The sequence below is a fragment of the Schistocerca serialis genome, chromosome 6, assembly GCF_023864345.2.
Source record: "Schistocerca serialis cubense isolate TAMUIC-IGC-003099 chromosome 6, iqSchSeri2.2, whole genome shotgun sequence".
NCBI lineage: Eukaryota > Metazoa > Arthropoda > Insecta > Orthoptera > Acrididae > Schistocerca > Schistocerca serialis.
In genome coordinates this window covers 337,038,543-337,110,631 of record NC_064643.1, presented here as the reverse complement: position 1 = coordinate 337,110,631, position 72,089 = coordinate 337,038,543, and the positions used below count along the sequence as shown (strand labels likewise).

General features: G+C 43.3%; 1 protein-coding gene and 1 non-coding gene across 3 annotated transcripts; one reads left to right on the top strand and one right to left on the bottom strand.

Moving 5' to 3' along the window:
- Positions 1-4,846: 4,846 nt before the first annotated feature.
- Positions 4,847-4,921, bottom strand: Trnat-ugu (transfer RNA threonine (anticodon UGU)). Its single transcript has one exon. It is a non-coding gene; the product is annotated as a tRNA-Thr (tRNA).
- A 15,605-nt stretch (positions 4,922-20,526) lies between these two features.
- Positions 20,527-34,504, top strand: LOC126484356 (uncharacterized). 2 transcript variants are annotated; one of them, XM_050107826.1, is made up of 3 exons: positions 20,527-20,589; positions 32,772-33,705; positions 33,838-34,504. In XM_050107826.1, exons 1-3 carry the CDS (start codon positions 20,578-20,580, stop codon positions 33,999-34,001), a joined length of 1,110 nt encoding a protein of 369 aa, XP_049963783.1. In that variant the 5' UTR covers positions 20,527-20,577; the 3' UTR covers positions 34,002-34,504. The 2 variants fall into 2 exon arrangements, with proteins under 2 accessions (XP_049963783.1, XP_049963782.1); XM_050107825.1 differs by having other exon boundaries at positions 32,772-34,504.
- Positions 34,505-72,089: the final 37,585 nt, after the last annotated feature.

The window sequence follows — 72,089 nt, the reverse complement described above, 5'->3', positions numbered from 1 at the left end:
ACGATTTAGCATTGCACGAATATTAAAACTATTACGTTAAAGCCAAACTTCAAGCAGGGAAAACATGGAAGGCGCAGGTACCGTCGGCCAGGTCTGAGTAAGATGGTTGAGAATAACGAGTACTTCGGGTTAAGTTAACACCCGATTGCTACGAGGTAGAAACTCAACTTGTGAGTGATGCCGTAGGGAGCCATAAGGTCGCAACGTCTCAGACGGGAAGCGGCGCGCCTCCCGAGCGCACGTACAGAGCCGAAGCGCACAGGTTACGCCCGATGAGTACATATAACACTCCGGGGCAGCGCCTCCAAACGCTACCAGCATCTCGGAAAACCGAGAGCAAACAAGCTGACGTATAATTAATGCATAATAATCACAGAACATATGAAAATGCTCCAACAAAGACAAGAAACTCAATATGAGCTTGGCCCCAAACTGCAACCAAACCTTACGTATTACAACAAGAATATTACAATATAATTACCGACAGGATTATCTGGTCAATCTTACAACAACAAGTTAGTGTAACAACCAAGAAATAACAGTACTACTGAAACACATTAACGTAAGTAACTTAAAAGGCAAATAATGAGGGCTAACACTCAAACAACCACAATAGTAATTGTATTTAGAACAATAAACATTATTTTTTTTGAAAGGGGCTAAATCTCACGAGAGTTATGGAACTTGATCTTCCAAATGACCGCACGGTTTGAGGCGCCATGTCACGGATTGCGCGGTCCCTCTCACCGGAGGTTCGAGTCCTCCCTCGGGCATGGGTGCGTGTGTTGTTCTTAGCATAAGTTAGTTTAAGCAGTGTGTAAGTTTAAGGACCGATGACATCATCAGTTTGGTCCCTTAGGAATTCGCAGACATACCCAAATGAGCCAAGATTCACAGGGGCTCTAGCGTTTGCTTACCACGGCCATAGGCAATTTTATAGTCGTTACAACTTCCCCTACAAATAAGACTCAATTGGTCACTAATACCTGTGGTGGCCTAGAACATACGACACAATTAATTTCAGGATCGAATGATAAAGTAGGCACACACTGAACAGGTTCAATTAAAATAAATTTTAAAACACATAAAATATGGCACTCAGGTTATTTGAAAACAGAGGCACTAGAAGGTAAATTTAATTCTTGAAACAGACTGAGAGGGAACCACAGGCAATCCAACATAGCGGAAGCAGTTTCAACAAGGGAACGCAGATGTCTATTTCTTTTAGTACTTATGTGAATAACTTCACACTTTTCCTTATTTAGGGTCAATTGCCACTTTTCGCACCATACAGATATCTTATCTAAATCATTTTGCAAGTCGTTTTGATCATCTGATGACTTTACAAGACGGTAAATGACAGCATCATCTGCAAACAATCTAAGACGGCTACTCAGATTATCTCCTATGTCGTTAATACAGGTATGTCTCCTAAATCCAGGATAAACCGGATGCGTCGACATTAGGCCCAAGTATTGCCGAGCAACACAGCCCTACTGACCACCGGCCTCTTAGACAGTCGTGCACCTGTAAGCTCCGTGAACAGCTCACATGTGTCTCTTGTCTCCCTCTCACTGACAGCGACGGGCTGCCTGCCATGTGGTCACCAACCTGCTCCAAGAAACTACAACCAAAGAGTCAACAAACATTCGACCTAAGCACCACCCGACGACTAGGCAGAGACAAATCGCACCAGTAGAGAAAGATGTAAGAACATCGAACGAGCCGGCACGGCTCAACCTGTAAACAAGCAATGCCGTACGTCGCATGGCAACAAGGACATGTAAAACAAAATACTGATGGTGCACGACGTAACGAGACTTCACCAAGAATGCAATTTTCGCCATGATTCTAACGTTCTGTGTTGTGTGTTTCCTACGATTAATGAGCTGGAGAAAATGAGTTGCAAATGTAAACAAAGTGTTTCGAGGCCCATGTTCATACAACGTTATTTCTTCATCTATATATGAAGAATGTATACGAATTGCACATTGTCGATTGCCGACATGTTCGGTACGAAAGGATAGTTCTAACTGACGCGCCCCGCTCATAAATATTGCACAGTAATATTATGCCATTCTTGGCATTGTACTTTCGCGCAATATATTGACACAATATTACTGCCCAGTAAATACTGGACATATGCAGGCTCCTTAGGTAATAATGAAAGTAAGTAACACGCAAGTCATAAATAACAGAACAAAGAGAACATAAACTGACATTAATGAGTGTCTAATTGCTAAGCCAAAATAACAATGGCATCTAAATACTTCCGGCCGGTGTGGCCGCGTGGTTCTAGGCGCTTCAGTCTGGAACCGCGCGACCGCTACGGTCGCAGATTCGAATCCTTCCTCGGGCATGGATTCGTGTGCTGTCCTTAGGTTAGTTAGGTTTAAGTAGTTTTAAGTTCTAGGGCACTGATGACCTCAGATGTTAAGTCCCATAGGGCTCAGAGCCATTTGAACCATCTAAATACTGATGTAATAGAGTACACGTAAAATACAAACAAGTAGACCTCCAAGTTTAGAAAGAAGCTTTTGACATTGTTGAATGAATACACTCTTTAGGATTACTTAGCTATCAGGGATTAAACATAGGGTGCGAAAGTTTATCTACAACTCGTCCAGGAACTAGAATGCAGTTGAGACGGAGACAGTAATTGCGTAGGGATTGAGACAGGTTTTGAAGGCTGTCTGCCATGTTACTGAAAGTAATGGGCATGCAGTAAAGGGAACTGAGAAGAAACATAGAAGGGGAACTGCATTTCAGAGGGAAGAAATAGAAACTGGAAGTTTTGCCGAAATCCTGTAATAGGCTGGAAACGACTTGGAGGAGTAACTAGAATAGACAGAGTCCTGAAAAGAAATCGTTAGAGGAACGTCAAATACACTCCTGGAAATTGAAATAAGAACACCGTGAATTCATTGTCCCAGGAAGGGAAAACTTTATTGACACATTCCTGGGGTCAGATACATCACATGATCACACTGACAGAACCACAGGCACATAGACACAGGCAACAGAGCATGCACAATGTCGGCACTAGTACAGTGTATATCCACCTTTCGCAGCAATGCAGGCTGCTATTCTCCCATGGAGACGATCGTAGAGATGCTGGATGTAGTCCTGTGGAATGGCTTGCCATGCCATTTCCACCTGGCGCCTCAGTTGGACCATCGTTCGTGCTGGACGTGCAGACCGCGTGAGACGACGCTTCATCCAGTCCCAAACATGCTCAATGGGGGACAGATCCGGAGATCTTGCTGGCCAGGGTAGTTGACTTACACCTTCTAGAGCACGTTGGGTGGCACGGGATACATGCGGACGTGCATTGTCCTGTTGGAACAGCAAGTTCCCTTGCCGGTCTAGGAATGGTAGAACGATGGGTTCGATGACGGTTTGGATGTACCGTGCACTATTCAGTGTCCCCTCGACGATCACCAGTGGTGTACGGCCAGTGTAGGAGATCACTCCCCACACCATGATGCCGGGTGTTGGCCCTGTGTGCCTCAGTCGTATGCAGTCCTGATTGTGGCGCTCACCTGCACGGCGCCAAACACGCATACGACCATCATTGGCACCAAGGCAGAAGCGACTCTCATCGCTGAAGACGACACGTCTCCATTCGTCGCTCCATTCTCGCCTGTCGCGACACCACTGGAGGCGGGCTGCACGATGTTGGGGCGTGAGCGGAAGACGGCCTAACGGTGTGCGGGACCGTAGCCCAGCTTCATGGAGACGGTTGCGAATGGTCCTCGCCGATACCCCAGGAGCAACAGTGTCCCTAATTTGCTGGGAAGTGGCGGTGCGGTCCCCTACGGCACTGCGTAGGATCCTACGGTCTTGGCGTGCATCCGTGCGTCGCTGCGGTCCGGTCCCAGGTCGACGGGCACGTGCACCTTCCGCCGACCACTGGCGACAACATCGATGTACTGTGGAGATCTCACGCCCCACGTGTTGAGCAATTCGGCGGTACGTCCACCCGGCCTCCCGCATGCCCACTATACGCCCTCGCTCAAAGTCCGTCAACTGCACATACGGTTCACATCTACGCGCAGCTAGCGCCATTCGACGGCCAACACCGCGGTTCCTGGTGTGTCCGCTGTGCCGTGCGTGTGATCATTGCTTGTACAGCCCTCTCGCAGTGTCCGGAGCAAGTATGGTGGGACTGACACACCGGTGTCAATGTGTTCTTTTTTCCATTTCCAGGAGTGTAAAATAAACAAACAGTAACTTAGTCCAATTAAATCAGATGACGCTGCGGGAACTACACTGCCGGCCAGCAATAATTGTAACTCACGAAGGTGGCAAGCAAAAAACGTGAAACTGACGTGAAGCGTAGCGCATTCAGCATTCCAGCGCAACAGGACAAAGTGGGAAAGAGCGATGGGATCAGCATTCTGTATGTAAGAAAATATTTAGCAGTGGGTTTCCCATTCAGTTACCTCATTCGAATGATGACTGTTTGTGAGAAGATCGTTTTATGCAGCGCCTAAGAGGGGAGGACGTGAACCAGCGCCTGTAGGAAATCGACAGCGGCAGCATCATACCCTATCGAAAGTGCGGCTTATCGTTCGAAATATTGCTGCTCGTGTTGATCTGGATCCCGCAACTGTGATGTGAACATGGAATCAAAGGGTTCAAGAGGACTGACAATATGCGGGACCTCAACAGCCCCATGGGGATAGCGTTGGAGAGGACAGACATAGTTTCACTTAGCCGTGTGGCACGCTGTATCAGGTGCCTGGAGTCAGAAAACATTAGCATCAAATTACAATGAAATGACTACCCTAGCTGCATACAGGCCTTGATATAAGTCAACGGAAAGAGGACAGTTGAAAGTGTGTGCCCTGACCGGGACTCGAACCCGGGATCTCCTGCTTACATGGCAGACGCTCTATCCATCTGAGCCATCGAGGACACAGAGGATAGTGCGACTTCAGGGATTTATTTCTGGCATGCCTCCCGTGAGACCCACATTCCCACCTTATTGTCCCGCACTATATTCATAGTGCCCCTGTCCATTATACTCATTACTCGCGGCCTTTTGCCGATTCCCGTAGGAGTTCGGGCACTGTTTGTGCATCCGCACAGAAGATGGTCAATGGCTGTCGAGCCTTAATTACATATACAGGGTGTCCCAGCTATCTTGTCCACCCAAAATATCTCTGGAACAATAACAGCTATTGGTAAACGACTTTCACCGGTATCAATGTATGGCTGGGGCCCATGAATGTACATATTTGGAAACATTCTAAAACGAAAGCATACGTGTTTTTTTAACACAAACTTACGTTTTTTTTAAAATGGACCTCCTATATTTTTTCTTCAGCAATCTATAGCATGATAAAGCACATACACAATGGCGATGATTGCATCGCAATATTCTCATTACATCCCGAGATATTGAGACGCGAAGCTGACTCTTGAAACACCCGACATGCGTTGCTAGCGCACGTCCTGAGGCTCAGGCGTGATTCCCATGCTGCCCGTAATCGCGATGTGATTGACATGTGTAATCACACCTCCATACTTATCGAGAGGTCCGAAACGAATAATACGGTCTGCTGCCATCAACTCTCATAAGCACATAATGGTTTTCCTCTTGCAAGTTTTACGTATCTACGTACACAATATGAACCAGTACCGATCGGTGTACACCTGTCAGGTTGTCTTATTTATCCTGCACACCCAAAATAAGGTTTATCTAATGTGTTATATGACCCACTGTGCTTGTCGCGCAGGGTCTGGCTCTACCTAGTCAAGTGTCCAACGTAGTTCCCACTACTGCCACAGTTACCACTTCGCCTTGTTTATGATTTGCCGCCCATGCTAACTCCTGTACTCCACCACCCTCCGAGCATCCCATTTGTTGTTGCTTTGGCATGAAGTACACCGCTTTCCAGTGTAGTCGTGCATCAGAGTAATCTAGTGACGACACGGAGGTAGTACACATTGTGAATAAACGTTGTGTTGTGGAACTTATACTGTACAGTATAATATACACACATGAAGATATGGTAGAAATGCTGCTGATCTATGGAGAAAGTACGTTGACGGGAAATATGTTATGAGATTGCTTGTTTGTTGATAGTACTGTTAGCGAACATTATGATTATTAAGTTAATATGTCTGTTTTCTACCCTACTCTACATACCTGTACTGTACCCTGTTGTAGGTGGACGAAATGCTGTTCAGGAAGAACGACTGTACAGAAGACGATTCCCTGACAAGCAATCGCCTTCGCGCCGGATGTTTGGTCGTCTCACATCTCGTCTACGTGAAACGGGAAGCTTAAATCCAAGACCTCGACATCGTCCTAGATGAACGTGCTGAAGTTGCTGTGTTCGCTACCATAGCTGTGAATCCTCAAATCAGCACACGTCAAATTGAACGTGAAGTTGGTGTGTCGAAATAAAGTGCACAGCGTATTCTTAAACGTATAAATTTCATCCTTACCATGTTCATTTACACCAGGATCTTCATGGAAATGACTTGCGCAATAGGGTAACATTTTGTCGGTGGGCTCAGCAAAAACTTCTGACTAATCCAAATTTTTTTGCAGACGTTCTCTTTACCGACGAGGCATCATTCTCCAACAAAGGAATTGTCAATATGAGGAATATGCATTATTGGTCCGCAGACAATCCAAAATGGCTCCGTCAGGTAGAGCATCAACGTCCGTGGAAAGTTAATGTTTGGTGTGGGATTATTGGAGATACCATTATCGGACCTTTCTTTATAAATGGCATCCAAAATGGCAGACAATACTCCAGATTTATACGACACAATCTTCCTGTTCTCTTGGACACCGTACCTCTGAACCGGAGAATGGTCATGTGGTATCAGCATGACGGATGCCCTGCACATAACGCCTTACGAGCACGACGATTTCTGAACCGTAAGTTCCCTGGTAGGTGGATTGGACGAGGTGGCCCAGTTAGGTGGCCTGCCCGATCTCCGGACCTTACACCGCTGGATTATTTTCTTTGGGGAGCAGTGAAGGATGCTGTTTACCAACATAAACCAACAACACCAGAGGACATGAAGCAATGCATTATTGATGCTTGTACAGCCATCAAAGTAGGTCATTCTTCATCCGCAGAGTGACCCTATGTATGCAAGCCAATGGGCATCACTTTGAGCATGAGATGTGAACGCTATGTTTAGTATGTAGTGCTGGTATCACAGTGGAAGTTTCTACAAAGGGCCATTTTACCCAGTGATGTTAAGAAACATTTGTTTGCAACAATTTGTCATTTAACGCATTAGATAAACATAACATTGATAATTATGTGATAATAAAACTAATTGGTTAAACATGTTTACATTCATCTTCTATGTCCTATCTGAACTTCCCAAATCAAAACATTTTTACCTTAACAACGGTAAAACTTTTAGTCCACTTGCTCGTTTCACTAAAACCGTCAACATGAATTTTACTATTACGAGTGAATGATTAACTGTCACTTGCGCTAGATCTACAGTAAAGTAAAGTTTTAACGTTGAACGGCATTACCTTTTTAGTAACGGATTAACGATAAGCGAAGTTAACTTTGTGACTAACGTTGCGGTACACAAATCTGTTACAGAACCGCATCACCCCTAGCCTATGGGATAAATACATGCTGGAATGTACGACGTTAATGCAGGGTGGCAGCAGACCGTATTATTCGTTTCGGACCTCTTGATAAGTATGGAGGTGTGATTACGCATGTGAATCACATCGGGATTACGGGCAGCATGGGGTTCACGCCTGAGCCTCAGGACGTGCGCTAGCAGCGCATGTCGGGTGTTTCAAGCGTCAACTTCACGTCTTAATATCTCGGGATGTAATGGGAATATTGCGATGCAATCAACGCCATTGTGTATGTGCTTTGTCATGCTACGGATTTCTGAAGAAAAAATATAGGAGGTCCATTTAAAAAAACGTAAGTTTGTGTTAAAAAACACATATGTTTTCGTTTTAGAATGTTTCCAAATACGTACATTCATGGGCCCCAGCCCTACATTGATACCGGTGAAAGTCGTTTTCCAATAGCTGTTATTGTTCCAGATATATTTTCGGTGGACAAGATAGCTGGAACAACCTGTATATATATGAAGATGGTATCCGTTCTTTCGGATATGTCCGAAAGAACAGATTCCATCTTCATATACACTTATGCTCATAAATTAAGGATAATGCTGACACATGGTGAAACAACGCTGTGGGGGGGGGGGGGGCGGATTGCGGGTTTAAATCACCTCGGGGTATGACCATGCGGTGCATTTGACCTGTGGTCGTCGCACGATGGCGCTGGCAGCAGTCCACATACGCAGAGGTGTTTTGGTGCATGCCAGAGTACGGTGCGGCGAGTAAGTGTGCAGACGTTTTCAGACGTGATAATGGTGACTGTGTTTTGAAAATGGCTCAAAGAACACATATTGATGACGTTGTGAGGGGTAGAATACTAGGGCGACTGGAGGCTGGTCAAACACAGCAGGTCGTAGCACGGACCCTCCGTGTTCCACAAAGTGTCATCTCAAGATTATGGCAACGATTCCAGCAGACAAAAAACGTGTCCAGGCGCTACAGTACGGGACGTCCACAGTGTACAACACCACAAGAAGGCCGTTCTCTCACCATCAGTGACCGCAGACGGCCACGGAGTACTGCAGGTAGCCTTGCTCGGCACCTTACCGCAGCCACTGGAACAGTTGTCTCCAGACACACAGTCTAGAGACGACTGAACAGACACGGTTTATTCGTCCGAAGACCTGCAAGGTACATTCCACTGACCGCTGGTCACAGGAGAGCCCGCAAAGCCTGGTGTCAAGAACACAGTACATGGTCATTGGAACAGTGGTTCCAGGTTATGTTCACGGCCGAGTCCAGGTATAGTCTGAAAAGTGATTCTCGCTGGGTTTTCATCTGGCGTGAACCAGGAAACAGATAGCAACCCCGTAATGTCCTTGAAAGGGACCTGTATGGAGGTCGTGGTTTGGTGGTGGGATTATGATTGGTGCACGTACACCCCTGCATGTCTTTGAGAGAGGAACTGTAACAGGTCAGGTGTATCGGGACGTCATTTTGCACCAGTATGTCCGCCTTTTCAGGGGTGCTGTGGGTCCTCCTTCCTCCTGATGGATGATAACGCACGGCCCCACCGAGCTACCATTGTGGAGGAGTACCTTGAAACAGAAGATACCAGGCGAATAGAGTGGCCTGCCTGTTCTCCAGACCTAAACCCCGTCGAGCACGTCTGGGATGCTCTCGGTCGACCTATCACTGCACGTCTTCAAATCCATACGACACTTCAGGAGCTCCGACAGGCACTGGGACAAGAATGGGAGGCTGTACCCCAGCATCTGCTCGACCGCCTGATACAGAGTATGCCAACCGGTTGCGCGGCCTGTGTACGTGTGCATGGTGATCATATCCCATACCGATGTCGTGGTACATGCGCAGAAAACAGTGACGTTTTGTATCACATGTGTTTTGGGACGGTTTTCTCAACTTATAACCAATACCGTGGACTTACAGATCTGTGTCGTGTGTGTTCCCTATGTGCCCGATCTATTAGCGCCAGTTTTGTGTAGTGCCACGTTGTGTGGCACCACATTCTGGCCGGCCGGAGTAGCCGAGCGGTTCTAGGCGCTACAGTCCGGGACCGCACGACCGCTACGGTCGCAGGTTCGAATCCTGCCTCGGGCATGGATGTGTGTGATGTCCTTAGGTTAGTTAGGTTTAAGTAGTTCTAAGTTCTAGGGGACTGATGACCTCAGGAGTTAAGTCCCATAGTGCTCAGAGCCATTTGAAACATTTTGAACCACATTCGGCAATTATCCTTAATTTGTAAGCATGAATGTATATAACTTTAGCATCGACACGGACAATGTATAGCCGTGTGTAGCTCACATACTGTTAGGACGGCGGCCACTGTTGTGGCTTTCCTTGTCAGGACAACAGAGCTAGGCGACCCGACAGATCTGCGCCCAACGACAAAACTGGACACAAAAGCGGAAACACGTCGTCTTCTCAGATCAGTCACAATTGTGTGTGCAACATCGGCATGGACGTACCTGTGTGAGCACGCTCAGAGAACTAACATTTTCAGGTTGCATTCGTAATTCTGATTTATACCTAGTACTTGACTGTAAGCTTTACATTCTGACCGTGGCCTTTCTTCAAGTCTACAGTGCATCTCAAACCTTTTGAATCAAATAGAAACAGATGGTCGTGGGTCTATACCCGATTATACTGAAATAGGGATCCAATGGTCGGAAATGCATATTTGTTGTGTTATGGACATACACGGCGTACACCGCATAACAGACAATGTTGCTGATAGTAACTGTTCAGAGAGACGACCGCCTGCCTCAGTGCTTGCGTGCCAACGGCGCATGAAGCTCTGCCGCACTTTATCAAAGATCCTAGGAAAGAGCTTGGACCCTAGCAAGCAGGTGTTCATCCATTTCTACGGGTGTCCCATATATCAAAGTCTTGACGTAACCACAGAGAAAAAGTACAGAGATCTGGCGATCCAATTATCCATGGCAGGACCTTCCCTTCCAATCCAACGATGAGCGTATGTGCTGTACAGGTGCTTGTGGACATTAATATTGGGCTGGTGCATTGTGGTACTGAAGCCACATCCTAATGCGGACAACAAGGGGTATATCCTCCAAGAGGTGTGGCAGCCCCTCTCACAGGAACGTGAGGTAACGTCGACCAGTCAAACAGGGAGGCAGCAAGTAAGGTTCTATTAGGTGATTTTGGACAATGCCCACCGTTACGTTGATAGAGACAGGTGGCTACTGAAGTGGGTGGCGCAGGAGTTTTCCACACTCCACACGTGGCTGTTGCGGCTCTTGAAAACACCATCACGGGTGAACGAAGCCTCCTCAGTGAACAATACGAACTGTACGAAGTTCGGCACTTTAGCACTGTGGTGGGTAGTTCACTGACGGAGGGGATTGCGCGGCTCAAAATCCGTTGGTCCCAGTGCTTACAAACGTTCAGTATGATAGACGTGTAACATCTGCTACACATGTACTCTCAACACTGTAACCTTCGCAATGTGCGTTTCATCTGCCAATTGATGTGTCCTTATTGCTGGGTGGTAGCCACACGACCCAACTCCATATATTCAAAGTCTTGTGTATGGACATGTCTTTCGCGGGAACCTTGGCCGTTTTCTGTGGCGTGAACGACCCTGGAAATAAACTTCTTCCAATTAGTATGATGCTTGTTGGGAAAGCGTTCTCTGAATATTCGTGCTGCTTTACGAGCACTAAATCCTGCCGCACCGTACTTTAAATGCATGCCTGCCATCTCTCGTGGCGAATAAAGTTCTATCATTAACTACGCATCATGCACTGTACACAGTAACACATCACAAGCTGCCTGGTGCAATGGACAACTGACGCTAGGGATAAGCCGGTATTACACTATCCAATTTCTTTGTCAAAGATTTGATGAAAGATGTGATCAAATATTCCGTCAAATATACTTGACAAAGAGCTTTGAAGTAGCGCTAGAAGGGGTATTACACTGTCATCATATTTTTCGTCAAAGTTCAAGATGGCTGACAACAACAACTTGTTATTAACCGCAGCAGTTGCGTGTACCACAATTGCACTGTGTGCACATGCGGAAGAGAAGCGGGGGGAAAAAAGGAAACATACCTGGGTGAACCCGTGGGTTTTGCGACGACACGATAAAAGCATTCAACAAAACTTTTTACGTGAGCTTATAGTGGAGGACGTCAAGTCGTACACCAATTACTTAAGAATGGGTGAGCATACATTTCTGTATGTGCTCAGTGAAGTGTATCCTCATATCACAAAGCACAATATTCACTTAAGAACTGCTACATCTCCAGAAGACAGGCTCACTGTAACACTCCGATTCCTTGCTACAGGAGAGGGTTAGTTTAGATTAGGTTAGGTCATGTCTCCAATCTTCGTAATCTATTTTTGTATTCAGCGTGCGTCACGTTGTAAAGCGCCTCATCAGCTTCATACATCTCTATTAATTTTGTAGTTGTCGGCACACACCAATTGTATTTACCGGCAATGTTTATAAAAACACTACAGACGACAGAATGCAGCGAAGCTAGCGCTCCATGTGGTAACATGTCACATTGCAGTGAACAGAAGACAAGCGACTTCTTTGATCAAATCTACAGCGAGGCTCTACATTTGATCAAATATTGGGCGACATTTGACAAAGTTCCCTATTACACCATCAAATATCTTTGACAAAGATATTGGACAAAGATATTTGACAAAGAAATTTGATAGTGTAATACTGGCCATAGCGGTGTGCTTGAGGTACAGGTTAATGCGCCGGTGAAATGCATGAGGTCGTCAAATGACACACGTCCTATTAGCTAAGTAGTGTACACCATGTCTGTCAAATAACGTTAAAGAGCTTCTTATGAGTGTAATTCTCCTGCTCAGTGACAAACAAAAGTACTTACAGGGACAGTAACATCTTAAGATGTTAATTTTAAGTGATGATGAATTCGGTTGTGAGCTCAACAAAGCAGGCCGTTTACCGCAGGGGCAAATGGAGAACTAGCACGGCCACTGCGGAGTTTGAGGATTTGAGAGGGAGCGATGTTGTTTGTCTCCCAGTACTGAAAGCTCATGGCCGTGCACGGCTCGTACTGTTCAGTTGCCATGGCCTAAACTTCAAATAGAAATAACATCGATTGGTGAGTGCGCATTATATGTAGAGATGGTCATCTTCAAATGCGGCACACATTTCTAACAAGGAATATGAAATTAAATTAAAGCTGTTGTAATACAACGCAATGGTAAGAAGAAAAATGACATTTAAAACAATTAATACACATTTGTGATGGTGTTCCATACTGCGCAATCCATTTAGATACAAACACAGTTACTGTTATCAATCAGTTAATCATCCTGTTACACTGACACAACTTTGGAGTTGTTGAGCGTAGCAGCAATCTGAAACAGAAAGCAGTTCGCACAAAGTGTTTCGAATGGTTCCGACTTTCAACGATCAGTACTTGAGACGCAATGGCCAATTTATCGCGCCTTTACTACAGCTAGAATGAGGGGTTCGTAACGCACTAATTTATGTATATTACCTGTTAATAAAGAGACTGGCACATATGCGGCATGAGATGGCGCCCACAATGTCCGTATTGGCTGTTGAGCAAAGAATTTTGGGGACCACTGCTGTATAGAGACTTGTACGTCTAGGGACAGCACACATTGGTGCCGATCGGCTACGGTCGGTTGGCCTCTGGTTTGCAGTTCGTTGCGCTTTGCGGTGGCAGACAGCGATATCTTACAGTAGCCTTGCGTGCAGAGTTCGCATGTCTTTGTTACAGTTACAGTTACAGTTTGTGCAGTGCAACATATGGCAGTAATAAAAGCTTATATCCCCAAACTGTTCAAGATAAAGGCACGATAATCAGAATCTTCGTAAAAATGAATGATACATCCAAATGACTGCAAGTTTTTTCCTCATTTCAGGAGAGGGAGAATCAGCTGCGAAGCTAAGAAATGCTGGTGGTGATTACATGTCAAGGTCATTCTCCCTGATTTTTAATCTTAAATGACTCAATCCTTGCTATTGCAGAAGATTAAGGAAATGGTGGTGTTGTGACAAGGTTCTTCAACCCATATACCCAGTATAAGGCTTCTCATGTGTGTAATTTATGTGAAATTTCATCAACGTTGACACTGCCGAAACAAAAATTTATTTATTTGGACAATCTGATGCACAATGTCTCATTTTTTGTATGTGAAATTTAAATATCTGATTACTAAGACATTTATAAGTTATAAGAAACATACTATCACTCGCTTTGCCATGGTTGTCACCAAAAAATGTGCTTTGACGATTTTCTCCATTTTTAACCCACTGACATTAATAGTGACAATTTTCATTTGGCTTTTACTTATCAGCAAGAGCAGTAACGGGAATCAGGCAGCATAGGCAGTTTTTTTATTCTAAACCCACACTGTTATAGTAATACAGTATTAATATCAATAATCCTGAATTCCTGTAACACAGTTTGCTAATATTGAGACTATGTACTACAGAAACAGTTCACTCAATTTTCGAAATATTTCAAACATCGACGAAAACTGCAAAACTCTGGTATTGTATAGATCTTCCTCTAATAATATAATCATTAAGCAAACTACGTAATATCAGAAAGGCTCACAGCTGTTTCTGCTGTAGATGGGTACCGAGAGAAGTACATGAAATTCCTCAGACATCGAATTCAGCTCGAGGTTAATGAAGGAAACCAGTGTCCGTGACGCTTCCGCAGCCATCGCGATAAACTCGAGGTCCAGACCAGTTTGTGTGCGTAGTCCTTTGCAGTCAGAAACGTGTACAAGTATCAATTAAGATCGTAAGAACTCTAACACGGTTCTCATTAAACACTGCTCTTAGTTTTGGCAGGAAATTATAGAAGTCTCTATGTTTTTAATTGTGGGACATATTTTCGTGGAATTTTTTGTGAAGTCCTTCGTAACCGTAAACTCTAGGTCCTAAAAACCACATAGGAGGCCCTAGGCAGTTCGACACATTGGGAAGAGTGCGATAATGTACACGAATGTTAAAAACTTCGGTAATAGCCATTAAGTTTAGAATTTCGCGCGGAATGCATCAAACAAAAAATGGTGGTTCAAATGGCTCTGAGCACTATGGGACTCAACTGCTGAGGTCATTAGTCCCCTAGAACTTAGAACTAGTTAATCCTAACTAACCTAAGGACATCACAAACATCCATGCCCGAGGCAGGATTCGAACCTGCGACCGTAGCGGTCTTGCGGTTCCAGGCTGCAGCGCCTTTAACCGCACGGCCACTTCGGCCAGCTGCATCAAACAGCTCCTTGTCGTACAGACGAATGTAAGTTACAGTCTAATAAATACAGTCACGACACTCCCTGGTACGAAAGTTTTGCCATTAGACAGCTGGCGCGACACTAGCGCTCCAAGCGGTGTGTGTCGTAAGGATAATCTTTGTTTTTAATTGTTTTCTATTTAATTAACTGAATAGCTGTTATACATTTTCGTTCCATGCGTTAGTAAGCTATCAAGATACATGAAATGTAATGAAATACATGTAAAAACAGCCGAATCACTCTGATGCAATGACGTAAGCTACAACTCATTCATGAAGAAATACTTTCGAATATGTTTATATTTGAAGTTTATTCCACTGAAAGAAAGAGAATACAAACACATTTCATGCACGAGAAGCATATATTTTTGTTGTTGTCTGTTGTTATTGTCGCAGGGACTTTCCTTGACATTAAAAAAATTATGGAGTCCAATGATTCGTCTTTTCTTACACTTCACTCAACTTTCTAATACACGAATATTTTTGTAAATGAAATTAATTTTCTTCAAAGGCGAATGTGTTGAAGATTCTTGCAGTTTGTGGCTCAGATTTAGCAACAACTGTGGAATCGGTTTCACCTGAGTTTGGAAACAGTTTTATTGCTTTTGATGATTTATTATCACGTCTGTGTGGTTTTCCGTTAAACTACAGTTGTGGTGACTTACTTGTTACGTTAAACAATGTAGACATTACATTTCATGTAAGTTTCCCACGTTCCACATTCGCTGATTTGGCTGAAAATGTAGCGAACAAAACCCCTATACTTTTTCGGATAGGTTTACGATGTGTATACGTAAAATGTCAGGTCTCCTGTTGTTTACTAGCAATTTTTTGTTATTAAAGGAAAATAACATGGTTCGGTAAACGTCTGTACATTACAAGAGAATCGTACAAAAACTGTCCTGTGAAGCACCGTTTCGTATCTCGCAGGGTCCTTAGGAAACTAAATAATCACAAACGTGGTGTAATTTTTTAGTTATTGTCGGTTTTTATGGCACTACATACACTCCCTATTGTAGAAACTATGTTACAGACTAATATAAACATTAGTATTTGCACTCATCGGATATCGTATTCAGAAGTGTCGCTTGCTGTTCGCTTGGAGCGCTGCTAACGCTGGGGGTGACAAAATTGAGACAGAGAGTCGCGACTGTGTCTAAAAAAGTTGGACTGTGATATAAGCTTTCACTGTCTGCCACCAGGAAGTGCTGCGAGCGGCACTAAGATTTGCTGCCCCTAGACGCAAATGATGCAGAAGCCAGCACGAACTCCAGATCTCTCATTAACTGAAAAAAATCTGGTCACGGGCTGAAAAAAGTCTGGCCCGCCACAACTCGCCAGTCACCACAGTTGATGACCTCTGGCTTGTAATTGAAGCAGCGGAATGACGTACACACAGCTGTCTTCGAGGCTCAATTCGACTCGGTGTCCTGCCAGTTAGAACCATAGTTGCTACTAGAGGTGGTAATTTTCGCGCCCTGTTTACACCCAAACTACCTACTAATTTCCGTCATAGTGTACTGAATACGCACAAGGAGTAAAGTTTCCTTATTTGATATGCTACACAGTGTTGCAGTTTTAGTGGCTAGCTGTGTAGAATTTTAATCTCTGGAACTTATATACGAGGGTTGGAACTTAAACAGTGGCAACTATTTATTCACAACCGATACAAAAGAGTTACGTGTTTGCACCTGTTACTGTCTGTCCTTCAAAGCAGTCACCAGCGTTGTGTAGAACCCGTTGCCAGCGATGTGGAAGCCGTAGCATACCGTTAGCAGAGCGTGTTCTGTTGATGGTGTGAATGGAGCGGTCTACTGTCTGTCGAATCTCTGGAGCAGTTCTGAATCGAATGCCATTTTCGGAATAAAATCAAAGTCAGAAGGACTTAAGTCGTACTGCTGTTTGTTTTTGGAGCATCACCTGCGACCAGCTTTGCGAAAGAAGCGGCGGAACTTTCTGCGAAACTCACCCATTATTTTGCACGACAATGCGCGGGCGCATACAGCGCAGGCTGTGGCTGCTCTTGTTTGGTCGATGGGACTGGGAAGTACTGTACCATCCACCATACTCCCCGGACTTCAGTCCTCGTGGCTTTGATTTGATTCCGAAGATGAAGGAACCATTTCGTGGCATTCGCTTCAGAACTGTTCCAGAGATTCGACAGGCAGTAAACCGCTCCATTCGCACCATCAACAGAACAGGCTCTGCTAACGGTATACTACGCCTTCCACATCGCTGGCACCGGGTCTACACAAAGCTGGTGACTACTCTGAAGGACAGTAACAGGTGTAAACATGTAACTCTTTTGTATCGGTTGTGAAAAAATAGTTGCCTCTATTTAAGTTCCAACCCTCGTATTTCTCAATTTCCTGATGTTTGGGCTTAATAACCGCCATTCGTCGCGTTTTTAGTTTCTTTGAAGGTGGAGCTCTGTAATTCATGACAAAGCAAACATACAGGTTAAAACTGTGTGCTAGACCAGGACTCAAACCTGGGACCTTTGCCTTCTGCGTTCAACCGCTCTGTCAATCGATGTATCCAAGCACGGCCTAGCAATTGCAGTTTAGACAGTAGGCTCTAACTCCCTCCTACCTGTCAAACTTCGCCGAAGTTTTCCTGCTTGCCTTGTGGGACTAGCACACCTGGAAGAAGAAATGTAGCGAAGAAATGGCTTATTTGATGCCTAGGTGTGTGTTCCCATAGTGACTTTTCACTGTGGAGCGGTGCGGGTGTGGTAATCTGAAAGTTTAAATGCTTTAGCAAGTGTCATATCTACTCATGATTCACGACCCACATTCAAAAATTCCCTTCTCCCCAATACGTCCCCTTGCCTTCCAAACTTCACAGAAAATCTCTTGCATACGTTGATTGGATAGCTCAGCTGATAGAGTACTTGCCTGCGCAAGCCAAAAGCGTATGTTTTTTTTTTTTTAACTAAATCTTTTCTTAACTAAACCTGATAAAAGAAGTACAAGATTTGACAAATAATTATTTATGCTTGTGCCTGTGCAAAATATATAATTTTCTTCTTTTACTCTTAAATAATAATGATAATGAAAATAATAGCCGGCCGTGGTGGTCGTGCGGTTCTAGGCGCTCCAGTCCGGAGCCGCGCTGCTGCTACGGTCGCAGGTTCGAATCCTGCCTCGGGCATGGATGTGTGTGATGTCCTTAGGTTAGTTAGGTTTAATTAGCTCTAAGTTCTAGGGGACTGATGACCACAGCAGTTGAGTCCCATAGTGCTCAGAGCCATTTTTGAAAATAATAACATTTTTAAAAAGGGAAAAAACACGGAGTTATAGCAAAGAATCATTTGTCTTTATTAGACCCTTACATGTGATCTCAGACTGCATTTTAAGTTTTTTTCTTTGTAACTTAGAAGTGTTTTTCGTTATTGACTGATGCATACTTTTCAAAGGGTTCAAATGGCTCTGAGCAGTATGGGACCTCGAGAGATTCGACAGGCAGTAAACAGCTCCATAAACATCTGAGGTCATCAGTCCCCTAGAACTTAGAACTACTTAAACCTAACTAACCTAAGGACATCACACACAACCATACCCGGGCCAGGATTCGAACCTGCGACCGTAGGAGTCGTGCGGATCCGGACTGAAGCGCCTAGAATCGCTCGACCACCGCGGCGGGCTCATACTTCTCGTTACTATTTTTCTTTCTTAACGTGTTTCTAGAATCAAACGCAGATAACTGTACATTGACGATCCATATCGGGTTTCTACATGAGATCTAAGGCTCCATTGTTGCAAAGACTAATAGTCGATAAATTCATATACACCAGTGGCCATAAGTTCGGCGAGAAAAATGTCATATGTCCAGCAAGCCATGCAAATGCGTTGTGTTTAAGTCAGGGAGAAATTTCCAATCCGTTCACAAAACTTGGTCGACGTTTGTCTAATTTATGGCAGTTCTCATGATAATAGAGAACTTTTTCTCACCCAGTTGCAAATACTAAATGTGTACTTGCATAGCAATATGTGTTCCATCTTCGCTTCAGCACCACCCTTTCGCAGAAGTCAGTTTGATTTTATGTTTCGTACTAAGAAAAAAAAAATGGCTCAAACGGTTCTGAGCACTATGGAAATTAACTGCTGAGGTCATCAGTCCCCTAGAACTTAGAACTACTTAAACCTAACTAACCTAAGGACATCACACACAGTCATGCCCGAGGCAGGATTCGAACCTGCGACCGTAGTGGTCGCGCGGTTCCAGACTGTACCGCTTAGAACCGCTCAGCCACACCGGACGGCCCTTTATGCAATTGATGATGTCATTATAGGACATCTGCAACACTGAATGTTTGACAATGACTGTCTCGTGAGTGTCACACGACAATCGTCTGTATCCATACTATGTAATGTCATCCATACCATGTAGTGTCATCTTACTACGCAAAAGGAAATGGTCGCTAACTGTGTCACTTCCTCGATAAACGCGTATCTCTTCCATAAGATTCTTCATTTTATCATCATTTGCAGACCTTGATCCTCGTGCACTCCATGTGAAGTTGTGAATGTCTTTCTTCCTGTAAAGAAGTATTATTAATTTTAAAATTACTAAAAGAGGCAAATGGCCGTGGTTCTTGGCCATTATTATTAAGAGTATTTTCTCCAAAGTCCTACTATTCCTTTTTATTCAAATATTTCTTCAAGAACCTGGTACATATAATTGAAGTTAGCACTGGTATGGTTCAAATGGCTCTAGGCGCTATGGGACTTAACATCCATGCCCGAGGCAGGATTCGAACCTGCGACCGTAGCGGTCGCGCGGTTCCAGACTGTAGTGCCTAGACCCGCTCGGCCTCTCTGGCCGGCTCGTACTAAGAGTTGGCTAAGTTTTAGTGATGGCATCTAGCCACATAGCTCTAAAATTTGTGGGCAAACTTATGATCAATTTGTGTGGGGGTATTTGATTGCCGTGGTTGCCTAGGAGCGCATTGCATCAGTTGTTGGTAGACTATTGTTGAGGACTGATTCAGTGGATCCTCAGGTTGGAGTCCCAATCGACCACACACCAGAAGTTTGAAGCCAGCGTACACTGCGCTGCAGAATGGACATTCATTCTGAAAATAACCGTATTTGATATTTGTGTGCAATTTTCTTGTCCTACATAACATAATAAGGAAACTATTCAGACGGCAGTGTGGCTAAATTGTGAAGTAAAACTTAGAACGCACGGAAGTGGCAGGAAGACAGCAGGTAACGAAGCGGCTTCGCTTTCCGTTGTGGGCAGCAGCACGGCTTTCATTCGCTTGTCGCGGAGACGACGCATTGCCTGTTGGCGCCTGCCGGACCACCGGAACCCGTCGCCCAGCACCTAAGGAGCGGCGAATGTCGCGAAATGGCTCTTAAATTACAACACAGGGCCGCGGGCCACGTTTTCGTCAGTCTCGCAACAGGTTGCTGGGTCCGCAGGAAGAGGACGCTGCTGCGGCCGTGCGAAGGAAGTGAAATGGGGCCGGTACAGCGTGGCACGGCGTGTGTGTGTGTGTGTGTGTGTGTGTGTGTGTGTGTGAGGGTGAGGGGCCCAGCCAGCTGCAGCGGGCGCCCCTCTGCCGGCAGACTCGTGGACCGTGGCGAAAGCTGGCGCCGCGGAGGTATAAAACGCCGCGGCGACGTGCAGCGGGCAGTCGGCTCGCCAGAGACTCCCAGACAGCTCGCAGCAAAGCGCGACAGCGACCATGCGGACAGCGGTGAGTCACCTCCCCTCACTCGTCAGGCCTCTCAGATCATCTTTACCACTATACAAGACCTCACCTCACTATTTTTTGCTACTTCCAGCCTCTGGTACAAGCTACCTCACGGCCTGCACTATAGCACCAAGTTGCTTTTTGAGAAAAATCTGAAGAACTTACATTTTTTATCAACCTATTAATTACTCATTCGAAATAATGTAACGGCAGTTTCTACCAGTACTCTTCGTTTTACTTTCTCAGTCGCTAATTTCATGTTGCCTTTCCTCCTCTTATCGTTACTTCCATCCCACCACTTCCCATCGCTCTTCATTCCCCCCCCCCCCCCCCCCTTATTTTTTCCCCAGTCTCTTGGTCCAGTCTAGCTGTTAGTCCAATCTAGTTACTCTGTTATACCTCAGGTCTCAAACAAACGTTATTTCAATTATTTGAAATATGACTATTTCCACTGTTGCTCTTACTAAAAGTTATAATCCACCCTGTTGCTCTTACTAATAGTTATATTCCATCAAAAGTTGTAGATTTAAAGCAAAGTTAGTGTTTAATTTTGTATCGATGACGAGGTCATTGAAAAGAACAGGGATGGGGCAGGAACGTGATAGTAGCCTTTTCACAGGAACGAGGGAAGCTGTTAAGTGTAAGTCCCATCGACGACGAGGTAGTTAGCAACATAGTAAAAGCTCATACTGGAAAAAGTTTAGCAATAAAACCGGTCGTGTTCTTTTCCAAACTACGACTCAAGCGTTCGTGCTGCAGTAGCGTGCTGTGTAATACTTTATTTATCGGACATTACACGTTTCAGTTGTGGAATCACGATTTACAACAAGCGATAGTACGCAGAGAGGTAACACTTTATTTATCGGACAACATTACACATTTCAGTTATGGAATCACGATTTACAACAAGCGATAGTTCGCAGAGAGGTGTATCTAATACTGGTAGCTTTTTAATTAACGAGAATAAAAGCAGCCACGCTTGTTGAAATGCAGTAATTAATGCTACTGAACGTCACTCTAGCTCAGTGAGATTAGTTGAATGATATAACTCTAGCTGACGTTTGCAATATGTTTCAAATAGCCATATAGTTTGAAGGGCAAGGTAAATTTTGCATTGTTTTAGCATATCCAACTATTTTATGTGACAATCGGGACAAGCTGTGCTCTCCCAGTGCATTTCAACTTTATATCAAACACGTTTTCAAATTTTTTTTTTCAGAAAGTCTCACCATAAACATTACCGAGCATATTGTTTTTGATAAGACAGGAAACTATATGTCTGACTTCTCGCACAAACATGATTTCCACGTGAGGTGTTGGTTGGTTGGTTGGTTTGGGGGAAGAGACCAAACAGAGAGGTCATCGGTCTCATCGGGTTAGGGAAGGACGGAGAAGTAAGTCGGCCGTACCCTTTCAAAGGAACCATCCCGGCATTTGCCTGGAGTGATTTAGGGAAATCACGGAAAACCTAAATCAGGATGGGCGGACTCGGGATTGATGTGAGGTGTACTGTTGTGTTAGCAGAATAATAGTATGGTACATCTCGCATATACCTTCACCAAATTTATACAAAAATCTGTCCCGAAATCAATATAGCCTTACTTCCTACGATTTCTCTTTAAACTGTCTTGGCTATATCCAACCTGCTACGCCTATGCATACCTTCAGCCTTCCAATTGGGCACTGGAGCACTGGAACTATACGCCAGCACCAGTCACCCTAGTGCCTTTCTTTTTTTAAAAATAATATTATCCTGATATATTTGAACGATGTGATAGAGTTTTGAAGTTTACTTCTAATCGCTTAATACTACATGAACATTTTTTCTTGCATTGATCCAGAATTGAAGTCAGCTACCTCCCATCATATCCAAGTGGAAATATTATGTCATTTTGCATTTCCTTAAATTATTCAATGACGATACCTCTATCTACGTAGCAACACCGTCACTGAACAATCTGATAATTCTCCTGATCCTGATAAATTGATTAAGTGTATAAGGAACATTTGCGGCCCTATTGCACTTATCTAGAAGGCAGCCCACATTGGTTTTTGTTGACGGTAAACCGTTCAGTCTTCCTTACTTGATCCTGTAAGATAAGATTCTTCGATTCGCTCTATAAGAAACCCCTTACGACTCCGTGTTCGGTATCAAGCGCCAAGATAGTATGGCATGAAGCGCTTCTCGCAGATGTGGGAGAGCAGAATCATTCTGTTACTCTGCGTCTAGTAACTGAAAAAATATAGAGCTAGGAATAGGAGATTTGTAAACACGCGAGTGATGTTTACTGGATGTGGTTAGATTGTCTGAGACAGACTTCTTTATCTCCGTGGACACAGTTACGTTCAAGCTCAGAATATGTTGTAGCATCCCTGAGAGATCGGCATAATTCATCATTTCATCGAGGAAGTCTTGTTTCAGTGTTTTAAAACTTTTCTGGAGTGTCAATGTCGTCCACGTCACGTGAATCAACCAGTATACGAACAAGGAAGGTTCAGTGATTCTCCCAGTACAGATATAATATTGAAACTTGCTTTGTGAGCCGTAGGGAAATGCCAAGCACTACAGTTGCTGATTTTTTCCCTTTATGCCCACTTTCTTATCTTATAATCAGTGAAACAAGACAGCAATTTTCGTTCGAGTCATCCACGATGGATTTGACAAATCGCAGGTAGTTATCGTAAGTTCTCAAAATGCACATATTCATATTGCTTATAACTACAGAAATTTACTGATATTTGCTTTCGAATTGCTAGAAATGAAATACTACTGAACTAAAACGTGGTTTTCTGCTTGTGATAATAGCGATCGCAACTTACAGGTTAAATCCGGTTACCATCAACAAACAATATGGACCATGCAAACCATACGGCATTTGTATCTCGTTTTTGCCATTTCCTTATTTTCAAGGATACAATATTCGTTTTACGCAGTTTAAAAGCTGTAATTTTCTCTAAAATGAGAGCAAACAAGATCCGAAAATCAGACTGTAATAATACTGTACGCCTTGTAGCCAATTTTTAGCGAAAATAATTAGCATCTTCACTTTTTCTGAAAAGTATTGTTATAACAGATTACACCATTCAGTCAGATAGCTACCCTACTTGCAAAAGTAACTTTCCTTCTTTCTTGTTTAAAATTTATACAAGGACTGGAAGAGTTACTTTCCATCTCTTTATTATTATTTAACTAAAATATAATCTAAATTGCCTCAAAGTGTCAACTCCACTAACCAAACAATTTTTAAGTAATATTTGCTGGAAATAACTTAGTAATTTTTGTTATTTTTGCACCACAAGAGGTGAGAAATAAGAGACTTTTATTTGTTTCTCGAATTGATTTTCTGTTGGGAGTTATGAGGTTTAGAGACATACAACTTGCACCATGCATAGGGAATTCTTTGAATTAAATGAGTTTTAACCTTGACCAACTCAAATACGCATAATAGAGATAAATTCAGTTTGAGCTGGGTACTGGTTAGGAAAAGATTATGCTCATGCTTACAGTGTGCTTAAAAATTTAAAAAAAATGTATTAACTCATTCAGAACTAGACTTATGTAAAACAGTTTATAACAGTATATTACTCTACAAAGATAATCGCAACCAGGCCGGACCGGGATCTAATTTGGACACGAGACTAGGTACAGCCACATTTCAGTTAAAGATTGTCCACGTCGTTACTTTACCGTACAAGCACGGAAAGCGATCATGGAAGATGGCATTGTAGGCAGGTGCCACGACTTGAACTCAAAATTAGTAAAATTTTTTGACAATGTAAAGGAGAAAGCATGACAGCGCTGACGGAAAAGTAGAAGGTCGGTGCAAGCAACACGTTGAAGCTGACAAAATCTGCAACGTGCAGATTAGATCAGGATGAAACGAAGTGGGAAAATGTGGGATCAAGTTTCTAGAAGCAAAGTACACACAATGAAAATGCCGTTCACGATAAGGATAATTTTTTTATTAGGGAGCAACTTCTGCGATATTATGAGTAATAAAAGAAATACCAACGTCACCGAAACGTTATAGATTTTCTTGCTTAGAACCGGACTTCACAGCTAGCAAGGAAGTTGAAGAAATTGTTGTATTTGTGAGATTTGGTTTTAAAACTTGCCAAAATCGGCGGTTGACCACCTTTCTTAAAGATTCGACATCGTTTCAAAAAGGGACACAACATAAATGTTTATGAAAAACTGAAACATCATTATTAGAGCGCCCAGAGCTTTATTAAGACGAAACGAGGATTAATACACATTACAGTATAAGAACATACGTTGTCAAAGTGTGCAAAGGCTATTGTTAAAGAAAGTACTAGTCCGTGTGTAACTGTTGTGCTATGCTGGGCATTATGTACAGCGTGTAACTGCTCTCCAATTTCAAGAGCACCAGTGTGCTGCTCTTACAGGGTGTCCAGAAAAGAACTCCCTGATTTCAAAATTAAATATCTCGAAAACAAAGATCGATAGAGGAATGCAGTAAACGGTATGTTTATTGTGAAAGCTGTAAGAAGTTTATACAACAGTTTGAAATAATAGTTACAAAAGCTGCTAACAGATGGCGCTGTAATCGCCATACGTAATGCCTAGTATAAATAGTGATCCGAAGCCCAGAGCGATCAGTTCCACTATTGAAACGTGAAAGGAGGTTAGCGTACCGAAGGAAGAGATTAAAACCATGTACTCCATTGAGCAACGCGTTTTTCTGGTGCTAGAGTACCACAGGTTAGAAGAGAGTCCTACGGCAACAAGGCGAAGTTTCCAAGCACGATTTAATGTTCCAAAAGGACCCGATGCGAAAACCATTCGTACGCTTTTCGCAAAATTTCAACGAACAGGCAGCGTAACTAATGATCTAGTGGGGCATGTTGGCCGCAAGCAAACCGCAGTTACGCCTGAAAATATCGCCACAGTTTCTGGAATTATTCAGCGAAATCCCATGTCATCCGTCCGTAGGATTGCATCTGAGACTGGTTTGAAGCGTTCGAGCACGCAGAAAATACTGTGAAAGAGCCTACACATGTTTCCATTCAAAATTCAAATGCACCAGGCCATACCCGTACGAGCTGTGCAATAAAGGGTTGCCTTTGCTAATCAGATGCTCACAATGAGTGATAGTGAAGGATTTGATGTTGGCTGCATCTGGTTTACAGATGAAGCACACTTCCACCTGAATGGATACGTGAATAAGCAGAACTGGCGATTTTGGGGTTCCGAAAAGCCATATTGGTGTGAAGCGAAACTCCTGTATTCTCCTATAGTTACTGTGTGGGCTGCAGTATGCAGCAGAGGCATTATTGGCCCTTTTTTCATTCGAGAAACGGCCACTGGTGCACGTTACGTTGCAATTTTGGAACAATTTGTCGCCACACAGCAAGCGTTAGAGGATCGACCAGGTACTGAATGGTTTATGCAAGATGGAGCCCGACCACATCGAATCGAACAAGTGTTTCGCTTTCTTGAGGAATACTTCGGAAATCGAGTCATTACTTTGGAATATCCCAAATTTACTGGTGCAGGCATGGATTGGCCTCCATATTCGCCGGATTTGACTCCCTGTGACTTTTTTTTTGTGGGGCACAGTGAAAGACATGGTCTACCCGAAGCATCCCGCCACGCTGGACGAGCTTTAATCGGCAATCTCTGCGGCATTTGAATCCATTTCGGTTGAGACACTACGAAATGTGATGGCGAATTTCATTCTTCGTTTGCGCCACCTCTGTAGTGCCAATGGTGAACATTTTGAAAACATTGTGACGTGATTGTTTGCAAAGATTGTTTTCATACGATTATTTCACTTATGTATGCTGATATGAGCTGTACAGCGTACAGCGCCATCTCTTAGCAGCTTTTGTAACTATTATTTCAAACTGCTGTATAAACTTCTTTCAGCTTTCACAGTAAACATATCGTTTACTGCATTCCTCTATCGATCTTTGTTTTCGAGATATTTAATTTTGAAATCAGGGAGCCCTTTTCTGGATACCCAGTATTAACCGCCACCCCTTCTTCCCTGCAGGGCGTTTTACATTCTTCGTAGTCACAAGAGAAGAGGCATCACAGTGAAATACTGAAAAATGAATGATATTTTAAATTAAACAGTTTTTTTCACCAAGTGCGAGAAAGAGAAAGCAGTGCGTTTGAGGACGCAGGTGTTCGCTGGACGCGTGACGTTAGCGCATACCCCTACTCTTCCCGTAGACCGGCCGTTGTCCGCTTGGCCACTTTGTTCCGCCGCTGCAGCTTCAGGCAGTTCCGCCACTTACCGGCAGACACGAACGATCCCGCCAATTGGAGCATCGCAGCTAAATTGCGAGTAGGCACAGCAGGAAAGCACTTCGCGAGGCTGTATTCTTGCTAACGCAAGTAACTAGACGATGAAGGATCGCACATGTTGCAGTACAACGCGTCGGTCGCCATTGCACCTTCCAATGGGCTCGGCATCGCCCGCGAACACCCCACAGAGATTTCTACGATATGCATTAAATCGTTTATGCGCGTAGTGCATAGTAAAGGCCATATATCTTGTTGTGCACTCTTCCCATGTTACATTTGTATCTGAAGCTTTCCTCTTGTTAAGAAGTACGTGTCGAGTCTTATCTGCCTGGAAGGCATAAATCTAGTCACTCATATGGTCTGGTAGTCTGAAAGGTTTTATCTTGTTCATTAATATTTTGGGGTGCATGTATTTCACGATAGGTTATCCGAGAGCCCTTGATTATGCTGCATGTTATTGCTGTGTGAACGTCCACCTGGTAAACGTGAACTTGCTACTTGTTTGCAGATTGTACCTACAGGGTGTGCTGCCTGAGCCCTCTGCTCTGCTGCAGATCGCATCGAATTAGTTCTCCTCCGTAGATAGGCAACTCAATGAAGAGATCTGCAAAACGGTTTGTTGTAGGTCTTCGCGGAAATTCGTATCAATGAACTGCATGCACTTGTTGACGACTCACAAACGGTGCCCATACTGAATTCCTGTAACACAAGATAAGAACTTTCGGTACCGGTAGACTCTAACCACTGAAGTGTATAAGTTTTCTATATGTCGTACTTATTGCGTAACCATCTCATTAAACCCCAGAGGTACTTATGAATGCCCCAGTATGGTTCAAATGGTTCAAATGGCTCTGAGCACTATGGGCCTTAACATCTTAGGTCATCAGTCCCCTAGAACTTAGAACTACTTAAACCTAACTAACCTAAGGACATCACACACATCCATGCCCGAGGCAGGATTCGAACCTGCGACTGTAGCAGTCCCGCGGTTCCGGACTGCAGCGCCTAGAACCGCACGACCACCGCGGCCGGCTTGCCCCAGTGTGTACTGCCACTTCCCTCACTGAGAAACGAAACGAGTGACTTTTTTCTCTTTTTTTCCTGTTGTTACTTCTCACTACAATATTAACGAAAATACCCATACATTGATGTCTTTCACTACGAAAAAAATTGCTAGTGAAAGGGTTAAGCGACGGCGTATGTATGGAATAGAATCAAGCACAGGCTATCCACGTTACAGCATCACCACAAAGATGGTGATGCTGCGGACCTCTTGTATAGGCTCTTACAGCAACGAAAGATGTCGAAATAATTATTTTGTATGGGCTTAGTGTGCTGAACTTTTCGGTGGACAGCCGATGCGAGTTAAGTCAGCATTCTCGTATCAAATCCCCCGCTCCCACACGTCAAATTCCTAGTGGAGTCCGGTCAAACGCGTGGGACCACGGTTTACAAAATAGCTCAGACTTAAAAACAGGTGACTGACAGAATTTTGGCAGTTTGAAATGAGTCCGATTCCGCCATAAACCGATTTCTTTGATGCGTCACTTCATATAAACCAAGACCATTCATTTTGTTTCATATCATTTACCTCACAAGCATAATCGCTTGTAGATACAATACGTTATTTTTAGAACGGAAGTACTGATTTCTACATTAACATAAATCACAACATCTCGTTACTTTTTTTCAGAAAAATATTATTCACAGGAATGTTAATGTTAATAAATTGAATTGAATATCGTAGTGATTTAAATTATGATTACTTCTTTTAATCTCATTAATTCATAAAATCATAGTTTTCAGAATGTTTTTTAAAATAAAATTATAAACTCTTGTCTTGCTTATGACCTTTTACTTCGAAAATTGCTCTAAAATGCTTTTTTTTTTTTTTTGATTAGGTATTACAAAATTTCCCTTCGTAGGGCCTGCACCAGAAGCTCGCCTTAATGGCCTATACAGGGTGACCACAGAGGAATGGTCAATATTATGGCTGCGGCAAGAAGGATCATTCGAAGCAAAAAGTTCAGTAAACAGGGCCTCTAAAATGCATACTTTAAGAGCTATGGACACTTCTGCGTCTTCGATACTGTGAAAAAAATCTCTTATACTGCAAGCTCTTTGCTTTCCATGTTTTGGGAGGCGGTAGTATGGACGAAAACAAGGAAAAAAGTCAAGTAAACATGGATGTTAAAGTGCACACCTTAAGAGATATGATACTTTTCGCTACGGTGAAACATCTCGTCTATTGAACAAGTACTCATAGCCTACTGGAGAATTTTTTCTTGTTTTGGTCCATAGTGCCTCCTCCCAAAATATGAAAAGCAATGAGCTCTCACTCGAAGAGATTTGTTTCGCGTTATAGAAGTGCTCCTGTCTCTTAAGGCATGCGTTTAGTGCCCACATTTACTAGACGTTTTGCTTCGAATCATCATTCCTTTCGTATCCCTGAATATTAACCATTCCTTCTGGGACACCACATAGCTCTTAAATACGCCGCTGGTATGAAATGAATTCGTGAATTCAAAGAACGCGAGACGAACCTGAAGGCCATTGTTTGCGGAGTTTCATAAATATTGGTGTGACATATTTTCCTCTGCTGGTGAGGGATAATGTTTTTATGTTTCACATAGATTGTAGCCGTTATGAGTCTACGGCGTTTTATAAATGTTGGTATGACAGACTTTTCTCCACTGGTGAGAGTGAATGCCTCTCTGTGTCGGCTAAATTATAGTCGTTCCATGCGTTCGTGGGGAAACGAGAGCAGGCGGCAGCGGAAACAGCTAGTTAGAGAGAAAGGCCGAGCCTCAGGGCAGGTAGAACGCACCCGACCGCATGGTCGAAGTGGTTGCCTAACTGCAGGATGTAACGTACTCGCATCTGATGCAGGAAGGAAAGCAAAAGTTGTAGCCGACATCTGACTCTTGCGTGTGACGAAATGGCTTCCGCCTGCTTATGGCCTTACTCAACCCAACCGTACTACCCAAAAGTGAAATCTGCGTGTCTTTCACGCATCCCACATGTGCGAGACCGGTTAAACACTCAAAAAATTCGTAACCGTTTCAGCCGCAACAAACAAATTATCTTTTCTCACTCTTTCACTTGAGGGCTATACTTATGTGACGCAGTGTTATGATTCCCACTCTTAGTGCTCTTCTCAAATTAGTGTCTGCTCCATAATAAATTGAACAATGATGGTGGCAGGCAACATATGGCGGCAGCAATTTGACAGAGCACTGAAACATTTAAATACAAATAATGAAACTAAATTCCCTAAGAATTATTGAGATTCTTGGGAAAACCAGCCATTACAAAACTACTCCACCCGCAACGCAACATGTATGATAAAGGCAAAATACTCTCAGATTTCAGGAGAAAAATAAAAATTCCAATTCCAAAAAAGGCAAGAAGGCAAGTACTGAAACTTACGATTATCCCATAACTATCAACGTACTGAGTCATGGCTGCAAAATGCTGACACGAACCATTTACAGAAGAATGTAAAAACTCGTAGAATCCGACCTTTGGGATGGTCGCTTTGGCATCCATAGAAATGTAGGAACACGCGAGGCAATACTGACTCTAGATTTATCTTGAGGCTGAAGAAAAGCAGATCCACTTTTACAGCATTTGTAGATTTAGAAAAAGCTGTTACCCATGTTGCCTGGAGTACACTCTGTTAAATTCAGAAGATAGCAGGGATAAAATGCAGGAAGCGAAAGGCTATTTACAACTTGTACGGAAACCAGACTGGAATTATAACAGTCGAAGAACGTGAAAGAGAAGCAGTTGTTCAGAAGAGAGTAAGGTTTGTACCATCAGTAAGATTTTAAGCAAACCAAGGAGAAATTTAGAGAGGGAATTACAGTTCAAGGAGAAGAAATATACATTTTAAGGTTTGCAGGTGACGTTGTAATTCTGTCTGCGAGAACACAGCACTTGGAATAGCAGTTGAACGGACTGGGTAGTGTCTCGAAATGAAATTACAAGAGAAACACTTATAAAAGTAAAACTTGTGGTCGGGTCCCGATTTGACTAATTAGAATTTTCAGGAATTTTGTAATGTGAAGTTACAGGTAGCTCTGAAACGCTTTCATTTTTGGTTTGTGTAATAGGGATACCCAGGGAATGCTAACGTTTATGGAAGTGTAAACTGTATGTCGACACGGTGACGTAATGATGAAGTGTATTGCATTTCTATCCATATGTTCTAATGTTCGCGTGTGTATCATTACAGAGCGAACAACCGCAGAGTATAAGTGGACAGTGCGACTGGACACTCATTTATAAGTCGTGGCTTCAGTTTTTGCATTTTTCTGAAATGAAATGAAAATGTTCGTTCAAAGTATGTTTCAAATGGCTCTGAGCGCTATGGGACTTAACTTCTAAGGTCATCAGTCCCCTAGAACTACTTAAACCTAACTAACCTAAGGACATCACACACATCCATGCCCAAGGCAGGATTCGAACCTGCGACCGTAGCAGCCGCGCGGTTCGAGACTGTAGCGGCTAGAACCGCTCGGCCACTCCGGCCGGCTACAAAGCAGTATCAGAGATATTATATTATTCTTCAGACCCGCCGCCTGAAACAGAAACTCTTGCCACTAGTATTACGTTAGGAAACTGTGGGAACAGGTTCCATGGTTATACTGAAAATTTGTACTGATAGATTTTTTTTAGGGAGTATGTGACAACATCTTCTTTTGAAAATGAATCAAAAATAATTTGAAGTAAGGTAAATACAAAATAGATCCTACTTGAGTAGGAAAGTTTGTGCTAGTGTAATACGGAAAAAAACCATAAGCGAAAGTTTCATTGTTTTGTGGGCCTGATCCCCTTAACTGATGTGTACCAAGCATGTGACGGCAGTAAAACTGTAGCATCACGTGACAAACGTCAGATAGCAAGCAGTTTTCTTGAGAAAAAGTAACCTCTGGCGTGCCACAGGGGAGTGTTATGGGACCATTGCTTTTCACAATATATATAAATGACTTAGTAGATAGTGTCGGAAGTTCCATGCGGCTTTTCGCGGATGATGCTGTAGTATACAGAGAAGTTGCTGCATTAGAAAATTGTAGCGAAATACAGGAAGATCTGCAGCGGATAGGCACTTGGTGCAGGGAGTGGCAACTGACCCTTAACATAGACAAATGTAATGTATTGCGAATACATAGAAAGAAGGATCCTTTATTGTATGATTATATGATAGCGGAACAAACACTGGTAGCAGTTACTTCTGTAAAATATCTGGGAGTATGCGTACGGAACGATTTGAAGTGGAATGATCATATAAAATTAATTGTTGGTAAGGCGGGTACCAGGTTGAGATTCATTGGGAGAGTGCTTAGAAAATGTAGTCCATCAACAAAGGAGGTGGCTTACAAAACACTCGTTCGACCTATACTTGAGTATTGCTCATCAGTGTGGGATCCGTACCAGGTCGGGTTGACGGAGGAGATAGAAAAGATCCAAAGAAGAGCGGCGCGTTTCGTCACCGGGTTATTTGGTAACCGTGATAGCGTTACGGAGATGTTTAATAAACTCAAGTGGCAGATTCTGCAAGAGAGGCGCTCTGCATCGCGGTGTAGCTTGCTCGCCAGGTTTCGAGAGGGTGCGTTTCTGGATGAGGTATCGAATATATTGCTTCCCCCTACTTATACCTCCCGAGGAGATCACGAATGTAAAATTAGAGAGATTAGAGCGCGCACGAAGGCTTTCAGACAGTCGTTCTTCCCGCGAACCATACGCGACTGGAACAGGAAAGGGAGGTAATGACAGTGGCACGTAAGGTGCCCTCCGCCACACACCGTTGGGTGGCTTGCGGAGTATCAATGTAGATGTAGATGTAGATGTAGAATGTACCGTCTGACAGGGAGGCAAGAAGTAACGGATTGCGCTGGTGCTGTTGCAGGCGGTTGTGGCTGTAGTGGCAGTGCTGGCGGCAGCCGTGTGGGCTGCTGAGGAGGCGGAGGCCACCAAGGACAAGAACCAGACTAAGCGCGGCGTCTTCGGCCTGGGAGGCGGATACGGCGGCGACTTCGGCAGCTACGGAGGCGGCTACGGTGGCGGCTACGGTGGCGGCTACGGTGGCGGCTTGGGAGGCGGCTACGGAGGCGGCTACGGAGGCGGCTACGGTGGCGGCTACGGTGGCGGCTTGGGAGGCGGCTACGGTGGCAGCTACGGAGGCGGTTACGGAGGCGGCTACGGAGGCGGCTACGGCGTATTCGATCTCGGCGAGCACGTCAGCAAGACAGTGACGGTGCACAAGAAGATCGGGGTGCCTCTTCCTCACCCCGTACCGGTCCACGTCCCTGTGGAGCGGCCAGTGCCCGTACCGGTAGAGAAGCCCGTGCCGGTTCCCGTTAAGGTGGCGGTAGACAGGCCCATCCCGGTGCCTGTGGAGAAGCCCTTGCCCTACCCCGTCGAACACCCCGTTCCCGTGCCCGTCAAGGTCCCCGTCGACCGTCCCTACCCCGTGCACGTTCCCGTCGAGAAGGAGGTGCCCGTCCCGGTAGAGGTTAAGGTGCCCGTACCGTCCCCGTACCCAGTCCCCGTGCCCAAGCCGTACCCGGTCTACATCGAGAAGAAGGTGCCAGTGCGCGCGCCCTACCCTGTCGAGGTGAAGGTGCCGGTACCTGCTCCTTACCCGGTGCACGTGAAGGTGCCGGTCGCCGTGCCCGTGGACAGGCCGTACCCGGTGCACGTGAAGGTACCCGTCGACAGGCCGTACCCCGTGCACATCCCGCAGCCGGTTGCCGTGCCAGTCGAGAAGCCGGTACCAGTCCCGGTCGAGAAGCCAGTAGCTGTACCAGTCAACGTACCTGTAGACAGGCCGTACCCGGTACCTGTGGCCAAGCCCTACCCCGTGCCTGTGGAGAAACCGGTGCCCGTGCCCGTCGTACACCCCGTGGGCTACCCTGTGGAGAGGCCCGTTCCTTACCCGGTCAAGGTTCCCGTAGATCGGCCGTACCCAGTACCTGTAGCCAAGCCGTACCCGGTCCCGGTGGCCAACCCGGTGCCGTACCCTGTGGAGAAGCCTGTGCCAGTTCCATTCAAGGTGCCAGTGGAGCACCCAGTGGCTGTACCCTACCCGGTCAAGGTTCCGGTACCCGTTCACATCAAGGATCATCACTACCACTGATCTCGGCAGCCGCTGCTAGAACCCATTAGGCTTTCACAGGGGCTTCACTCCCCAGACAGCCCACAGCTGTTTGTGGGGGACGTGTGTCGCCGACCACGCCGTTGCTTCTCTCTGCACTGCTTAACCAAAGATGAGCACGTTATCGGTGCTGCAACGAGGTCCATATACTCTGACCACTACTTCAGGGAAAATACTCCTTCAGTCCATGTCTACAGAATCCATGCCTATCTAGATTAAATTTTCAGGCAAATACCTCCAAACATGGATCGGAAGAACGAAGACAAGCTGTCAGGTCAGAGAGGAGCATCACACAACGGTTCGGTCGTCAGATTTGCGTAGCCCCATACACTCTGTACCTACCACGCTCACTTTCTCATTCTTGTCAGGGTTATCATCGTATTTGTACTATACACGTGTCTCTGTGCATACCTCCACCGCATTTATATTTAATATATTTGTACACTTTTTTATACTTTTGTGCAATAAAGTATCATGTTTATAAATTTTGTACATTTATTTTTACAGTTACGATTACCTTCATTATCCATTGCTCACTCTCTGTTTGTGTCTCATAACGCTGTAGTGAACAGATCATAGCTGAATTTTCCGGCAAGATTGGTAAATGCTTGTCTGCTATAACAATCAGCTTGGTTTTAAGTGAATTCCTATATACGTTTGGCGGAATACTTGGTTTCTTCTTAACCTCTTGCTCGGAAGTTCAAAGCTAGACAAAAAATTTTACACGGTTCAAAGACACTTGGCGTGAACGACGTGTCGCCCCTAAGACTGCAGTGACTATGCAGAATCGGACGTGACAGAATATTCATCAAACGTGGAAGCAAAAAAAAAAAAAAAAAAAAAAAAAAAAAGGTTGTAGGTGACATCTTTGTTCTTACCCATAGAGAGCCGGACTTTCCTTTTTACCACAATCTGAACTTAGGTGGATCGTCATACGTCCAGTTCCTGATACTATAACTCAGTAAAAACAGTTTTGGATTAGACAAGAGTCGGAAACTGTAAACCCTACCGTCTTCGGACATTTTCCTTCAGCAAGAGAAGAGGGTTTATTTGAGACCGGGTTGTTTTGCTAAGATTAGGTGTATTGTTGCTATATGCACGCGACTTTTTTCCGATCTCTGGACCACCTAATACCATCTCTTATCACAAGGCTTATGATTTAACGTGAAACTGAACTTCGGCGCACTTTACACATTTATAAATAAATTCCAAGCAGAATCTTGGGATGGAACCGCCTGAAATACCGAATAGTCAGATCACTTAGCACTGAAACTTCAGTCTAAAAATATATTTTGATCAATTTTATGACATGTCGTTGGGAGTCGTGGGTAGGAGTATAAAAAGAGTTCTCGTTGTAAAGAAACAGTCAGCTGAGCTATTCAAACAACACTGACGTGTCTACAGATAAACACACGAGTTACGGATCTTTGAAGAACCTGATGTACATATTAATCCGACAAATCGTAATTCATAATAAACAACACGATGAACTATTGACAAAAGTTAATAATTTTTGGTTTAACTAAACAGGGTGTTCCAAAATAAGATTTCAGGGTGTTTGAAGCAGGAAGTTTGCAGTCGGTGTGTGATCCATGTTTTCGGTTATGGCAGTGAAGCATAGATGAGTAGGCCTTCTCTATGCATTTCCATATGTCTTGTCGAGGCCATGCATTACGGTCTTCAGGATTGCACATCCACACTTGCTGTGTAGATTTACTAAATGTTATCTACCCTCCTTCAACTACGTCGTCATCTTTTCTTTTCTTTTGGAATCCAGTAATTAATTACCTTGGTGCATCTGGCATGCGGTCGCCTGACTGCATGTTTCGCCGTCATTTCCAGTTTCTTCTGTGATCCATTTACGTTTTTCTATCGAAGAAAGTCCAATCTTGCATTCTTGTAATATCTGTAACACACATTTTACGGTTTATTAAGGTTTATAACCAAAGATTTTTGTGTTAATTTGTGCAGTAGTACTTGCCAATCTTTGTAAAGAGTAAAGGATTTTGTAATAGAACTACTGTGGATTACTTCATTATAACTGGTGTAGTCTGTAATAAGTAGAAGAAAGGCATGAGGAACGCACTGGTCTCTCAAGAAATTGTTACACGCCTTAGAACAGAGAAAAAGGTTTTCTTTTGCTCTAGCAATCTTAACGCCGCTTGTAGAGTTGTTCCTTCTAGAATCTCCCCCACGACTAAAATCTGTCGTCTCACTTCAAGATAGAAACGTCTCCAGCTATATGAAATAGCAAGAAACATTAAGAAACTTTACATTAATTTCATTCTTTTTCTTTTATTTCATGTAGGGTGCTCTATCCGTAAAGAGCTCCTGGTAAGGTGTGCTAAAGTCTTAACAATAGAGGACATGAAACAAAATTTGTACATGACATACTGAGGTGCTGACTTCCCCAATCTTCCTCAATCTGTGTGCACCGTTTAACACGGCACCAATGTTCGTGAATGTTGCAGGTGGACTATTAGATTTCATATAACTCGAGAACGTGGTAGCATATGTGAAATGTGATAACAATGAGATTCTGCGAGCTGTGTGTGGGTCTCGAGTTTCAGTGTATCATGGCTTACTGATCATGGTGTTCCGTTGCTTCCTTCGATGAGGCACAACAGTGAGCTTTTTCTTTTACATTACTTCCACCAGTAAAGTGTACCAGTTCTTGTTTCATGAATTTGAGAACCAACTGGATGACGTTGTACTGACACTTGACTGGTACCTGCAAGACCGGGTAACGTGCCTCAAGTCTAAAGCGATTATAGTTACGGTGGAATCATTTTACTGTGAAAGAGTGACTTCCAGAGCATTATGGTTCCCCAGATAACCTGACGTTACTCCATCCAGTCTTTTTTCTGTGGGGTCATCTTAATGGTAATATGTACAAAAACAAACCAAGCACCATCGACGAGTTAGGTGAAACATTCGCCGGGAAATCAGGACAGTGACGTCCAGCATTCTGCCAGTAACATTTACTACAATGCAGCGCACTTGTTGTACTGTGCCACTTCCAGAACAGCTTTTAATAATGTACCTTCATTTCTCAACCATAAAGGTATGTACGTGCAAAATTGGTTTCAAATCCTCTTTATTATTATTATACAAATTTGGCCGTTAAAGACCGTGAAAACAGTTATTTCTTGCACTTCTGGGAAGTCTTCTTTCTCTCAGTCCACACTTCTTTCATTCTTGCGCTGAAGGCGGCTTTTCTCTCTTCAGACCATTTAGTTCCACAAGTCTTCTTAATTTTCACGCCGAAACCCGTGAAGGAATTCAGTTTTTTTCTAAAAAGGTTTCTGTTAAATATTGTTTCCTGATCTATGTCCATTTCTTTTAGATCTCTTTCTGTGTTGATAAACCATAAATTTTTATTTTTTAGATTTGCGATGTACGAAAATATTTGTTTTGTAAGCCTATTCGGGTTCATCCTCATGATGTGAGCATAAAAGGAGCATCTTCTTTTTCTAATTTCGACTGTAATTTTGCTGCACTTCGTATACACTTCTTTGTTGCTTTTTAGTCTGTATACAGACTTGCCTTGATCATCTGTTATTTTCCTGTGTCCAAGAATTGTCCTCACAATTCTTCTTTCACGATTTTCTATCTGTTCTGCGTATCTAAAATTTGCCAGTGTTTCTGATGCATATAGTATCTGCCCCCCCATGAACCATGGACCTTGCCGTTGGTGGGGAGGCTTGCGTGCCTCAGCGATACAGATAGCCGTACCGTAGGTGCAACCACAACGGAGGGGTATCTGTTGAGAGGCCAGACAAACGTGTGGTTCCTGAAGAGGGGCAGCAGCCTTTTCAGTAGTTGCAAGGGCAACAGTCTGGATGATTGACTGATCTGGCCTTGTAACAATAACCAAAACGGCCTTGCTGTGCTGGTACTGCGAACGGCTGAAAGCAAGGGGAAACTACAGCCGTAATTTTTCCCGAGGGCATGCAGCTTTACTGTATGATTACATGATGATGGCGTCCTCTTGGGTAAAATATTCCGGAGGTAAAATAGTCCCCCATTCGGATCTCCGGGCGGGGACTACTCAAGAGGATGTCGTTATCAGGAGAAAGAAAACTGGCGTTCTACGGATCGGAGAGTGGAATGTCAGATCCCTTAATCGGGCAGGTAGGTTAGAAAATTTAAAAAGGGAAATGGATAGGATGAAGTTAGATATAGTGGGAATTAGTGAAGTTCGGTGGCAGGAGGAACAAGACTTCTGGTCAGGTGACTACAGGGTTATAAACACAAAATCAAATAGGGGTAATGCAGGAGTAGGTTTAATAATGAATAGGAAAATAGGAATGCGGGTAAGCTACTACAAACAGCATAGTGAACGCATTATTGTGGCCAAGATAGATACGAAGCCCACGCCTACTACAGTAGTACAAGTTTATATGCCAACTAGCTCTGCAGATGACGAAGAAATTGAAGAAATGTATGATGAAATAAAAGAAATTATTCAGATTGTGAAGGGAGACGAAAATTTAATAGCCATGGGTGACTGGAATTCGAGTGTAGGAAAAGGGAGAGAAGGAAACATAGTAGGTGTATATGGATTGGGGGACAGAAATGAAAGAGGAAGCCGCCTGGTCGAATTTTGCACAGAGCACAACATAATCATAACTAACACTTGGTTTAAGAATCATGAAAGAAGGTTGTATACATGGAAGAACCCTGGAGATACTAAAAGGTATCAGATAGATTATATAATGGTAAGACAGAGATTTAGGAACCAGGTTGTAAATTGTTAGACATTTCCAGGGGCAGATGTGGACTCTGACCACAATCTATTGGTTATGACCAGTAGATTAAAACTGAAGAAACTGCAAAAAGGTGGGAATTTAAGGAGATGGGACCTGGATAAACTAAAAGAACCAGAGGTTGTACAGAGATTCAGGGAGAGCATAAGGGAGCAATTGACAGGAATGGGGGAAATAAATACAGTAGAAGAAGAATGGGTAGCTTTGAGGGATGAAGTAGTGAAGGCAGCAGAGGATCAAGTAGGTAAAAAGACGAGGGCTAGTAGAAATCCTTGGGTAACAGAAGAAATATTGAATTTAATTGATGAAAGGAGAAAATATAAAAATGCAGTAAGTGAAACAGGCAAAAAGGAATACAAACGTCTCAAAAATGAGATCGACAGGAAGTGCAAAATGGCTAAGCAGGGATGGGTAGAGGACAAATGTAAGGATGTAGAGGCCTATCTCACTAGGGGTAAGATAGATACCGCCTACAGGAAAATTAAAGAGACCCTTGGAGATAAGAGAACGACTTGTATGAATATCAAGAACTCAGATGGAAACCCAGTTCTAAGCAAAGAAGGGAAAGCAGAAAGGTGGAAGGAGTATATAGAGGGTCTATACAAGGGCGATGTACTTGAGGACAATATTATGGAAATGGGAGAGGATGTAGATGAAGATGAAATGGGAGATATAATACTGCGTGAAGAGTTTGACAGAGCACTGAAACACCTGAGTCGAAACAAGGCCCCCGGAGTAGACAATATTCCATTGGAACTACTGACGGCCGTGGGAGAGCCAGTCCTGACAAAACTCTACCATCTGGTGAGCAAGATGTATGAAACAGGCGAAATACCCTCAGACTTCAAGAAGAATATAATAATTCCAATCCCAAAGAAAGCAGGTGTTGACAGATGTGAAAATTACCGAACTATCAGCTTAATAAGTCACAGCTGCAAAATATTAACACGAATTCTTTACAGACGAATGGAAAAACTAGTAGAAGCCAACCTCGGGGAAGATCAGTTTGGATTCCGTAGAAACACTGGAACACGTGAGGCAATACGGACCTTACGACTTATCTTAGAAGAAAGATTAAGGAACGGCAAACCTACGTTTCTAGCATTTGTAGACTTAGAGAAAGCTTTTGACAATGTTGACTGGAATACTCTCTTTCAAATTCTAAAGGTGGCAGGGGTAAAATACAGGGAGCGAAAGGCTATTTACAATTTGTACAGAAACCAGATGGCAGTTATAAGAGTCGAGGGATATGAAAGGGAAGCAGTGGTTGGGAAGGGAGTAAGACAGGGTTATTGCCTCTCCCCGATGTTGTTCAATCTGTATATTGAGCAAGCAGTAAAGGAAACAAAAGAAAAATTCGGAGTAGGTATTAAAATTCATGGAGAAGAAATAAAAACTTTGAGGTTCGCCGATGACATTGTAATTCTGTCAGAGACAGCAAAGGACTTGGAAGAGCAGTTGAATGGAATGGACAGTGTCTTGAAAGGAGGATATAAGACGAACATCAACAAAAGCAAAACAAGGATAATGGAATGTAGTCGAATTAAGACGGGTGATGCTGAGGGAATTAGATTAGGAAATGAGGCACTTAAAGTAGTAAAGGAGTTTTGCTATTTGGGGAGCAAAATAACTGATGATGGTCGAAGTAGAGAGGATATAAAATGTAGGCTGGCAATGGCAAGGAAAGCGTTTCTGAAGAAGCGAAATTTGTTAACATCCAGTATTGATTTAAGTGTCAGGAAGTCATTTCTGAAAGTATTTGTATGGAGTGTAGCCATGTATGGAAGTGAAACATGGACGATAAATAGTTTGGATAAGAAGAGAATAGAAGCTTTCGAAATGTGGTGCTACAGAAGAATGCTGAAGATTAGATGGGTAGATCACATAACTAATGAGGAAGTATTGAATAGGATTGGGGAGAAGAGAAGTTTGTGGCACAACTTGACCAGAAGAAGGGATCGGTTGGTAGGACATGTTCTGAGGCATCAAGGGATCAGCAATTTAGTATTGGAGGGCAGCGTGGAGGGTAAAAATCGTAGAGGGAGACCAAGAGATGAATACACTAAGCAGATTCAGAAGGATGTAGGTTGCAGTAGGTACTGGGAGATGAAAAAGCTTGCACAGGATAGAGTAGCATGGAGAGCTGCATCAAACCAGTCTCAGGACTGAAGACCACAACAACAACACATAGTATCTGCGGTCTAATGACAGTCTGGTAGTGTCTGAGTTTAATGTTTTTGGATATACATTTTTTTTAATACATTTGTCTGCAGTAGTGAGTTGCTGTCTCTAGTTTTTGTATTCTAGCCCTGTAGGCTGGATGACCTTTTGCCACAGGCTGAATTAGTTCACCAAGATATTTAAAATGTTTTGATACTTGTATTTTCCCGTATTTCGTAGTTATTTTCTTTGGTGGATTTTTGATATTTGTAATGATTTCTGTCTTTTCAAATGAAATTTGCAAGCCTGCTTTTTCAGCAGTTTCTTTAAGTAATTCTATTTGTTTTATTGTGTCTTTTTGTGTGTAAGCTAAACGGGCGAGATCGTCAGCAAAGGCAAAACAGTTGGTTTCAATGGCTTTGTAGCACTTCCCTCCAATTTGGACTTTCTCAACTCCATGTTTTTGCATGAGTTTTCTCCATTCTGCTATGACTTTATCCAGAACACAGTTGAAGAGTACCGGGGACAGCGCATCTCCTTATCTGACGCCGGTTTTGACCTCGAAATGCCGTGAAATTTCTCCTTGGAATTTTACTTTTGATGTTGTATTTGTTAATGTTTCTTTGATTATGGTGATTGTTGTTTCATCTATTTCATATTCTCGAAGTGTTTTGATGACTGTGTCCCTATCGATTGAGTCATAAGCTTTTTTGAAATCAATGAATGTTATGAAATATTTCTTGCTCCTTGGAGATAAATAGTTCATTGTTGTTTTGAGGTTAAAAATTTGTTCGGCGCAGGATCTTCCTGGTCTGAAGCCAGCTTGATATTCTCCAAGTTTTCCCTCTATAATTGGTGATAAACGATAGAGCAGGGCGTTTAATAGAATTTTGTATGGGACTGGGAGAAGCGATATTCCAAGATAGTTGTTAACATCCCTTTTGTCACCTTATTTAAACAAAGGGTGAATTAGGGCAGTTTTCCAGTGACTGGGGATTTTCTTGGTTTCCCATACTTGTTCAAGTTCTTTGTGTAGTGCTTCTACTGATGTTTCTCCCCCAAGCTTGAGCATTTCTGCTGTAATTGTGTCTTCTCCACATGCTTTCCTGTTTTTGAGATTTTTGATTATGTTTGTGATTTCCTCTCGTGTCGGAGGTGTTGAATGTGTTGGTAATGTTTCTGGTTGCGTAAAACTGAGAGTCTGGATGGGCGTTTGGCAGTTTAGGAGTGTCTCAAAATATTCAGCCAGGATTTCACAGTTTGCAGTATTGTTGCTGGCGAGAGTCTTATTATTTCTCATAAGGTTTAGGCAAGGGGACTGGTATCCTCGGAGTTTCTGGTTGAATGTTTTGTACCAAGCTGCCGTGTTGCATTTCTTGAAATTCTCTTCGATTGAGTCCAGTTGTTGTTTTTCGTATTGTCTCTTGGTGTTGCGAATAGTTTTCGAGGCATTCTTTCTGGCTTGCTTAAATTCATCGAAGTTGTTTTCAGTTTTGTGTGAGTTCCACTTTTTCCAGGCTTTAAGTCTTTCATGCAGAACTTCATTACAGTTGCTGTCCCACCACGGGTGTCTCGGTTTGCTCTTTTTTGGAAAGGTTGTTTCTGTTGCCTCAATCACATTGTTCTGAAATTCTTGGAGGTTTTGTGAAGGGGAGAATGTCTTTAGTTTTTTCTGAAAATCCTTGAGGTTAGAGTTGGACTTAAGGTTGTAATTTCTCAGGGTTGTAAGATCAAAATTTATTTTATTTCTGTTATTATATTCACCGTTTCTGCTTTTCTGTTTGTTTTGTGGGATCAGTTTAGTTTTTATTTTCGTGAGATAGTGATCGGAGTCGAGGTTTAGAGATTTTCGGACACGTGTGTTCAATATTTCTTATTCACATTTGGAGGAGATGGCAACGTGATCTATTTGAAATTCTCCGATACTCTTTATCGGAGATATCCAGGTTTTTTGTTTTCTGGGAAGATGTTTAAAACGTGTTGACATTAGCTTGAGTTTAAACTTACTTACAGAGCATAATTAACCTTTCTCCATTTTTGTTGGTTCGTTTGTGTGCGGGAAAGTTGCCGACAATATCGCGGAATTTCTTTTCTTTTCCAACCTGAGCGTTAAAATCTCCTAGAAGTATTTTTGCATTGTTTTCTGGGATTTCTGATATATGATCCTTAAGGTTTTCCCAGAATTCATCTGTTTCTTCCCTATTTTTAGCATTATTTTTGTCATTTGTGGGAGCGTGAACATTGATTAATGTGTATTTTTTATTTGCACATCGAAAAGTGAGGAAAGATGTTCTCGATGATGTTGACCAAAAATGTTCGACAGAGTTCAGAATTTTTGTGTTTACAGCAAAAGCTGTGCCAAGCTGAGGGCATTTCTTCATTACAATTTTTCCAGGTTTTCCTTTAAATATTCTGAATTTGTTTGATTCAAATGAGTTTTCATCAGTGAAGCGAGTTTCTTGTAGCGCCACAATTTGTATGTCTTCCGTGTGTAACTGGTCAGTAAGGTGCTTAAGTTTTCCCACTTTGAGAAGGGAGTTTATGTTGAGAGTTGCTGTGTTGAAGATTTTTCTGGGTTTAATCTTGTTGGATTTGCATGCTGTTGCAGACTCGCCAGAATCCATGGGTCTGCTTGCGTCGTTGCCGACGGTGGATTGGCCACCTGGGGTAGTTTCGTTATTGAAAGACATTTCCATCATGCGTTAAGATTGGAACTGTTGAAATTCTTCAAAGTTGGGGAGATTACTTGCGTAACCTACCAGGAATACGACTAACGTTGTTAGCGTTAGAAGGTTTTCTTGAAACAGCCGCCTCTAACATGAGGAACAGACGCTGCCCACAAGCCGCCCAATGTGGGTACAGACGCTTGCAGTTATAGATTTTTGGTTCCTCCGCTCTCTCAGCCGTTGGGAGTTAAAAATTCCTCATCCGCCTATGAGACCGTTGACCGGTTTTCACCCGTAACCCTAGGCAGGGGCCCTCACAGGGTGCTACCATCCGGAGCCAGATGGACCCAGGTTTTTTTACGAGGTTGTTACTCCTCCCCCTCCTCCTCCCTCATTACTTGTAAGATGAGGATCCGGGCTTGGGACCGGCAATGGCGGAGTTTTCAAATCCTCTTTTATTATAATTTTTACAACACGTTTACTTGTATATAAATGACATGATTGAAAATGGAATTAGGAAACGAAAAACAACAAAGGAACAAGACTACAAAAGGACCATAATGTAACAATGCTGACTAACAGACAGTAATAGTCACTTCAGAGGAAGAATTACAAAGAAACATTTTTAAATTAAATCAAATTGGCCAAAATAATAATTTTGAAATATCAATAGAAATGACAAAAGTAGTGGCATTCGAGAAAGACAATAGGTGCGCTCAAAAATAGTGACAGAAAACAATATCGTCGAGCGAATAGGTCATTTTAACTACCTGGGTTAGACATTTCTTTCTGTCATGATAAAAATGTAAAGCGTTAAACAACAAAATTCAAGGGCATTTGTGAAACAATAAAAAGAAGGTTAAAGAAAAAGACAACCAAAGAAAAGCAACTGAAATTCTATAAAACACTGTGTCTTCCAGTGCTAATTACGGATCTCAGGCTTTGATAGCAAACATGGAAAACAAAACGAATAGTGGTGTCAGAAACGAAATTCCTCAGATCAGTTAAAGTATGTACACTAGAAGATAGAATAAGAAACGAAGATAATAGAAATGAGCTTAAAATATTGCAGTAAACAAAAAAAATCGACACGTATAAGTAGAAGTGGAATCGACATAGAGGCAGAATGAAGTAAGGCAGATATCCTAAAAATTTTGTAATATATACCACGATGGGTAATGAATGTCGGTCGACCCAGGAAGCGATGGAGCTGTGACATTCAAACCAGAATAGATTTCTCAGACCTAATCCACAAATGTAGATAATGGTGATGATTTTATTGATGATCTTCGCGGGACCACTAACGAGTGGGAAACCCTTTAATATTTCGATATGTGAATGAAACCCAAGCGACCTGGCCGGCCGTGTGGCCGAGCGGTTCTAGGCGCTACAGTTTGGAACTGCGTGACCGCTACGATCGCAGGTTCGAATCCTGCCTCGGGCATGGATGTGTGTGATGTCCTTAGGTTAGTTAGGTTTAAGTAGTTCCAAGTTCTAGGGGACTGATGACCTTAGAAGTTAAGTCCCACAGTGCTCAGAGCCATTTTTGAACCAAGCGACCTGGCACAGTAATTCACACATCGTTGTTTGGATAATTAGTGGTTTTCGTAGATCCTTCAGGTGAATGTTGGCATAAATCTTTGAATATAATTACGTTAGACGTCGTTGAGCATAAATCCTAATGTTCCGTCTCAATAAAGCAGAAGTCGTATCGTTAACCTCCACAACTGTAATCGCATAAAATACAACGAATTAAACTAAAATTGCGCTAACATCTACGGAAACTGCAACAAACTGAAAGAATACTCAGGGTAAAAATCAAAGGAAATGTATTAAATAGCGTTACAAAAATAAGCGATTAAGTAAAGAACGTTTTCTGTCGTAATAAAGAGTAGTCTGTGTCTGTTTATTCACTAATAAAATCACGTAAAACTTCAACAGAAATTACCATTTTGGGCTATCTTCAGACTGTACAGAAAAAGCAATTGGTTACTCACGAGTAACATTGACGAAACCACAGTGTCCATGAAAAACGCTAATAAAATCAATTTCAACGGCAATATGCTATTCTCGGTGTTTCCCAGATGTCTAACAAGCTGCCACATTGTCGAGAATAAAACAATGACCTGAATATAGAATAAATTTCCTTTACTTTACGTCTGTGGCCACAAACTTGTCAACAGAGTACCGGTTTCGGTCTGTAATTTCCATCTTTAGATCTGTTTTATAAAAACAACGCCACTATGGGTGCAGTACATTAGGACAGTGTTTTTATAAAACAGACCTGAAGATGGTCATTATAGACCGAAACCCGTAATCTGTTAACAAAAGGTTTGTGACCATGGACGTAAAGTAAAGGAAATTTTTTGTCAGGTGTGCCGGAATGCTAGTTTCTGTTAAAATCTGTGTGTCATTGTCCCAGCGGACCGACCATTTCTTTTGGCCATATCTTCTTCCCCGTAGCCCTAAAATCCGCCTCCTCCCGTGACCTAGGTGTCGTGTCACTCTGCACATTCTGACAGGAGGAATGGAATGCTACAGGAAATAATTCATAGCGTTACATGGCTCGGGAACATGACCATTTGTGAGATTAACTAGTAAATTAATCTGGCGTTTATTGGCCACGCTGTAGGCAACCAAGACATCCTTAGCTCAGTATTTTAGATGCAAGTAAATTAATCTGTGTAAGTTAGCTGCCGACATATTACGTACGTATAAAGAAACATACGCTGTGACTTATTTGGATTTTATCAAGAACCATTCCGACAATACAAATTATCGACTAACCAATTAACTAGAGGCATATTATACGCATATGCACAGCTGGAAGATAATGCAGTATCCTCAAGGACAAGGTAATTTTATTGTCAAGTGAGGTGACATTTAGTACATCATTGTAGGAGTATGTGGTAACAAATTCAAACCAAAGAAAATATACAAGGGTCACTCCAAAAGGAAAGCACACAATTTTTTTTAAATCCATCTTTTATTCAACATGTTTGAAAGTTTTACAGTGTGTAGATACATCCTTTAGGAACAATATTTTCGTTTCTCCACATAATTTCCATCCCTCTCAACTGCCTTACGTCATTTTGGAACCAGCGCCTGTATACCCGCATGGTAAAATTCTGGACCAACCTATTGGAGCCACTGTTTGGCAGCGTGCACAAGTGAGTCATCATCTTCAAACCTTGGTCCACGAAGAGAGTCTTTCAGTTTCCGAAAGAGATGATAGTCACATGGAGCCAGGTCTGGACTGTAAGGCGGGTGTTTCACTGTTGTCCATCCGAGTTTTGTGATCGTTTCCATGGTTTTTTGACTGACATGTGGCCGTGAATTGTCGTGCAACAGCAAAAGATCCTGCTTTTGTCGTCACATATGCATCAGAATTTATGGCGGTTCCTCTTGGCATGATGTCCACAAACAAGAGTCCTTCGGAATCGAAAAATAGCACTTGCAACCTTCATCCTCAATTGTTTGCAGGATGTGTCTCAATTTCTGTCTCCTGCTACAGTTTTTATCCCTTACAGCAGTGGCAGCTGTTGGGCGAAGGCAACGAATGCTGGGCCTCCTTATTTTTCTGTGTTAGTAGTGGTACTAGTCGTAGCAGCAATAATTTTTTTTTTACTATAACCCTTTACTCACTTTAGAATTATATTAATACCTTCAGCTGCTGACAGGCGTTGATATATATCAACGGGGGCAGGTGAAAATATGTGCCCCGACCGCGACACGAACCTGGGATCTCCTGCTTACATGGCAGACGCTCTATCCATCTGAGCCACCAAGAGCACAGAGAATAGTGCGACTGCAGGGACTATCTCGCGCACGCCTCCCGTGAGACCCACATTCTCACCCTGTATGTCCACACACTACATTTGTAGTGTCCCATCCCAACACACTCATTACTCGTGGAAGACATTCTTACCAAGTCCCGTAACAGTTCGGGTAATATGTGTGCATCCACACAGAAGAAGGAGGTCATAGCCGGTATTACCAGAACTATATACTTATATATTTATCCATATATTTACTCACTTTTTTCACAGAGAGCGAAAGACGTTAGGCGGTTTTATTTTTTCTAAACCGCCAGTCAAAGTGAGAAGTTATGCCCCAATCTTAGGTAGCCGGAGGCGCAAAGCTAATGGTGAGGAGGCCAGACACATGACGGGCCACCTGAAAACGCTCTGTTGACCTGGTAACCTGTCACTACTAGGAACGGAAAAGGGGGTACAGGCTATCGTAGCAGTGTTGCCGTGCGCTTCAGTGGCACAAGAGGCTAACAGCTGTGGTGCAGCCTCTCTAGGTTACTCTTATGTTCGTTGAATATGGAGAGTTAAGCGTCCTGCGAACGAAAGTCCGTGAAATTGCCACCCCGCCAAGCCATTTTTACTCATTGTTTTGTACATTGTTTAAATTTAGTTTTGCAACAGAGACTTTCTTGTATGAACGATTTTTTTTCTCCAAGCTTCAGAGCATTCCTGCTCTCTTCCACCAGTCTTGTAAACAATCAGTAATTCTCGACACTCTTGTTGGTAAAACATTCCTTCAAACAGTGAAACGAGATGGTACTGTGATGCCAGAATAATGTCTGCCATTCACGAAAATGTCTAGGACCAGATGAAGTTTTAAATGAAATAATTGAAAGTCCAGACTCAAACGCAATGACTACAAGAGAAGCATATGGTTTCAACTATAGTCCGCTAGACTTTGACTTTGATTTTCTTCTCTGTGTTTTTCAAAGCATGTGTTTTTTTAAAGCTGAACTGGCTTTCAACATTGCGAAGAAAAAACAATGATACACAGTTATGCTGTCTAGAATGCCTAGCTTACATGAGAAACATCAGAAATAAAGGTAAACTGATCGACTTTTTAAATTCCATTCACAACCTGAAGCTTCCACGAGCTGGAATTATGGATGAATGCATTTGCAATTTTTTGATGTCAAAATAAAAACAGGTGTTCTTCGAGGTACTGGATAATATTGTAACACAGATGGAAACAAGATTTTCACATCGTGATAAACTCCTCCTCCTTCAGTTAGCCTAAGCTACTAAGTTCGCCATTTATGCTCAGCATTTCCTTGTAGGCGGTTTGGATCCATTATAGTGCTTCCTCCAATCAGCCGCAGTTATGCGTACAATTAGAGACTGTATTTTCTTCTCAGCATTAAGAAACATTTCACTCTGGCAGTTTGGGAGAAGTTATCAAAAGAATGATACACAATTAGAGGGACTAAAGTCAACCAGAAGGTTTAAAACTATTTTGTATACTTGCCACCATTCCTGCAACATGACCGGCCGCTGTGACCGTGCGGTTCTAGGCGCTTCAGTCCGGAACCACGGTGCTGCTACGGTCGCAGGTTCTAATCCTGCCTCGGGCATGGATATGTGTGATGTCCTTAGGTTAGGTTTAAGTATTTCTAAGTCTAGGGGACTGATGACCTCAGATGTTAAGTCCCATAGTGCTTAGAGCCATTTGAACCATTTTTTCTTGCAACATGGGTTTCAACTGAAGGGAGTTTTTCTTGTCTGAAATGAGTAAAAACGTATTTCAGGTACAGTATGGCCCAGGACCACTTATCAGCTCCTGCTCACACCTCAGTTGAAAAACCAGTACTGCGAATATTTGAAAGACACACGGTACGAGGCTGTCATCGGAAGATTCTGGAAGAAGAAGGATCGCCGAATTAACTTGTTTTACAAGAACAAACTTCAGACACCCAATCTACCAGTCCGTTTGTAAGTAAAATGAGAGGCATAACTGTTGTTGTTGTTATATTTTTATTATTGTTATTGTCATTATTATTATTAGTAGTAGTAGTAGTAACAAAAGTAGTAGTAGTAGTAGGTAGTGGTGGTGTTTAGGAACGCTAGATACGTGTGGGTTAAAATGTAAGGAAAGGGGATTTCCCAATACGTTTCCCGGCCTTCCCGGAATTTAGGTCTATGATCCGCCACTGCCCTACAGCTGTATCCAGTACCATGGAAGTTATTCCCTGATGTCTTAACACATGTCCTACTATTCTCTCCCTTCTTGTCAGTTTCCCATATATTCCTTTCCTCGCCAATTCTCGAGAGAACCTCCTCTTTCCTTAGCTTACCAGTCCACCAAATTTTCAAAATTCTTCTGTAGCACCAATCTGAAATTCTTCGATTCTCGTCTTTCCCGGTTTTCCTACAGTCCAGTGCTGCGCACGATACGAACATTCTCAGAAATTTCTACCTCAAATTACGGCCTGTGTTTGATACTAGTAGACTTCTCCTGGCTAGGAATGCCCTTTTGGCAATGATAGTCTGCTTTTCATGTCCTCCTTGCTCCAATCGTCATGGGTTACTTTGCTGCCGAGGTAGTAGAACTCCTTAACTTCATCCGCTTCGTGATCATCAATCCTGATATTAAGTTTCTCACTGCTCTAATTTTTACTACTTCTCGTTACTTTCGTCTTTCTTCGATTTACTCTCAATCCATATTCTGTACACATTAGACTGTGCATTCCGTTCAGCAGACCCAGTAATTCTTCTTGACTTTCACTGGGGACAGTAATGTTATCGCCGAATCTTATCATTAATAACCTTTAACCGTGAATTTTAATTCCACTCTTGAACCTATCTTTTATTTCTGTCATTGTTTCTTTGGTGCATAGGTTGAAATGTAGGGGCGGAAGACATCCTTGTCTTACGCCCTTCTTATCCGAGCATTTCGTTCTTGGTCTTCCACTCTTATTCCTCTCTCCTGTCTCTTGTACATTTTGTGTAATTCCCGTATTCCCCTATAGCTCACGCCCATTTTCCTCAGCATTTCGAACACATTGCACAGTTTGACATTGCAGAACGCCTTCTCGAGATCGACAGATCCTACGAGTGTGTATTTATTTTTCTTTAGTCTTGCTTCCATTATAACCGCAACGTCAGATCTACCTCTCTGGTGCTTTTATCTTTTCTAAATCCAAATTGATCGTAATGTAAAACATCATCGGTTTTCCATTCTTCTATGTAGTATTCATGTCAGCAAGCTGGATACATGAGCTGTTAAGCTGATTGTAGGCTAATTCTCGCACTTGTCGTTTCTTCCAATTTTCGGAATTGTGTGGATGATGTTTTTTCGAAAGTCAGATGGTATGTCGCCCGACTCATACATTCTCCACACCAATGTTAATAGTCCTTTTGTTGTCACTTCCCCCAGTGATTTTACAAATTCTGATGGAACATTATCTGTCCCTTTTGTCTTATTCCCTTAAGTCTTCGAAAGCTCTTTTAAATTCTGATTCTAATACTGGGTACCCTATGTCTTCTAGAAATACTTCTGTTGCTTCTCTATCAAGCCATCAGACAAGTCTTCCCCCCTCACACAGAGGCCTTCAGTGTACTCTTTCCACCTACCGGCTCTCTCATCTGCATTTAATACTGGAATTCCGACTGCAAATTGTTACATAGCTTATAAATGAAAGTATGCTACGCTATACATTAAGTCTGGTTAACATTGTTTTTATGAAATCTGCCTTGTGCCATTATTCTGATGTAAAATATTCAATGAGATCTGATTTTTATCCATTGGCAGAGGCTACTACCAGGAAATGGATTTTGAAATATTGGCAAAAAAATCCGACGTTTTACAGCTTATGAAAGTGGAAACTCAGTTTACTCTAAATTTAATTCATATATATGTGTAACGTCATTTTCTATGTTAAAGGTGAAAAGTCCCGTTGAATACATCTGAAACTTCCTATTCATTTTTCAGTAAAACATGCACACGTAATTCACTACTTAATCACTATCTGTGTTCCATGTTTCGCTATCATTTTCAGGACTGTCACTTCTAAGGTTCCCAAGCCTGTTAACAATGTCCTAAACATGCTTCTTACACTCGAAAGGTATGCTATGTATTTATTTCTTTACATCTCTTTGTCTTTGGTACTTTCTGTCGTTTCACTATGATAGACATTATGTGGAACGTCCTTAGGAATTTAAGTGCGTTTAAAGTGGAATACTTCATGTTGCTGGCTGTTGGTGCAGTCATAATATCATTTGTGCACTGTAGAATCTCGGACGGAGTTACTGTCCATTTTTAGGCTTGTAGGATCTCTTTGTTGTCCTGTCTGTCCGTCTGATAAGACCCCCTTTTCTCAGGAACGGCTAGAGATAACAAACTGACATTTATGTCAGTTACTAAGGTCTACATTTCCTTTACGGCGATAAAATTTAATTTTATGAGGCAGAGCAGTCAAAAGATACTGCCATTTGTGTCACATATTTTGATACTCGCTGACGGCTCTTGATTTTCCACGATAATCGAGTCCATCAACATGAGGTGGCAAATATGAGGTAGCCAAGGAGGTGGAAACGTGGGTTATACTATGCCAAGACTGCTTGGTAGCTACAACAGGAAAACACAACTAATTAGCAGGAGTACAAAATAAGAAAGTAGTTATTACTTAACTTTGCTGTAGTTCATGATCAATTGGTTGACAATTATAGAAGACGCGACTAGACTAAGCGTCCGTAGAATGACATACGAGGTGTGGCTAGAAAAAAACCGGACTAGTACTGGTGAAACAATAAAACGAATGCAATAAGGCTGAAAGTCGCGTGGCCTGTCACGTGACTCTCGCTCCGCCTACTGCTCGAGTTTCATCTGCCTCCTGCACTCAGTCTGCCTGTGGCGTCTGTTTTAAGTAGTTGACGTTTTGTCCGTGCGTCGGAAAATGTTGAGTGTACAGAAAGAACAGCGTGTTAACATCAAATTTTGTTTCAAACTAGGAAAATCTCCAAGTGAAACGTTTGTAATGTTACAACAAGTCTACGGCGATGATTGTTTATCGCGAACACAAGTGTCTGAGTGGTTTAAACGATTTAAAGATGGCCGCGAAGACACCAGTGATGAAACTCGCACTGGCAGACCATTGTCAGCAAAAACTGATGCAAACATTGAAAAAATCGGTAAACTTGTTCGACAAGATCGCCGTTTAACAATCAGAGCAGCGTCTGAGTTAACAGGAGTTGACAAGGAAAGTGTTAGGCAGATTCTTCATGAAAGTTTCAACATGAACAAAGTGTGTTCAAAAATGGTTCCAAAGTGTCTCACAATTGAACAGAAGGAACGCCGAAGAATGATTTGTTCTGACATCCTGGAAAACATTGAAAGTGATCCCACCTTCTTACAAAATCGATGCATTGGAAAACTCCTGGTTCTCCACGACAAAAAAAAGCACGAATGTCAAAATAGAAATTCAAGGCAATGATGATTGTTTTTTTTTGACATCAAAGGGATTGTGCACATTGATTGGGTACCAGAGGGACAAACAGTGAATCAGCATTACTACATTAGCGTCCTGGCTACGCTACGTGAGCGAGTACGGAGAAAACGGAACGATTTGTGGAGAAAAAAGTCATGGATCCTTCACCAAGACAATGCCCCAGCTCACAGTGCGTTGTCAGTGAAGACGTTTTTGGCAAAACACAACATTCCCATCTTAGATCATCCACCCTACTCACCTGATTTGGCCCCCTGTGACTTTTTTCTTTTCCCTAAAGTCAAGTCAGCTTTGAAAGGAACTAGATTTGAGACTGTTGAAGCAGTAAAAGAAAAAGCGACGGAAGTAATGTATGGACTTACCGAAAATGATCTGCAGCATTGCTATGAACAGTGGAAAATTCGTATGGAGCGGTGTAGAGACCGAGGAGGAGAGTACATTGAAGGAGATAACATGAAATTGTAAATAATTGTAAATAAATGTTTTTTCCAGCATCAGTCCGGTTTTTTTCTAGCCGCACCTCGTAATTTACAACTCACAAATCTTGCAGTGACGACTTAATCTCTCGCAATCTTGAATGTCGAATCCGGTGAATTTGAAGACTAACTTGGAACGGAGCTACAAAGACTTGATGGCAGCAATGACAGCTGCAGACGGCGCTGGCTGACCACTGAGCGCGGCCACGAACTTGAGACTGGCACAACTGCGCTACTCCCTGCTACACATGAAGTGGCCTAGCGGCACCTCGCGGCGAGCATAAGTACTGCGACTGGCTGTGAACTCTTTGGTTAAGACAGCCGTTCTTGTGTTCCTTTTATCGAGAGAATCGTATACGGCGGATCGATCTCTCAGGCGGCGGTGTGGTCGTGTTACTGGCGACATCACACTCGCAACATCACTCGTCAATACCTACAGGGTACTGTCCGTTGACCTAGAACCACGACATTTAGCAAGAAGGATGCTCTCACTATACAAATCATCATCATCATCATCATCGTCATCATCATCATCATTTAAGAGTAATTATGCCTTTCAGCGTTCAGTCTGGAGCATAGCCCCCCTTATACAGTTCCTCCATGATCCTCTATTCAGTGCTAACATTGGTGCCTCTTCTGATGTTAAGCCTATTACTTCAAAATCATTCTTAACCGAATCCAGGTACCTTCTCCTCGGTCTACCCCGACTCCTCCTACCCTCTACTGCTGAACCCATGAGTCTCTTGGGTAACCTTGCTTCTCCCATGCGTGTAACATGACCCCACCATCTAAGCCTGTTCGCCCTGACTGCTACATCTATAGAGTTCATTCCCAGTTTGTCCTTGATTTCCTCATTGTGGATACCCTCCTGCCATTGTTCCATCTACTAGTACCTGCAATCATGCTAGCTACTTTCATATCCGTAACCTCAACCTTATTGGTAAGGTAACCTGAATTCACCCAGCTTTCGCTCCCATACGACAAAGTTGGTCGAAAGATTGAACGGTGCACAGATAACTTAGTCTTGGTACTGACTTCCTTCTTGCACAAGAGAGTAGATCGTAGCTGAGCGCTCACTGCATTAGCTTTGCTGCACCTCGCTTCCAGTTCTTTCACTATGTTGCCATCCTGTGAGAATATGCATCCTAAGTACTTGAAACCGTCCACCTGTTCTAACTTTGTTCCTCCTATTTGGCACTCAATCCGTTTATATCTCTTTCCCACTGACATTACTTTCGTTTTGGAGATGCTAATCTTCATACCATAGTCCTTACATTTCTGATCTAGCTCTGAAATACTACTTTGCAAACTTTCAACTAAGTCACCCACATATGCGAGACTGCTTATTTTGTGTTCATATATCTTAATCTCACCCAGCCAGTCTATTGTTTTCAACATATGATCCATAAATAATATGAACAACATTGGAGACAGGTTGCAGCCTTGTCATCCCCTTGAAACTACTCTGAACAATGAACTCAATTTACCGTTAACTCTAACTGCTGCCTGACTATCTATGTAAAGAGCTTTAATTGCTTGCAAAAGTTTGCCTCCTATTCCATAATCTCGTAGAACAGACAATAACTTCCTCCTAGGAACCCGGTCATATAACTTTTCTAGATCTATAAAGCATAGATACAATCCCTGTTCCACTCGTAACATTTCTCCATTATTTCCCGTAAGCCAAAGATCTGGTCCTGACAACTTCTAAGACTCCTAAACCCACACTGACTTTCATCCAATTTGTCCTCAACTAATACTCGCACTTTCCTTTCAACAATATAAATAAAACAAAAAAATCGAAAATTGTTTATTCCTAATTATATCAGACAAAATACACTCCTGGAAATTGAAATAAGAACTTTATTGACACATTCCTGGGGTCAGATACATCACATGATCACACTGACAGAACCACAGGCACATAGACACAGGCAACAGAGCATGCACAGTGTCGGCACTAGTACAGTGTATATCCACCTTTCGCAGCAATGCAGGCTGCTATTCTCCCATGGAGACGATCCTAGAGATGCTGGATGTAGTCCTGTGGAACGGCTTGCCATGCCATTTCCACCTGGCGCCTCAGTTGGACCAGCGTTCGTGCTGGACGTGCAGACCGCGTGAGACGACGCTTCATCCAGTCCCAAACATGCTCAATGGGGTACAGATCCGGAGATCTTGCTGGCCAGGGTAGTTGACTTACACCTTCTAGAGCACGTTGGGTGGCGCGGGATACATGCGGACGTGCATTGTCCTGTTGGAACAGCAAGTTCCCTTGCCGGTCTAGGAATGGTAGAACGATGGGTTCGATGACGGTTTGGATGTACCGTGCACTATTCAGTGTCCCCTCGACGATCACCAGTGGTGTACGGCCAGTGTAGGAGATCGCTCCCCACACCATGATGCCGGGTGTTGGCCCTGTGTGCCTCGGTCGTATGCAGTCCTGATTGTGGCGCTCACCTGCACGGCGCCAAACACGCATACGACCATCATTGGCACCAAGGCAGAAGCGACTCTCATCGCTGAAGACGACACGTCTCCATTCGTCCCTCCATTCACGCCTGTCGCGACACCACTGGAGGCGGGCTGCACGATGTTGGGGCGTGAGCGGAAGACGGCCTAACGGTGTGCGGGACCGTAGCCCAGCTTCACGGAGACGGTTGCGAATGGTCCTCGCCGATACCCCAGGAGCAACAGTGTCCCTAATTCGCTGGGAAGTGGCGGTGCGGTCCCCTACGGCACTGCGTAGGATCCTACGGTCTTGGCGTGCATCCGTGCGTCGCTGCGGTCCGGTCCCAGGTCGACGGGCACGTGCACCTTCCGCCGACCACTGGCGACAACATCGATGTACTGTGGAGACCTCACGCCCCACGTGTTGAGCAATTCGGCGGTACGTCCACCCGGCCTCCCGCATGCCCACCATACGCCCTCGCTCAAAGTCCGTCAACTGCACATACGGGTCACGTCCACGCTGTCGCGGCATGCTACCAGTGTTAAAGACTGCGATGGAGCTCCGTATGCCACGGCAAACTGGCTGACACTGACGGCGGCGGTGCACAAATGCTGCGCAGCTAGCGCCATTCGACGGCCAACACCGCGGTTCCTGGTGTGTCCGCTGTGCCGTGCGTGTGATCATTGCTTGTACAGCCCTCTCGCAGTGTCCGGAGCAAGTATGGTGGGTCTGACACACCGGTGTCAATGTGTTCTTTTTTCCATTTCCAGGAGTGTATATTTGTTGCCATTTGTTATCCGTTTGCCTGACTGTCCGACTGTTAAGACCAATTTTTCTCAGGGACGGGTAGACGTCTCAGGCTGACACTTATAGGTACCAAGGTCTACGACCTCTTGTCGGCGTAAAAAATTCAAGCTTCTAACTCAATATCGTCAAACGATACGGGCATGTATGTCACAATTCTGTATTTAAATCCACCGTTCTGCACTGTTTATTATGTCGTGCAGTTTTATAATCACTTCATTTCGTTACATTGACATTTTAATGGAAGGCAGCATACTTTTGCACCGAGCGAGGTCGCGCAGTGGTTAGCACACTGGACTCACATTCGGGAGGACGACGGTTCAAATCCGCGCCCGGCCATCCTGATTTAGTCTTCCATGATTTCCCTAAATCGCTTCAGGCAAATGTGGGGATGGTTCCTTTGGAAGTATACGCCCGATTTCCTTCCCGATCCTTCCGTAATCCGAGCTTCTGCTCCGTCTCTAATAATCTCGTTATCGACGGGGCGTTAAACACTAATCCCCTCTTCCATCCTTTTGCACCTTGTTTGGTGTAAGACGAAACAGAGAAGTCGATGTCAGGCTTAACTGCTTTCAGGCAATAGGTGAACTTGTCCAGTTTTGCATGACATATTTCAATTGTGTCTAAATTTTTATTAACGGAGAATGGCTTCTACTAATATATCGGGAGATATCGAATAACTTAATTATTGAATAAGTAAAGTTTTCTTTGACTCAATCACAGAACCTGTCCTATACTGTCAACCAGTGTTGATTACGGCCGGCCGCTGTGGTCTAGCGGTTCTAGGCGCTTCAGTCCGGAACCGCGCTGCTGCTACGGTCGCAAGTTCGAATCCTGCCTTGGGCATGGATGTGGGTGATGTCCTTAGGTTAGTTAGGTTTAAGTAGTTCTAAGTTCTAGGGGACTGATGACCTAAGTCCCGTAGGGCTTAGAGCCCTTTGAACTTTTTTTTTTATCACGTTCTTAAAATTTTGTAAAAGTTTGCAACACAAAATCTGATAATTGCATACTAAACAATTTTATAATTGACGAATATGTGTAGACTTACAGAAGCGACATCTAATGAACTTACGGCACACACATATGTTGTGGCTACCGTACTGCAGTTTGTTGTGAACTGCGATAGAGACAGTATGACTCTGCCAGAACTATGGCCTATTTTACACCATATTTAAAACATGTGCGACGATGCTAAATTCATTTTGTATATATTTTCTGACGATGTTACTATGGCTTTATTATATTAGGACATGCTATAGAACAGGTATGACTCGTCATATTTTAAGCGAACGTTTTCACATCCGAAAGTAATAATTTTTCGTTATGGCATATTTTATTGTTCCAAGACGTAATCTATTCACTAGTTGCCTTTCATTTCCCATGTTTTGCTGCAGATCTGAAAATGGTCGCTGCTGACGGAAACTGGTAGTCTAAGGACCAAAATTTTGCAGTCATTGGCGGAAATAAAAAAAATCATTCTAAACCCTCTGGATCACTGTTTTAATCCCCCACCATATCACAACTTGTGACTAAATTTTGCCTTGTGGTTTTAGATGTCTTTTTTGGTACTGTAATTCATTTTTGATTTAACCTTTACTGTAAACTTTGCCAGCTGTGCGCCCAGACTTGGCGCGTCTGTATAAATATAAAGAGAGAGATAATTGTCCTCACAGAACACTTCCATTCTATGTTTTATTCAGTCTCACTGAGCATTATTTAAAGAGCATGTAATATCGTTTTCAGTTGGAATGAAAATTAATTTTCACTTCACTTTTTCTTTTGTCCTATTTGCATAGAATTAAGAAAATAAGAAGGATATTCTTTTCGTTTTCCAGTTCTAATGATGGAAAACTGTTAACGGTATAGAGCATTTTCCTTATATACACTGTGTATGACGAACTGTGATTGTATGTAGGTTATATTCAACGCTTTTTTTATTTGATACGATTTATTGTACCGTAAACTAGTTTTCAGCCTCTGCAAGTTCAACATCGTCATTTACAGGAACATTATTCTCTGGGCCCTGTGCCGTTAGACGCTAGCGTCACGCCCGGAAAATCAGAGACCAATATCCTGAACGTCGGTTTGCTGCAGGATTCCAAACCATATTCTGGGTTCGAATATAATATATTTCCTAAGACAGAAAAACTTATGTCCACAAATCAGCACGTTTCAGGAAGCTTCGCTCGTGTGAAACTTGTCCTTTCCTCACATGATATACTGCAAACTATGGAGAAAGGGCAACATGCGGGTTCCACATTTCTAGATTTCAGGCAAGGCATCTGAAAATGGTTCAAATGGCTCTAAGCACTACGGGACTTAACATCTGAGGTTATCAGTCCCCTAGACTTAGAAGTACTTAAACCTAACTAACCTAAGGACATCACACACATCCATGCCCGAGGCAGGATTCGAACCTGCGACCGTAGCAGCAGCGTGGTTCCGGACTGCAGGGCCTAGAACCGCTCGGCCACAGCGGCTGGCCAAGGCATCTGACACGGTGCCCCACTGTAGATTGTTAACGGAGGAGCAGGAGATTATTGTTTAACGTCCAATCAAGAACGAGGTCAGTAGAAACGAAGCACAAGGGAAGGACTGAGAAGGAAACCAGTCCTGCCCTTTCGAAGGAACCATCATGGCATTTGTCTTAAGCTATTTAGATCGCGGAAAACATAAATAAGGATGGCCGGACGCTGGTTTGAACCACCGTCCTCCTGAATGCGAGTGCAGCTAGCTCTAAATGTAGAAAAGTTAGTGCGGATGTTCTGACACAGCATAGCATTCTGCATGACACAATCACGCCGTTTACATATCTGGGCGTTACGCTGCAATCGAAATGAAAACGAACTAGGATCAGGGGATTGCGGCAGGGAAGGCGAATGGTCGATTTTGGTTTATTGGGAGAATTCTAGGAAAGTATTATTCATCTCTAAAGCAGACCGCATATAGGACGCTAGTGTCACCTGTTCTTAAGTACTGCTCTTGTGTTTGAGATCCGCCCCAAGTAGGATTAAAGGAAGAAATCGAAGCAATATAGAGGCAGGTTGCTAGGTTTGTTACCGGTAGGTTCTACAACTACATCTAAATCTACATGATTACTCTGCATTTCACACTTAAGTGCCTGGTAGAGGGTTCATCGAACCATTTTCATACTACTTCTCTACCAATCCACTCTCGAATGGCGCGTGAGGAAAAGGAACACCTAAATCTTTCCGTTCGAGCTCTGATTTCTCTTGTTCTATTACGATGATCATTTCTCCCTACATAGGTGGGTGTCAACAAAATATTTACGCATTCGGAAGAGAAAGTTGGTGATTGAAAAAATGGCTCTGAGCACTATGGGACTTAACATCCGAAGTCACTAGTCCTCTAGAAGTTAGAACTAGTTAAACCCAACTAAACTAAGGACATCACACACATCCATGCCCGAGGCAGGATTCGAAACTGCGACCGTAGCGGTAGTGCGGTTCCAGACTGAAGCGCCTAGAACCGCTCGGCCACAGCGTCTGGCGGTAATTGAAATTTCGTAAATAGATCTTGCCGCAAAGAAAACCGCCTTTGTTTCAGTGACTGCCACCCCAACTCGCATATCATATCAGTGACACCCTCACCCCTATTGCGCGATAACACGAAACCAGCTGCCTTTCTTTGCACTTTATCGATTTCTTCCGTCAGTCCTACCTGGTACGATTCCTATACTGTGCAGCAATATTCCAGCAGAGGACGGACAAGTGTAATGTAGGCTGTCTCTTCAGTGGGTTTGTCGCATCTTCTAAGTGTTCTGCCAACAAAGCGCAGTCTTTGTTTCGCCTTCCCCTCAATATTATCTATGTGGTCTTTCCAATTTAAGTTGCTCGTAATTGTAATTCCTAGGTATTTAGTCGAATTGACAGCCCTTAGATTTGTGCGATTTATCGTATAACCAGAATTTATTGCATTTCTTTTAGTACCTATGTGGATGATCTCACACGTTTCTTTGTTTAGTGCTAATTGCCACTTCGCGCACCACACAGAAATTCTCTCTAGATCATTTTGTAATTGGAATTGATCGTCTGATGACTTTACTAGACGGTAAATTACAGCGTCATCTGCAAACAGTCTAAGGGAGGCTGCTCAGATTATCACCTAGATCATTTATATAAATCAGGAACAGCAGAGGGCCTATGACACTAACTTGCGGAACGCCAGTTATCACTTCTGTTCTACTCGATGATTTACCGTCTATCACTACGAACTGTGACTTCTTTGAGAGGAAATCACGAATCCAGTCACACAACTGAGACGATACTCCATATGCACGTAATTTGATTAATAGTCGCTTGTGACGAACGGTATCAAAAGCCTTCTGGAAATCTAGGAATATGGAATCGATCTGAGATCCCTTGTCGACAGCATTCATTACTTCATAGGAATAAAGATGGTTCAAATGGCTCTGAGCACTATGGGACTTAACGTCTGAGGTCATCAGTGCCCTACATCAGTGCCCTACATCGTCTAATTTAGACTGGCATAGACCTGGTTACTGCTGGGTGCGATGAACAACTGAATGTGAAGATCTGTATTAGGTGGTACATATGGGAACTGGACTGGCCAGTGTTTCCCCCTGCCAGCACTACAGCCCAGACATTTTAACACGATGAAGTATCCGGCCTTAACCGTTAGGCTATCATAACTCCATTCAACCAGGGTCTCCTGTCCGGTCACCTATCGCAGACCCCTAGTCGCTGCTGTAAAGTGTCCCATCTTCCATACTGAGAGGCGATGGCTAGCATATTCTGCAGCGTCAGGGTACTGAATGACTGCTCCGGCACTTTGAACACACATTCTTGCTCCATAGCGCCTGTACTGCTGACTAACGGGCACTTCTCCCTCTATAGCTATAGAGTCTGCGGTATAGTGTCTATACCGTCATTCTGCCGAATCGACACTGGGCACTTAATTGCATCAAACTAGATTCATAACGAATTCTATTCTTGTTATAGCCGGCCGCGGTGGTCTAGCGGTTCTAGGTGCGCAGTCCGGAACCGCGCGACTGCTACGGTCGCAGGTTCGAATCCTGCCTCGGGCATGGATGTGTGTGATGTCCTTAGGTTAGTTAGGTTTAAGTAGTTCTAAGTTCTAGGGGACTGATGACCACAGTAGTAAAGTCCCATAGTGCTCAGAGCCATTTGAACCATTTGAACCATTCTCGTTATACCGTTATTTGAATGGCCTCTCTCCATTTCACTTCACTGATGCCCACTACATCTTTCATTTACCATGTTTTATATTTCTTACAAACCAATGTGGAGCTGTACTATTGTAATTACAACATGTTCTCAGTATTTCGACGACACTGAGGTGTATTTATACTCATGGGAAACCTTAGAAGCTGAGGATGACAGTTAGTTACACTCAGAACTGGTCGTGAAATAAGCTATTTCACAGCAAGCGACCTTGGCTTCTAATATTGTGTATTACTTTTAGACTGCGCCTTTACATTGCTATCAGATTTTCTGTGTTTCCCGCCACTGTCAGATTTCTGGCATTCCACGCTCTGACTCGTAGAATACAGTCTTGCCCTCATGATCACTCCCCCCTTGGTAGCTCCCTCCCAGACATCCGAATCTCCATTCTGACTGATTCAAAATTTTGCCGATGGATAGAGCGTAATGACATTTTTTCAGCCGCAGGCCACATACCCTGTGCACACAGATTGTGTGTCTTTAATACAGTGGTTTCCATCGCCTTCTGCATCCGAATTCCACTGATCATTACTGACTAATATGTCCTATAGCGACAGGTTCCTACCCCAAGTTCCTATCACCTTTCTTCCTCTGTATGGGTTTTGGTATTTTAAATTTGTTCATGGTAGCAAAATGAAAAGAAATATGTAATCATAAAACTGACAAAAAGGTATTAGCTTTGTTAATCTTTTCTTAAGGCGTAAAATGATTTTTACTCGTATGAGCTTACTTCCATTCTCGTGCAACAATTAGTTTCAGGCCAAGCAGTCGTCATTGGAAAGCAGAGAGACTGTTAACTAGAAACCGTGTTGTCGTTAATCGTTATTGCAAAGAGTTAGTTGTGCATAGTAATAATAATAATTATAATCGCATTCGGACTTCAAAAATGGTTCAAATGACTCTGAGCACTATGAGACTTAACATCTGAGGTCATCAGTCCCCTAGAACTTAGGACCACTTAAACATAACCAACCTAAGGACATCACACACATCCATGCCCGAGGCAGGATTCGAACCTGCGACCGTAGCAGTCACGCGGTTCTTGACTGAAGTGCCAAGAACCGCACGGCCACCGCGGTCGGCCAGGAATAAAGAACTAGCTGTGTTGCAAAAGAACGATATTTTCTGACTCCGTGTTGGCTATGTATCAATAAGTCATTTTCATCAAGGTGATTCATAATGTTCGAGTACAGTATATGCTCCAAAATCCTGCTGCAAATTGAGGTCAGTGACATGGGTCTGTAATTCAATGTGTTACTCCTATTTCCCTTCTTGAATATTGGTGTGCCCTGTGCTACTTTCTAGTCCTTAGGAACAGACCTTTCGTCAAGTGAGCGCTTGTAGGTTCGAACAATACGCAAGTGCTACGGAAAGGCTTCGGGAACTCAAATGCGAATCCCTGGAGGGAAGGCGACATTCCTTTTGAGGAACACTGTTGAGAAAATTTGGAGAAATGATATTTGAAGATGAGTGCAGAACTATCCTACTGCCGTCAATACGCATTCCGCGTAAGGGCAACGAAGATTTTTTCCTCGGTCTATCTGCGAGTGGAACAGGACAGAAAACTACTTGCAGTGGAACAGGGTACCCTCCGCCACGCACCGTACGGTGACTTGCGTGGGATGTACGAGGGTCACTCCAAAAGAAATGCTCACTATTTTTGTAAAAATACAGTTTTCATTCTGCATGTGTGAAAGTTTTACAGTGTGTAGATACACCCTTCCCGCTTGTCTTCAAACTTAGTTCAACCTGTTCCCGTGAGTGGCGCCGTCACAGCATGTCTTCAAGATCGCTGCTACACTTGACGTTCGTCAGAAGCAATGTGCTGTCATAGAATTCCTGTGCTGTGAAAACGAGACAGTGGGAAACATCCACAAGAGGTTGAAAAAGGTGTATGGAGATGCTGCTGTCGATCGCAGCACAGTTAGTCGCTGGGTGAGCAGGTTACGTGATGAAAGCGGGCACGGCAATATTGAGGATTGTCCTCGCGGAGGCAGGCCTCGTACTGCACACACACACCAGACAATGCGCAGAGAGTTAACCAATTGGTGACTGCTGACAGACGCATCACAATGAACGAATTGTCACGTTACGTTGGGATAGGGGAAGGTAGTGTTTGCAGAATATTGAAAGTGTTGGCGTTAACAAAGGTTTGTGCCAGGTGGTTTCCCAGGATGTTGAGAGTGGCTCACAAAGAAACATGAAAAACGGTATGCAGCGAACTTTTGGAAAAGTACGAGAATGGTGGAGATGAATTTCTTGGAAGAGCTGTGACAGGTGATGAAACATGGCTCCATCATTTTTCACCAGAGACGAAGAGGCAATCAATGGAGTGGCATTGTGAAAATTCACCCAAGAAAAAAGAATTGAAAACCACATCTTCTGCTGGAAAAGTTATGGCTACTGTGTTTTTCGATTCCGAAGGACTCTTGCTTGTGGACATCATTCCAAGTGGAACCACCATAAATTCTGATGCATATGTGACGACACTGAAGAAACTTCAAGCTTGACTGAGTCGTGTTCGACCACATCGGCAGAAGCAGGATGTTTTGCTGTTGCACGCCAATGCACGGCCACATGTCAGTCAAAAAACCATGGAAGCCATCACAAAACTCGGATGGACAACACTGAAACACCTGCCTGACAGTTCTGACCTGGCTCCATGTGACTATCATCTCTCTGGGAAACTGAAAGACTTTCTTCGTGGAACAAGGTTTGAAGATGATGACTCCGTTGTGCACGCTGGCAAACAGTGGCTCCAACAGGTTGGTGCAGAATTTTACCGTGCGGGTATACAGGCGCTGGTTCCGAGATGGTGTAAGGCAGTTGGGAGGGATGGAAATTATGTGGAGAAATGAAAATATTGTTCTTAAGGGATGTATCTACACACTGTAAAACTTTCAGACATGTAGAATAAAAGACGGATTTAAAAAAAGAATAGTGTGCATTTCTTTTGCAGCGACCCTCGTATTTAGATGTAGAGTGTAGATGCTGATAACTACGACTAAGTTACCGAAATGTTTACGAAACGAGAATAATTTTTTCATCTCGTAAACATATCGGTAGCTCATGCCTCGATTTACGCTGCCACTTCAAAACACTTTTATGTTTTTGCGTCAAAGAGCACTTTGCATGAATCGGCACTTAATTCAGATGAAATGCACTTCTTACGCAATGCCTTCCGTGGCACTCATTGTGGAGTGAGAGTGAAAGGGTGAGCGTCCGCAAGTGACTCGCGGCTGGCTATTATGGCGACGCGCGAGCGGATGCGAGGGGACTCCGCCAAGTGCTGGACCAGTTCTTGTAAGAGGAGAAACCTCCGGTGTCCCTCACCGCCCGGCGAGATGCGCGCTTATAGTGGCTGCACGCTCGGCGAAAGTTGCTCCGATATGTGGGCTTAGAAACGCTACAAACTACAGTACGTGTTGCATTAATGAGGCCGAGGTACCGCGAGTAGTTGCACAGATTAAACAGTGCTGCCACGGAAGAAAAAGTAGAAGTAGGAGAGACAGAACGAAATAAACACTTTTTATGTTAGCCATACTTAATTTTCTCGCAGCACTAGAGAGTGGACAGACTGGAAAGTTAATTTATACAGATACTGAATTAAACGGCTTTTCGTCTGAACTCTTTACTAACGTACAAGGAGACAAAACACTTTTGACGCTTCCAGTCAGCAATATACAGGGTGGTCCATTGATCGTGACCGGGCCAACTATCTCACGAAATAAGCGTCAAACGAAAAAACTACAAAGAACGAAACTTGTCTAGCTTGAAGGGGGAAACCAGATGGCGCTATGGTTGGCCGGCTAGATGGCGCTGCCATAGGTCAAACGGATATCAACTGCGTTTTTTTTTAGTAGTAACCCCTATTTACATATTCGTGTAGTACGTAAAGAAATGTGAATGTTTTTATCGCTTTGTGAAAGATGGCACTGTAAAAGTCACAAACATATGGCTCACAATTTTAGACGAACATTTGGTAACAGGCAGGTTTTTTAAATTAAAATACAGAACGTAGGTACGGTTGAACATTTTATTTCGGTTGTTCCAATGTGATACATGTACATTTGTGAACTTATCATTTCTGTGAATACATGCTGTTACAGCGCGATTACCTGTAAATACCACATTAATGCAATAAATTTTCAATGCATTTGGCAATACGTGTAACGACATTCCTCTCAACAGCGAGTCGTTCGCCTTCCGTAATGTTCGCACATGCATTGACAGTGCGCTGCCGCATGTTGTCAGGCGTTGTCGGTGGATCACGATAGCAAATATCCTTCAAACTTCCCCACAGAAAGAAATCCAGCGACGTCAGATCCGGTGAACGTGCGGGACCAATCTACCTGTCATCAAATATGCTAGCTTCAACCCCATGCGAGCTATGTACCGGACATCCATCATGTTAGAAGAACATCGTCATTCTGTCATGCAGTGAAACATCTTGTAGTAACATCGTCAGAACATTACGTAGGAAATCAGCATACATTGCACCATTTAGATTGCCATCGACAAAAAAAAGGGGGGCCAATTATCCTTCCTCCCATAATGCCGCACCATACATTAGCCCGCCAAGGTCGCTGATGTTCCACTTGTCGCAGCCATCGTGGATTTTCCGTTGCCCAATAGCGCATATTATTCCGGTTTACGTTACCACTATTGGTGAATGACGCTTCGTCGCTAAATAGAACGCGTGCAAAAAATCTGTCATCGTCCCGTAATTTCTCTTGTGCCCAGTGGCAGAACTGTACGCGACGTTCAAAGTCATCGCCATGCAATTCCTGACGGTAGAAATATGGTACGGGTGCAGTCGATGTTGATGTAGCATTCTCAACACCGACGTTTTTGAGATTCCCGATTCTCGCGCAGTTTGTCTCCTACTGATGTGCGGATTAGCCGCGACGGAAGCTAAAACACCTACTTGGGCATCATCATTTGTTGCAGGTCGTGGTTGACGTTTCACATGTGGCTGAACGCTTCCTGTTTCCTTAAATAACGTAACTATCCGGCAAACGGTCCGAACACTTGGATGATGTCGTCCAGGGTACCGAGCAGCATACATAGCACACGCCCGTTGGGCATTTTGATCACAATAGCCATACATCAACACGATATCTACCTTTTCCGCAATTGGTAAACGGTCCATTTTGACACGGGTAATGAAGCGCGAAGCAAAAACCGTCCGCACTGGCGGAATGTTACGTGACATCACGTACTTATACGTTTGTGACTATTACAGCGCCATCTATCACAAAGCGACAAAAGTGGTCCAACTAAAACATTTATATTTCTTTACGTACTACACGAATATTTAGTAAAAATGGGGGTTCCTATTTAAAAAAAACGTTGTTGATATCCATTTGGCGTATGGCAGCGCCATTTAGCGGGCCAACCATAGCGCCATCTGGTTTTCCCCTTCAAGCTAGACAAGTTTCGTTCTTTGCAGTTTTTTCGTTTGATGCTTATTTAGTGAGGTATTTGGCCCGGTCACTATCAATGGACCACCCTGTATAGTAGGGGCAGTTAGTGTGATAATGAAGCCATTGACGTGACAGGCCTGGTTGTAGCTGGAGATAGGAGGAACAGGCGTGCAAGTTTGTTCACAACCGCGTAACCACCCTTCTATGAAAAGAGAAAAAGTAGACTAGCGTAAATCTATGAGCCTTTGTTGCCAACACGATGGTCAATTTGGAAGTTGATGTCTTTCAAATGGAAAGGTGATATTCCACATGTCGAATAGACACAGAATTACACAAGAGAAAAATGGGCTCTTTCATTTCTACGTAAGACTTATGGTTCTTGCTAACAGGTGACGTGAAACCTGCTATCGTTAACACAAGCCGAATGTATTCAGGCTGTCCTGATACCAGGAGAGAGAAGTTCTTGTGTTATCACAGAGGATTTCAACCGAAGCCAACCAGACAGACCACTCATTACTCACAATGCGACGGTGAGATTTCTCGCGAAATTCCTTGAATTCTCTAACGAGGCAGACGGAAAGTTGGACGAACGAAAACGGAAATGGATGAAGCAACGTCAACATCGTTCAGTAATGCCCTCCGCACACGGAGCGACTCAAAAGCAACTCGTTGCCGATGTGAGCTGGTAACTGATCGGCAGCTTATCACTTCCCGTGTTGTTAAATATGGGTTCCGGAGAAATGCCACCTAGATTGAGAAGGCCTGTGCGCTTCCTGTGAGCAGAATGATGGGTATGCCATCAGTAGTCATAACGAAAAGAAGCGACCAGTGTTGTGCTGAGCGTAAGAGTGCGTGAATGCTACAGAGTGTAACTGTTCTACAATGTTTTTAACTTTACTTCTCTTTTACACAGTCTTCCTTTGTGTTAGTGAGGGACAAAATCCCATATAGATGTTGTGTGACCGGGTGTAAAGGCAATTTTCTCACAGGCCTGAAAGTGCAAGTTTTTTTGTTTCGAATTGAAGAAGAATTATTAGAAAAAATGGAAGCAGGCTATCCCCAGTGAAAATTTAACAATGAACAAAAAAATAGAAGTAAGTCATTACAATACCTTTATGAGTAAATATACTGTAGTATGAAGTTAACGCGAAGTGTAACCTCAAATTTACGCAACACCTAGCACTTGCTATGTTAATGTTTTGGCAGTATGTTATTGATTTACAGCACTGTATATGTGAGATTTATTACTATGTCAACTGAGCTGCTCATGGAAATCCAACAAGCGATTGTGTTGAGCAGTTTTAGATATTTAGGCTCGTTAGCTTTTCAGTACGTTTACCATAGAGTTGGCTTCATCAACTGTAATTTTAAAACATTAAGGGAAAGTACTATCATCACTAATTTTATTAACAAGATAGAGCATTGGCATTCTAGTTTCCACAATAATACATTTTAGAACATTGTTGTAGAGCTCATGACAGTCCTCTCTCCTTGAGCTGTTCAACATGTTTACCGAGTAATTAAGATCTGTAGCAGTAATTCTTCCCCAAGTGAATCTTTTACCAGGTGTAGAAGTATGCAACCGGAATTTGGTTGCAATAATTACATGTCTGTTGTTTGAACCTGCGACCGCTACGGTCGCTGGTTCGAGTCCTACCTCGGGCATCGATGTGTGTGATGTCCTTAGGTTAGTTAGGTTTAAGTGGTCCTAAGTTCTAGGGGACTGATGACGTCAGATGTTAAGTCTCATAGTGCTAAGAGCCATTTGAACCATTTTTGAAGTCCGAATGCGATTGTAATTATTATTATTACTATGCACAACTAACTCTTTGCAATAACGATTAACGACAACACGGTTTCTAGTTAACAGTCTCTCTGCTTTCCAATGACGACTGCTTGTCCTGAAACTAATTGTTGCACGAGAATGGAAGTAAGCTCATACGAGTAAAAATCATTTTACGCCTGAAGAAAAGATTAACAAAGCTAATACCTTTTTGTCAGTTTTATGATTACATGTTTCTTTTCATTTTGCTACCATGAACAAATTTAAAATAACAAAACCCATACAGAGGAAGAAAGGTGATAGGAACATGGGGTAGGAACCTGTCGCTATAGGACATATTAGTCAGTAATGATCAGTGGAATTCGGATGCAGAAGGCGATGGAAACCACTATGTTAAAGACACATAATCTGTGTGCACAGGGTATGTGGCCTGCGGTTGAAAAAATGTCATTACGCTCTATCCATCGGCAAAATTTTAATTTAGTCAGAATGGAGATTCGGATGTCTGGGAGGTAGCTACGAAAGGGGGGAGTAATCATGAGGGCAAGACTGTATTACAAACGAAAGTGTAGCATTCTACGAGTCAGAGTGTGGAATGTCAGAAATCTGACAGTGGCGGGAAACACAGAAAATCTGATAGCAATTTAAAGGCTCAGTCTAAAAGTAATTCAGAATATTAGAAGCCAAGGTCGCTTGCTGTGAAATAGCTTATTTCACGACCAGTTTTGAGTGTAACTAACTGTCATCCTCAGCTTCTAAGGTTTCCCATGAGTATAAATACACCTCAGTGTCGTCGAAATACTGAGAACATGTTGCAATTACAATAGTACAGCTCCACATTGGTTTGTAAGAAATATAAAACATGGTAAGTGAAAGATGTAATGGGCATCAGTGAAGTGAAATGGGGAGAGGTCATTCAAATAACGGTATAACAAGAATAGAATTCGTTATGAATCTAGTTTGGTGCAATTAAGTGCCCAGTGTCGATTCGGCAGAATGACGGTATAGACTCTATACCGCAGACTCTATAGGCAGGGGCGGGCGGGAATCCTGCACATGTGCGGTGCACTTGCACGCGTGCAGTTAACAGGTGTTCCGCGTGCACACAGGGGCAAGCTGGCCACCCGCTTATCTCCCATCCCCACCACACCTTCTGTCCGCTCCTTCCTCTGTAATGCGTTTTGTTTCCTAGCTTGCTTTATTGAGTGAATGAATAAGGTTAGTAGGAGTGCTTGAAAGAAATCATGGTTTGAAAGAGTACCTATTACATACGATACGTTTTATTTAATTATCACAGGTGGATTTTACAATACGTTTAATACCTGGAACAAAATTTCTACATACAGACAAACACAAACAGTTACGTAAATTTTCATCACTGATGTTTGCTCTTAACCGAGACTTATTAATTCAGCAAATGGTTTTCCAGCTCTCGCTATATTAAGCGCAGTCTTATAACTTGCACATACCGCTGGGCTATTATTGTTGTCGTCCTGAAAACTTGAAAAAAGTGCTCCATAAAATGTTAAATCAGTTAGATGAGAGACATGACGAGAGAAAGTAGCAGATCTCTCGTGACAACAGCAAATACGACAAATTCAAATGGCTCTGAGCACTATGGGACTTAACTGCTGTGGTCATCAGTCCACTAGAACTTAGAACTACTTAAACCTAACTAACCTAAGGACATCACACACATCCGTGCCCGAGGCAGGATTCGAACCTGCGACCATAGCGGTCGCGCGGTTTCAGACTGTAGTGCCTAGAACCGCTCGGCCCCTCCGGCCGGCCAACTACGACAGATTCATCTGGTATCGTCAGATCGCTCTTCTTAAGCTCAGTCAATTCCCCATCCGCTCAGAATCCGACAACAAATTGTACTCGTCCTTGTGAAATTTATTATAATGGACTTCAATACTAAACTTCCGTTGACCAGCGAGAATACTGCCACATATTAAACATTTCGAATTTTCACGTTTTTGCACAAAGAAAACATGATTCTCCCATTACTTTTTAAAAGATAGCAAATCTCCACTTCTCCGTTTCTTCAAATACAACGTTCATTACATAGTGCTCGCTTCGCATCAACGTCCGCAGCTTAGCCTGGCACTACACTGCCGCAACCTGCCGGCTGTCGTCACAGCCCCGGTCGACGCCTGCACGCGAGCAGCACACGTGCAGCGCTGTGCGCTCATGAGCCGCGTGCAACGCTTGCCCGCCCCTGGTATAGAGGGAGAAGTGCCAGTTAATCAGGAGGACAGGCGCTATGGAGCAAGAATGTGTGTTCAAAGTGCCGAAGCAGTCTTTCAGTACCCTGACGCTGCAGAATATGCTACCCATCGCCTCTCAGTATGGAAGATGGGACACTTTACAGCAGCGACTAGGGGTCTGGGACAGCTGACCGGACAGGAGAACCTGGTTGAATGGAGTTATGGTAGCCTAACGGTTAAGGCCGGATACTCCATCGTGTTAAAATGTCTGGGCTGTAGTGCTGGCAGGGGGAAACACTGGCCAGTCCAGTTCCCATATGTACCACCTAATACAGATCTTCACATTCAGTTGTTCATCGCACCCAGCAGTAACCAGGTCTATGCCAGTCTACATTAGACGATGACTGCGAGATGCGGTACAAAATGAATCAGTCAGCCACTGTTCACAAACTTTGCCACCAGTAACTGCATGTTTCTGCCTGAACTTAAGGCTGAATGCAGTCAACTTGGTGCTTTTACGCTGCTTGGTGACTACCTTCTGTTGACGGCACCCTTCCCGGAGGGCCGTGAGTTCGAGCACGGGCCATGTAGGTGCCCACCAACGCTGTCGCTGTTCTTCAGCACGCACTGGCCTAAATTGTGGCTGACCATCATCTTCAAACATACACAGACATCGCAGTTTAAACACCACGTATCCCGGTGTGTGTATGATGCGGCCAGGAGCCGGCCAAGTAGGGATGAGTTGCTGCTGTCACCCGTCGCTAATGCCACACCGCTCTTGTCGTCACTCTCCGCCCACTCTGATGCCAGCAGCTACTGCACTTGCTGCCTTCCTGGGGACAAAAA